A 72,089-nucleotide genomic window follows, 5' to 3' on the forward strand; every position below is an offset into this window, starting at 1 on the left:
GTGTAGAAAGAAGAATAAGCACCGAATGTATACACATCTCCATCGGGTTTTGCATCAAGACCACACCCCACTTCATTAGGTTATGCATCAAGATCAGCATGGGCTCCACATTGAGGTCCAACCCGTGATACATCAGGTGACGGCGTGACAGAAAATCCAAAGATCTCTGAGAGATCACTGAGAGATCACTAATAGGAAACTCAATCAGAATTCCTAGTTTGCAGTAATAGAGGGTTTCAAGCATCAAAATATAGAAAATATTATAAAAATTACAGTAATCAGGAAGAAACTATAGAATGTCTTAAAAGGGGACATTACAATAGCCATTAGCATATGCAATTAGTGAAGGATAACAAATATGGAGTCAACTATCAATTAGTCAAAGTCTATCAAAAGAGGAATTGATATATGAAGACAACTCAAAAGAATTCAAAGCCAGTGTTATTAATCGATTGACAAATTAGATAGTCATTATTAATCTGCATTAAGATCATTGGCCATCCATTATCAAACCAAAAGCTAATTGGCATGATAATTTTTTGATCAAAATTATCTTCCTCATCAATTTATATTTGTGAAAGGTGCTAACACAAGGGAAAATCATTAGTGCAAAAGCATTTTGGAAATCTATGATACAAAATTGGTAATATACTTCGTACATTTATATAGACTTGCAGTGACCAAAAAAGGTATGTGCCTATAATCAATACATATAGATGTCTAAATTAATATAGATTTAAGGAATTCAGTGATCATAAATCTGAAACTATTTAATAATTGATTTGCAGGAATTATAGCATTTGTATAATAATGAAATAGATATGGAACTCTATATATATAAGAATACATGGGATGTTAATATCATCTATCTACATGTGTGTGTGTGTGTGTGTGTGTGTGTGTGTGTGTGTGAATCTATAAACATAAAAATTAGATAACTATCAAATTAAGTGGATACATGTATAATATATAAATCTATGTTAAGATACATTCCTAAAGAATCATGATGACATTAGGAACATATTATAGTACATAGGGATCTATTTCTCATCCACGTTAAACAATATTAAGATAGATAGTTGGTGGAGGGAGAGGTGGAGTAATTTTGAGCACATGATGGATATCCTCTAGGGAATTGCTTGTAGCCTATTTCACACACCCTCTACACCATAAATCTACCATCTCAAGATGATCGTAATAAGGAAAGAGAAAGTTGTTTGTGTACTATATAAAGAAATCTTCCAAATAATTACATTCATTGGATTAATCTTCTCATCCACATTATGATATCCTAAGGTAGGGAGTTGGTGGAGGGAGAGGCAGAGTAATTTTAAGCACATGATAGGATATCCTCCAGGGAACCACTTGTAGCCTATTTCACATGCTCTCTACACCGTAAATCTACCATCTTCTGATGATCTTAATGAGAAGAGAGAAAGATTCCTTCCAAATAATTATGTAAATGAGAAAAGGGATCATCACAAGACTCATATTTCTTGGGAGCTATTATATGCTAATAATTATTTGTGTTGCAGGATCCATGATCAAAAGGCGTATTGGGGAAGTATATTTTATAAATCATTCCTTTTACTCTACTTCATTGTGAAAATTAAATTATAGAATGTATGATGTGTCTGCATCATGTCTGCTTTGTGCCTTCATGTATCATCTATCTACATCACGTATGCTTTGTGTTTTCATGCATTCATGTGTCTACTTCGTGCTTGCTTCGTGTCTTCTTGTAGCAAAGTATACTTTGTGTCTTCATTCATCAATGTTTATACATTGTATATATTTATATTTCATAATTTTGTTAGCATAATCATTATTTAATAATCTAAAGTAAAATTTTCAAGGAATAGGCCATTGATTGAGTGGAAATTAGGAATTGCTTGAGAGCAAGCAATTTGAGGAAGGGCAGACTTGTCATGAGCCCAAATTAAAAGGATATATGAATATTCAAATAATAATACTATAATCTATTATATAATAGTGATATATTTGACAATATAAAAATAAAACAATGTATACGATTATAGCATAATTGTAATGTAAAATATTATATTATAATTATAATATTAATGAGTTAAATAAATTAAATAACAAATAAATCTTTTGATTATAAATGATATCAAATACCAATAACAATTTTATAATGTACCTACATCAGTTATATTATGAAATGGAGATATTCAAGGATACTATTATAATATAATTGAGAATTAAATATTAAATTTAATATAGATAAATAATTATATAATATTATTATATTATAATTATTATATTGAAAAAACCATAAATAAATGAATGACCTAAAGAAGGTCATCACATATGCATATACAATTTCCAAATGAAATATATATATTTGAAATATAATATAATCTAACCTTTATAGTATTTCATATAAATGAAATATAAACATCACATTTAAAGATTATACATAATGGAACCATAAAAAATGTATATTAGCATTATAATAAACAAGTAATTAAATTCCTTCAACAATTAAAAAAGTATTTCAATTGTCAAAAGTAAATATTACAAAAGTATATTCTCGATTCCAATCCACAAGCAAAAGGCACGACTAGTCAATCAAAGTTGTGATATCAATATATAATATATATCGAATGATTAAATAAGAAAGGAAGGAAGGTTAATGGATAGTGTTCAGACATGTGAAAAAGAATGACAAACTCATTAATGCAAATCCAATCAATGTCATCCAATCACCAAAAAAAAGGATCAAACCATAATAGAAAACACACACTTATTATAAATGAAGGTAAGTATTGAGTTAGAAGAATGTAGGAAGCCGCTAGAGCCCAACAGTCAAAGAAACAAATCAAGATACAATTGCTAATCGAAGGAACTCCTCCAATACATATGGTGTGACCTTAGGCTAATATTATTGAACTAAAATGGGAACACAAGGCCCAATTAAGAAATCAATAAGTAGAAATATTGTTGCATACACAACAAAAATAACATATAAAATAGAGCCTTCGATAAAGTAAGTAAGGAAGGGCCACATTAACCAAGTGGATTCCAGTTAACAATTGATAGGGAGTTGCACAAAAGATAGTTATAGATTCATAGAAGAAAATATTACAACATCATTTGATGGGGTTTCAAGCCATGGTATAGAAACTTATGTGTTGATGGTTTATCAAGGAAGATGTTATTCAAAAATGGAATTCTAAACTACATGCTCAGATTAAGCCACAAACTTGGAAATTAGGATCTCATATTTAAAAGAAACTATAATTGGGAGCTACCCCAACAAAGCTAACATATTAGACAAGTAATTAGATTTTATCTACAATGTTCTATCAGACCAATCAACATCAATATATTTTGTATATACCTAAAGACATATCAAAAAGAGTGGTCAATATATAATTTGGAACAATATAGTTCATGTCACACTCACATTCGGAAGGATATCAAAAACACCCACATGCATATGAGGGAAAATGTGGCAAAAAAGGATACAAATAAAAGTAAAAAGTCATAAATAAACATGACCCCCAATAAGGGTTCATTACACCCAAATCTATTAACAAATTCAAAGGGAGTACTTAACAGGGAAAGGTAGATTGAAGAGAGTGAGAGGTAATTATAAGATATTATTGTAGTTAATTAATTCTTATCTATCATCAATACAAATTATTTCTAACTATTCTAGTTTTTTCCTTTATAGTTGGTCATGAGTGGGATGCACTACATTTGTATATTGCAAACAATCTTAATTGGATGATGGTATGGATTCAACAGTCTCAAGAAAATGGTTGCTCATTAACATGGGATGGTGTTGCATCATTGGTTAAAGAAGCTCATTCTAATGGAGATCCCAATATTATGCCAATGAAACTTCATCTAGCATATGGCTTAAGAGTTAGAAAGGTACACAAAAGATTACTAATTATGACCCATAAGTTTAATATCAACTCATAGATCAATGCAAATAATATTGACATGTTTGAATAATTGCAGATCAAATACCATAGAGCTATGTACTACCATGGCCATAAATTTCACATAAAAAAGTTAGATGAAAGAAGAAAACTTGTGATTCTAGGATAAGTGTAGTCTTCAAGGTCGCCAATATTGCATCTAAAAATGACATGCATTCTCAATAATCTTAAAATTGATACTATGGAATTTTGTATGATATACTTGAGTACAACTTTAATTCATTCAAATTAGTTCTATTTTTGGTCAAATGTTACAGGCTACAGTTAAATTAAAATGATCTTCATAGGACTTTTATTGAACATAATTATGGATTTACAATGATTAATACAAGGCCATTTGAGCTAGTTGGAGATGAGCCCTATGTTCTTCCAAGCCAATGTGAGCAAGTATTTTACTTTAGCATTCCACATAAACCGAGTTGGTCATTTGTTAGACATAATCTGAGAGGAAGTTCGATGAAGTATAATGTGACTAAAGAAGAAGATACTGAAGAATTAGAGGATGAAGTAAATCATGATCATGAATGACTGTGAAGAAGAAGAAGAAGAAGATTCTAGTGATACTGATGATGGTGGTGATGATGATGATGGCGATGAAAATCATAATCATGCTAATAAAGAAGGTGATGATCAAGGTAGAAGGTGATGATGTTCATGATGATGTTGGTCATGATAATGATGATGAAGATTATGATGATGGTAATGGTGACAATGATGATCAAAGTGACAAGTACGATGATGTTGATGATGATTATGGCATGGATGAAGATGATGATCAATGAATCCCCTAAGAAATCCAATAAGGATAAATAGATGATAAGAAATACTCGATGATGTATTTGTGAATAGGATTGATTCTTATAATAGATCTCATTATTATTGGATAATTGCACCCATAGGTTGGGATAGCATCTTTCTTTTTTAGAAATGGGAATTTAATGGTTAAGTCTTTGCATAGTTATGAATAATGTCTACTAAATTTCATTATTTGATTAATATTCCATAGGTGGTGATAAAGACAATATCATGATGATTATTGATAATGTAACTATCTATTTTCTAATAGGAAACTACATACATATGTACACACACACACAACTATGGTTGCATTTATGTTGTTTGATGTGAATATAGGAACACTTGAATGATGTGACTGAATTTTTCCTTTGATGTTAAATATTCCTACTCAATATCTCTTGTAATGGTTATAATTGATGCGTGATTATGATGATTGTTGACACAAAAGTTTGCACCCTTTCTTGAGGAACTACTTCTCAGACAACTTTTTGTAATGTGAAAACAACCTCCAAGTTGTGGGACTTGAACAATGAGGCTGAGTCTCTAGAGAAGGCTGACTTCTTTACTATCAAGGTCACCTAACTACTTTTTTGAGAGGAAAAGAGAGAAGGAATGAATGAAAGAAAAACTATCTAATCTAATCTAGAAGAGGTGATACACAAAATAGTATATAGGTCCACTTCCTTTCTAATGAATGTACTAGAAATCAACATATTTTCCAAAATATACCATCATCCAAACCTTTTAATCCCAATATCATAGATAAGAAAAAAAGATAACAAAATTAAAGAAGGAATACAATGGATTCACTTAATCAAATTAGGTATTAGGTATGAACATAATCATATGATATTGTAATTGTCAAAATATATTCAACAAGTGAGGCCAAAGGAATGCACACACACCTAGATAGTAGAGAATGGAAACAATAGAGAAGACTTCTATAAGAGGCAAAAATTACAGAGTAACTTTGTAAATAAATAAATAAATATATATATATATATATATATATATATATATATATATATATATATATATATATATATATATATATATATATATAAAAGCAATGAAAGGACAGCAAAATTTGCTTTTATATTTCAAGCATAAATCATAGATTGCTTCACAACTTCATTCATACATTTAAGATTGTTAGAGGGTGATTGGGTGAGATATGAATGATAGATTTGATCCAGTACACCTTTAGAGGCATGAAAATCATCAAAAACCTGACTAGAAGAAACCTTGAAGGTGACATAAATGATACCATTAATCACTCTGATGAGTAGATGGATAACCAAGTAGCGATTGAGTGTCTCTTTACATTGTTACTAGCCCCACATTAATTTAGGAGTGGTTGGGATCAATCATGGAGATCAGATCATGTAGAGAATACTAACTTCCTTTGTTTTTGGCTCTACAAAATGGATAAGTCAGCATGTCAACTAGGTCAAGCAACTAGAATACACCATATGGAAAAATGGTGTTACTTCTTTCTACTAGATTGTAGAGTCTTCATGAGTTGACCACCCTATCCTTGTCACAACTTTGCCACATTTTAACTTAATTAATTGTTTACCCACGTGAAACCACAACATATAATACTTAACTACCAATCACTACTTCATAGCTTAGCATTGCATTTTCTCCCTTACTATTGTGATCTTGCGACTGCATGATATACCATTTCAAAACTATGAAGATCACAATTTGACAGTTGATTGCCGAGTCATAGCTTGAAATATTTTAAGCATAAAATTTCTGTAACCCTACAATTAGTGAGAACTTAATTGGTTGTGTTTCCATTCGTGTCATCATGGTCTAGACCATAATTTAACATGAAATGCTCATGAATTTGCAAATAAAACCCTAGCTACCACCCCCAACTACTCACTCTCCACCCTAGCCCACTAAGACACATATTTTTTTGTCACTTTGTCACGTGAATTAACTACTTTGCATCTTTTCAAAGTGATAAAGTGACAACCCTTGATGTTGCAAGATCTAATGGTGGACAAAAAGACCTATTGATGACTATGCTAACTGAAGGAAAAGGGGCCCATGGTGTTACGTGGTGATTTGTCACTTTGTCATTATGTCAAAAGGGTCTATAGTTTCTGACAGTGACAAAGTGACAACTATGGATTCTTTTGCATCAAATGGTGAACATAATCTAGGCCCACAAAAATATTTAGCATGCATTCACTTAGGAAATAAGATATACCTAAGGTTTTAAAATGAGTATTTTTGCATGCCATAATATTTGAATATTCAAATATATGAACATTAGGGTATGCTTAGGCATTTTAATTCAATTTTTTGGTGGGAGGGCATTTTTGGCTAACAATACTAGTAACTTAAGGGGGATGCAAGCTTGCCATGCATACGACCAATGAATTTCAATATCCATTGGGCTATAGAGCCCTACAAGAAACTAAAACACTAAAGAACTATGACCTCTATGATTGCAATTTTTTTTAGGAAATTCCATATCTATACTATCTACAAAACTCAAAATCTATCATTCCAAAGGAACAACACCTTGTGTACCCTGCACTTCTTGGAAAATTGGAAACATCTAGAAGCAAACTACTCTAACTATATACAAGTATTCACAATGCACAAATTAAATAAAGCCATTTACTCGCTTATTGAAGTAGCTTCCCTTCCTTATAAGTCAATTTCTTGTTCCATTCATAAGGGCAATCAAGTGAATCAACAAGTGCGACAAGCATACTACTGCATGGACTTACTTCCTCCCAATGCTAAAAGTAATGAAGGTTTCCAACATTGGGGCATTACCTTGTGGATAAAAACATACTTGCTCCTCTTTATGATCTTCACCCTCATGCTCAAGTGTAAGCATGATTGGGGGAAACCTACTAATTTTTTTAGAGCTAGATGTCTTATGGGGCATCCTCTTGATGGTATAGGGCTAAAGGAATCATCCTTGACCACTTGATTATGATCTACAATGGTAGTATCTAATTGGTTTGGAAATGTCTCCTCTTCCTATGAAGCACTAATCTCTGGATCTTTCTCATAATGCTCATGAGCCACCTCCTTAGGAGCTACTGATATGGTGTGAATCTCCATTTGTTGCTATTGCAACTCACATTCTTCATATATATGAGATGATGATTCAACTTCTATTGAAGAGAAGATAGCATCAAACTCATCCAAGAGATCATCTTCAACATCAATCTCCTCCATTATAGTTTCAATAACATGCATATATTGAGGGGCAACCTGTGAGGCCTCACCTCGACCCGTCATAGCATGGATATTTTATTTACATTTTGAATATTCAGGATCTAGATATTTTGACAGTTATTTGAGACTTGATGGACTATGGATTATTTTATTTACGCACTTTGATACTTAGTAGTAGTGGTTTACATTATCATATGCAATTAGAACCTAATATTGTGTAGGAAATGGTTGAAAATATATGGATGCAATCTTATGAATTAATATTATTAGAATTTTGATGTGATGTTAAATGTTAAGTTGATTATGGATAGATGCCAATTTGGTTATAATGCTTTATGAGATGAATGATTATGATATTCAGAGAAGCAGTTATGATGATTTATGATACACTAGTAAATGATAAATTGATTTTGATATGCACATAGATGTTAATCTGGTAGCTTATGTTATGCAGATTTGTTATTCTAACATCTTGGATGATTTAAATAGGAAGATGTACCTGAATTATGATTATCACTATACGCTTATACGTTGTACATGCTATATGACTCCTTGGACTATTGATGTTCGAGTTTATTGTGCAGGAAGTGGAACCATGGAAATTCTTGGGGGAAACAAGTTCCAAACCTTGTGACATAGTTTAACCAAGGCGAATCTTTGGAAGATTCAAAAGCCTCATTGTGAAAGTAATTTTCTTCATAACTGCATGATTTCTTGCTTGCTTGTGAATATGTTTAATCATAACCTAGGTGCATTAAGGGCATGTCAAGGAAAATGTAATGTATTTCTTTTTATGTGTGTCACTTGACACTTGTACAGTCTATGTGTTGATGACATGTCACCTATAGTGTTGGTCTCAAGGTTGTTCAATCTTGGTCCTCTTCTTTCTTTTCAAATTAATGCTTAAGTACTCCCATTTGGGAGAGAGTGTATGGATGGGTCACATCATGTAGGAATTCGAATTAAAACTTGACAAGGAGTTTAGGGGGTCTAAATGGGATCCTAAAGTGTTATTTTATTGTTAAAAAGCCACCCTAATGGTAGTATAGTAGGTTAGGGGCCTAAATTTAATTATTTTGATGTTTTCCTAGTTTTGGGAACCCCCTTAAACAAAGCTTACTTATACCAATTCAAAATTTGGAGTTTTTCCATGATAGAACCCTCACAACCCCACTTGGTCAACCTTCTTATTTTGGAGGAGCAACAATGTAAGAAAGGGGGGCTTGATGTTCTTACTAAGAATGGTTAGTGGAGAGTCTTTTAGGGGAGGAGTGACAAGTTAGTGGGTTGTTCATCCACTCTCTAATTTTAGAGACAACTAAGTTTTGGAGGGAGATTAAGGGAGCTCTTCTACAACTATCCTTACTCTAGCTTGGACCAAGGTTGGTGGCTTAAACATGTTCTTTTATTCCTTTTCTTTAGTATGGATAAGAAAATTTGCAAGTGTGAAAGGTTATCAATGGAGTATGCATTGCATTTCCAATCTTGTGTTATGAGCTTGTCATTGTCTTGGGAAGAAGTGAATGTGTTTTGTGCTTTTGGAGATATTTTCTTGGTTTTGTTCTGTTGTTCTTCATTTTTTTTTTGTTGCTTCTTTTTTGAATGTGAGGGTTGATTGTGATTATGGGTGTGAAGGCTTCACTCACCCTTGGGAGGGCAGAGAAGCCTTGGGTGAAGGGTACAAGTTGGGCTTGACATTGCAGGTGAGAAAGGAAATCTTTTTCTTTTACCTCATGATGAGGTTTGTTATTATCATGGAGCATGGGCTCCATCATGGCCATGAATCTTGTTGTTTTGGGAGGTATAAGGAGGTTTGGTGGATGAGGAGAAGATGGTTGTGTTGAAGGCCTTGAGAGGCAATGTAGTGGCAATATGTTGTTTATGTTGTGGTGGCCTTGAGAGGCAAAATGCATTGGCAATATGTTATTTATGTTGTTAGAATTTCTCCTCCTTGAAGAGCCCACCTTCACCCAATATTTTATGATTCCAATGGTGTATCATTATGCAAGCCATGGAAGGGTGTTGATTGTGTTTTCATACAAAATTTTGTGAAGTATGTGTGTAACCTGTTTGGTCCTTGTTTCCCCTGCTCGGTGGGTAGCTTCTTAGAAGCCTAGGTTGGGAGGTGAGCCTCCATGGTTCCTATTTGTGTGTTTGGTGCAAATTCATGCTATAAACTATTAGGGGTTTCACCCTTGTCAAATTGGAGAAGATCCAAATGAGTAAAGAAGGCTCAATGTTCATGTTTCTCAATGTTCATGATTTTTAAGGTCTCTTGTGTTGTCTCATTGTGATGAAAAGAGATTGTGCCATTGTTACCCTGAGACTATGTAGAGAAAAATAAATAAATTTGAAAATGTTGTACCTGTATGTATCCTTGTTAAGAAATGATCATTTGAAGTTTTATGAGTTATGGAAGAGTTAGAATGTGATGTGTAATATATTTCTATCATTATTACCATTTGAAAATCATGGAAGGAAGGTTGAAAGGTTGTATGTTCTTATTTTAATTGTAATGAAGTCTTCTATGTAAATTTTCATTTTTTATGAAGTAAGATTGTAGATAATTCTTCTCTTTGATGCATTATAGATATGTACTTTATAAGTGACATGTAGATTTATGATTATGAATATAGTTGGCAAGATACAAAAATGTATAAGAGACATGGAAAAATGGTGTAGGTTGTGCATATTAGAACTTGGAAAAAAAAAATCATCTTGTTTGATAGTTCAATGTATATGTTTAATCTTTATTCATTATTGAATTTTCTTGAAGATCAAACAAACTTGCTAAGTAGACAATACTACTTTACTATACATATATCCACTTAGAACTTTTTATGCTACAACAAACATACTCAAAAGTAAAAAGGTTAGTTGAGAAAAGTAACATTTAAATCAATCCAAATTAGACTTGCTGTAGACTCACATTTTCCCCTCTGGAAAATGTATGGGGAGTAAAAGAAAATCCACTCCCCAATTATAGAGCAATAAATTATTGAAAGGAATATTCTAGATACCTAACACATAAGATATTAAAAGAAAAAAAGCATTTATACAAAATAAAATAAAGTAAAGGCAATTAATATCTTTCCTTGGACAAATACACAACAGACCCACTGAAAACATGTGACCCCTTGTCACCATCAATAATCTCCTTTAAAATAAATATGAATTCTTAAATCAAAAAAAGTTGAACAAAAATTTAATTATTTAAAATATATATACATATAAAATAAATTTTAAAAAAAAACATACACTAAACTACCTAAACTTACCTTTTTGTACTCTCACAAACCTAGCAAACTTGGAAATCATAATTTAAAACTTGGGGAACATCCCAAGGCTGACCACCTTGGGAGCTCCCCATACCTTTTCCCTCCTATACGTAGCAGATTTTTGGTGCAGCAAGGACTGTATTTTGAATGGAGGAAAACAGCTTTTTCAAAAGTAAGAAAAGATGTATGAAAAGACCAAGTCAAGTTTGGAATAACCACCAATTAAACAAGAGGTACACTTACATGAAGTATGCCTAGCAAGCCTTTGAAAGTAGATTTTGTACATTACAATTACCCAATGAAATTGGCCTTGGTAGAAGTGCATACGTTGGGAGAAAGAAGGAATTGGAGCATAAAAGTTTCTTTTAAAAAGAAAAAAAAAGGGCTTTTAAATCTTGGACAGCCAAAGTCAAATCAGCCCCAAACAAAATGATATTGCATCCTCACGTGATCAGCTCCAAACAAAATGATATTGCATCCTCACGTGATCAGCTTGGAAGCTCATATGGGGTAATAGTAGGATTAGATAAATAAATAAAAATAAAGAGGTAGGGAGTAAGGCTCATGTAGGTTAAGTTGTGATTAAGTAGTAAGGTGGGATCAAGTAGAGTTAGTATGTAAATTGTTGTTATTAAATTATTTTGTTAATTACACCATTGTGGGATGTAAGGATTAAGTGGTAAAGTGGTGTGTGGGGGAGGGAAAGTAATATTTAGAGATAATATAGTTGTTAGGATTAAGATAAATTCTTAGGGAGTTATTGCTATAGAAGAGCAAGTAGATTAAGAGTTAAGGATGGAGAAAAAAATAAAGATGTGAAATTAGGATCATTCCAATAATACGTTTTTAGTAGGTTTAAATAATTTGGAACAATAATAATAATAAATAAAGAGTAAAATAAATATATATATTAATAATTTCAATAAAATTTAAATAAAAATTTAAAAAAGGAAAAATAAAGTAATTTTGGTTGTATTTTGTCAAGTTAAATGTAGGGCATGACACAACCTCATGTTGGTCAGCATGTTCTTCCTCAAGGATAGAGATATCCTTGAGGCTCTCTTTTTCATCCACCAAATCATGGAGGACATTTTTCTATAGAAAATGGTTCTCTTCTTGCTCAACTTGTAGCAGATCCTCATTCACTTGTAAAGGCTCAAAAGCCATGATTTGTTCCTCAAAAGAAGGAACAACCTTTTCTTATTCTTCTTCAATAAAGGAGGGAAGCTCATAAATTAAGAGGATTGTATCCTCTTCCTTCTTCTGAACCACTACCTACTTTCTCTCCTTAGTGGAATGCAAATCCTCCCATGGTAGCTTTGTGGGCTTGTTTTCACTCTCCAAGAACTCCTTATTTGGACCATCAAGAGTCCATACAATGGGTCCATCTTGAAATAGGGAAATAGTGATAAGTCTAGGAGGCTCATGACTAACCCAACTTTCTCTAATAGGGGGTAGAGAGGAAACAATAGAAGGTTCATCCAATGGAGAGGTTCCCCTAAAACTTGGGATGATATATTTTAGAGAAGGGGGGCATCTGCCTCCTTGGCATGTAGAGATGTCTGAATTATAGATTGAGGTTTAGGGTAGCTTGAAATGGGGGGTTAGGGAGGGCTACTTTTTCTAAAACTAGAAAACTTCCTCCTTGGAGGCTCTTGCACTTCAGCCTTTTGTACTTGGGCAAGCTTAAGCTTTACCTCCTCTAACTCCCTCATTTGTCTTTCTCTTTTGTTGTTAGTCCTTATCTACCTTTGCTCGTCCTCTCACTGAAACTAGGAGAGAGCTTCCCAAGCCCTTCTAAAAACCACTGTAGTCTCATTTACCACCTCACAAATATAAGAGTCATAAAACCATGTTTCCCTATCTCTAATAATTGCATCAATCCAAGACTTCATGAGAGCATGATGAAGGCAAGGTTCCCACCATATGAAAGCTCATAATGGTTATGGACCTTTTTAAAAGTCCTTCCCAGGTTGGAATAGTAAGAAGATAAAACATTTATGCAGTTATAGAGCTCTTCCATCTTGGCTTTAGGAATATTATAAGGCTTAGTGGGAAATTGAGCAAGCGAGTCATTTGGTATTGTAGGGGAGAAAACTAAGGAAAGTACAAATGAGGCTGATTTTTTCTCCCTCTAGTGATCTAGATAATCATGCTAGTTATAATTAGGCTATGACTAACATAGGGAATGGGAGGGTTGAGGAATAGCCTCCTCATGATATAGGGGAAAATAGTGGCTATTTCTATGGAATGATTCCATGGTTAGAGCTTCATAAAAACTACAATTTCATAGAAAATATTGAAAATCACAAAAGAACAAGAATGATCTTTACATACCAGCACTGTGCCTATTTGGAACCAGTAGATTGTGCACTAGAGTCACTATGGTGTTTGATAGAATGCCTCCAAAGATTGATTTCACTAAGAATAATACCCAAATTCTCAATGAATGAATCTTCAACTAGCTAACTAGTGGACTTATGAATTTGAATTTGTCCCACCAAGCATACCAAAAACTATTGACACAAAAGTTTGCACCCTTTTCTGAGGAACTACTTCTCAAGTGACCTTGTGTAACATGGAAACAACCTCCAAGTTGTGGTGCTTGAACAATGATTTTGAGTCCTTAGAGAAGGCTGACTTCCTTACTATCAGGGTGTACCTAACTACTCTTTTGAGAGGAAAAGGGAGAAGGAATGCATGAAATAAAAACTATCTTATCTAATCTAGAAGAGGTGATACACTGCATAGTATAGAGGTCTACTTCCTTTCTAATGAATGCCCTATAACTCAAACAATTTCCCAAAATATACCATAATCTACACATTTTAATCCCAATATTATAGATAATCCAAAAATATAACACAATTAGAGGAGTATAATGGATCACCTAATAAAATAAGTTATCAGGCATGAACATAATTGTATGATATTGTAATTGTCAAAATATATTTAGCAAGTGAAGCCACAAGAATGTACACACACCTAGTTGACAGAGAATGGATACAAAAGAGAAGATTTATATATGAGCAAAGGCAAAAATTATAGAGTAAATTTGAAAATATCAAAAAAAAAGAGAGTGCTGAGAGGATAACAAAACTTGCTTTTATAGTTCAAGGATAATGTCATGCCCAAAATAAAGGGGCAAAAACACATAGATTTTTTTTTAAAATTTTATTAAATCCACTATGATCATGTTTGACTAAGACACTTAAGATGCATAATGTTCTCTAAGGTTTCATATTTTTTCATGTGTGAGTTAAATCTCCTAGTTGAACCAGGTTTCATCTTTTCAGAATGTTTGTTTAATTACATTCATGCTTGTTCCCAATGTTTAAAGAAACTTCTTAAACTAATTACAATTATTAAACATTGAATGTTAATCTATTCATGACCTTTATTTCATAGGTTAATTCTACTTATTAATATCAATCTTGCTTAGTCTCATCCAAATAGACTATTATTCCTAGTTACAAATTCAACTTTATCAACTCTATTAAGTCATAAAAATTAAATTTGTATTTAATTAAATTTACTATGGCCATCTTGAAGATGAAATTCTATTTTCTAAAATTCTACTAAGGTATTCAAATAATAAAGCTAATAACCAAACAAAATCTTGTAGCTATCTCTTATTTCCTTCTTTATTAAAACATCATTAACTATAAAGGAACAACATTACTACCTTTAAAAATAAAGAAATAACATTGTCAAAATCAAATAAAATTAAATAATACTAAAATTATCTATCACTTAATTTGCTGAAATCCTAACACCATTTAATTACCAATTATTATTTTTAAATTGATGATAATTATCATCTACTAACATTTAGTGCTATCTAATTTATAATCCTAATTACCAAACCAAAAAAACTTAAAAAACTACTAACTAATATCTAAAATAACCTTACTACCATTAACTTACTAAATTACCATCAACTAATTTCAAAAAAAAAAAAAAAACTTTATATATAAATAAAAAACTATAACTATCACTAATAAAATCTTACTATATTTAACTAACTATCTATGGAAATACTTACTAGCGAATAGCCTAAAACTACTAATAACTCTAACACTCTACTAACCAATAAAAAAATCACACTACCCTAGCCTAATCACTACACCTTAACCCAGCCCCCTTTACATTACCCTTACCCCTTACCCCTATACTCGACCCATCTCCCTAAGCCACTTGGCAAGTGGCTACCCTCTTCCCAAGGCTCATGACTTCCTTCCAAGTGCAGTGCCTGAGGATGATGCATGTCATAGGACTGGGCATGCTTGGAATGATGGGGCATCCTTCAATACTACCCCTCCAACTACCTCTGTCCATGTGGATCCTCACCACCTCAAGGCATGGTAGCTTCCAAGGGAGTCTTCACGTGGGCATGTGCTCCATCCTTCTTGCCTCATGATGTTAGATTTTTCACATGGGTATGGGAGAAGACTTAGGAGGCCATTTCAGTGCCTTTTTTCTTGAGGGGAGGGTTTTAAAAGCTAAGTGTTAAATATTGTGAGGTGAGGGGTAGGATAACGTAGGAATAGGATTATTAGGAATGAATTATTTTTTATTTTATTGTATGTTAAATTTACAAACCTATAATTCTATAAGTGTCCATGCTTAAAGGGAAAATATTTTTAGGAATATTCTCTATTCCCTAGAGAATTAAAACTTCCCATACAAAAGGTAGAGAGCATTTTTTTCTAGATAGGATAAAATTTCTAAATGTTCATTTTCCTCACGAGTATTAAATTTTCTCATACAATTTATTTTCATTGCAAAAGAGAATTTTTTTTCATCTTCTAAGATAATTTATAGCATAGTGTTTGATGTTATATTTATGCATTAAAGTAGGGATATTTCTCTTTTCAATAATTATGAAGAATATAGAATGAAATACCAACCATATAAATTGAATTTCTTTAACACATGTTCATAATCAAATTCATAACTTTATATAACATCATTGCATCTAATCACCATTAAGCATATGCATACAAATTTGAATCATGAAGAATGTCATATGAAAGGAAATTGCTAAAAAAAATTCAACACACGTGGGCTAGCCACTTCTTATTCATTTTTTTTATAACAATTGATTCAAGGACTTCATCAGGAAAGAACTAGGGAAGAAATCCTGATATCATAGTCATTTTCAAAAGTAAGGTTAACAATAATTTTACATTAGGATCATTATCCTGAGGAGAAGTCTCCAAGACATTTTGAATCAAAAAACTAAAACCCTGAATCTAGGTTGGCTCCATATCAAGGTAGCAACTACAAAATCTACAAGTTACATCAAGCTAACTATGGAGAACCAAAACTAACTGGGATTCAATAAGATTCAACACAAATACACATTCAACCAATTATTCCCATCCAAGGTTTATACAATAGGTTCATTATCAAACCAAGAGTAGGGAGAAAGTTAATTTTTCTAGGGTAGGAGAAGTCAATCACAACACCAAAATAGATTTCTCTTCAAGACTAATAATCACAAGAACTTATTTTCTTTCACTCCTTAATTTTCATAGCACAAAATGGTTTGTATTGATGAGTACGGGCCCATATCACCCTACTCTCTCCCTCTCCTTATCATGAGGAGAGACTCTACACTAACCTAGAGTCAAACTAAGGCCCTCCTCCCATAAATGGACACTTCTGCCCTATCTGAGGGTGAGTATGCTAACACAACCCTTATAGTTTCCCTCATAAAATAAAGTATAAAACACAAAAAGGAAAAAATTAAGAAACCCATAACAATCCCATCCCTTACACACTAGTAAATTTATCCCTAAATTTTGATGAGAAAAGGTCAAAATTCTGACCAAAATTGGTCGAATAGATGACTAAATCTTTCGTCGATATTTTTAAGTCAATTTTTCATCACAGTAACTATGCATCAAAATTTTGACTCAAAAAAGGTTGACTTACTAATGTGAGTTTCATCAATTTCCTTAGTCTAGCCTGAACTCTTATTTCCTCATTTGCATCCATTGCTGGTCAAAATTTTGATGTACACCCCTTTACTTTTTTGATAATAAAGCCAAATGTTCAATGGAAAAAAGACCAACCATCATCAAAATTGTGACCAAGATATCTTTCAACTTGTGTTGAAATTGCAACCAAGAACCCTTAATTTTCTACCGCAGTACCATACATGCAACAAGAAAGGGAAGACATGTTGGTCAAAATTGAGACCAACACTTGGTAGAAATTTAGATATTATTGGAAAAGCTTTGCTCTCATAGGAGCCTTCTAAATTGCACAAAATTGGATTCTAAAGCATAATTGCTCGGTGTCAGACTCAGGGTATCATACACATTTCTACCTCCACACCATTGTTTCATTCATATCACATGATTTTTTTCATACAAAACAATGGGAAGGAGGAAGAAATGTGCATGATATCCTGAGTCTCTACCAAGAAATTGTGCTTTAGAATCAAATTTTAAGCAGTTTAAAAGGCTCCTGTGAGAGCAAAGCCTTTGTAATAATTGGTATAAACCATCTAAATTTTGGTTCTTGAGACATTGTTGCTTGTGAAGACTACAAGGAAAAATAAAATTAGGAAAGAATTATTTATCAGGAATGAAAACCAATGACACTAACTAATCTCTATGTTCCAAATAGATAAACATGACAAAAAAACTTACAGTCCCAATCACATCATCATAAGAGTGCATATATAACTATAACCCCTTATTTGGATACTTGTTGATCAATTTCTTGGCAAGAGCATGCAGGACATAATATTAAAATGCAATCAATCACTGAGCCTATTTCTAGCAATTGAACTGTACTATAGAAACAAAAATTGCCTTAAAATTGACACCTCACCAGTTGTAGTTCATTTGCATCCATAATGGCTTCACAAAAGTTGAAAGCTTACCATTTTTCAAGAAGACAAACAACACTCATAGTTTAGCTGCATCAATAAAAGTAAAGTTATTTCAATGTTCAAAAAATGTGAAACTTCCACTTAATAGATAGAAAAGCCATAATTCCTCAGTATAGATCATCTTTGATGGAATGTTCTGTTACCAATTTAACATAACTTTTAAATTGTTATGTTTTACACTAAACTGATTATGTTTTAAATGCTGATTAAATGTGTTTAGCTACTGAGAGTATATAGTGCAGAATGAAAAGAATGCAGCAAACAAAGTACAGGAAGCATAAGAAAGAGAATTGATCACTTTTTCAGGATACAAGTACCAAAAATATAATACTTTTTACTCAAGTATTCTAAAAATATTTTTACAAAGTGTTCATATTTACACAGTACTCAAATACAATGCATTCAGATATTACTAGTGCTCTCAGCCCCTAACATAAATATCTGAATTAAACACATTGTACAAATAGAAAACTACTGAAAAAGATAGAAAAGAAAGGCATCCATTGCCTAAATGGAAGGTTGTTGCATTGAACGCTAGAGCGCTGATCCCGCATCTCCATCCGGGAGTAAAACCTGTAAAAAAATAAGTAAAGAAATGGATTCGTTCATACGAACTAAGCAATGAAAGACTTTCCTATCATCTATACTCTGTTGTTTATAAAAAATAGTCATCCAGATAACTATGCTAAAAGGAAGGAAAACAAGAAAATCTGAGGAAAATAAATCATGTTTTTATTAATGAGTTTGTTCCATGTGCAGAAATAGGTATGAAGATTAGAGGCTATAGAAGGATCATGCGTAAGTTACATGCATGAAGCCTTTTGGCTGAGATTGTTCGTGCAAAGACAGAAGAATTGGGGAGGCTGTCGAGGGGGCATACATAAATTACAAGTATGGGACCTTCCAGTTGAACCAATGATGTTGATTAAAGACTTTGAGGAGATCATTGAAGCAACACACATACATTACAGGCGTGGAACCTTTTGGTTGAATCATGTAGGGGCAAAGGACGAGAGGAGGTCGTCGAGGGGGCATACATAAATTTAGGTATGGGACCTTTTAGTCAAATCATGGAGGATGTGTATAGTTTCAAAGTCTGAAGTTAAAGGGGTTTGATTATTTTTGCAAGTACATTTCAGCATGTATCAATAAAGTATAGGTACAATCAGTCATAAGATCAATTAGAATTACCTATCAGTGCTAAATCAATAGGAAAGGAAAGGAAATCTACTACAAAAAAATGTAATGCGCATAAACAAGGGCATTAATAGCACATGTCATCATTTGATTCTAGTATTTCAATATAGGATTCAGGTTATGTTCAGGACAATTACCCAGATTTCTCATATTATGAACAAACAAGACCAGAATAAGCATCATCCTGCTGGTATAGGAACAAAGGTTTTCTAGAATACATAACTGGTTCAAGATCTCTTGGGAATGAGATGTGAATAGAAAATGTTTATTTTAAGAAGTTTTGAACAATATTTTTTAAATGAAAGCATCAATATTGATAAGAAATCACGATATTTGCAATAAAGATTCTAATGGAAAAGATCAGATGTTATTGCCCTATCTTTAAATGATGATAGTAAGTAAAAAGGAAATATGTGCTTTTAAACCATGACAAGAAAAATGAATTTCAAATAATTGTTCCTTCACGTACAATGGCAAAGGCAAGCTAAAATTTTAAAGGAGTTTACAGCAACAAAGCCATGAATAAATGGAAATATCAAAATCAAACATCATAATGAAAGATACATGTATGAAGGAGAAGTCAAAGACTAGATAATAGCAAGGAAGATTCGTGCTAAAACAATATTTTAAGTGAAAGCATCAATATTGAGGTTCAAAAGTACAATGCAATAGAGAAGCTCATATCATGTCTAAAGCTTTTTCTGGTGGAGGAAAGATGGAACAGGCCTTTTATAGACAAGTATCAGTGGGGTTCAAGTTCTGGACCATGGTAATATCTATCATTATTAGCTCTGTTTAGGCACTATAACAGTACATAAATCTTCCATAAATGTACAAAAATGAGGAGGTGGGGGCTAAGTATTCAACAAATGAAGGTAAAGCATCACAGCCTGTATCATAATCCAACAGCTAGAATGGAATTAAAATTCCAACATCAGATTTAAAAGAAGGTAAAAATAATTCATGAGAGCAATAGAGTTTGAAGTGGATTCTAATATCCAAAAGTTTACATTACCCTTTGCTGACAACAATGATTATTTAAAAAATACTGTTGGTTATTCATGTTTTACAAAAGGAAATCTGGCTGCTAAATGAACAATGTTCAGAATAGTAAGTACATAGTATCCATTATAGAAGTCAAGAGGGAAAAAATGAAGATGAACTTATAGCAGTATAATGTTTAAGGCACCATTAAAAGTAGCAGCAATCTCATAACATACAGCTCATTACAGGAGAAATGATGGCAAGATTTTGACATAAAGGGAACCCTTGGTTACAAAGATTCAGCCATTGGTAAAAGTTGGCTCAAGCAAGGTCAAGGACCCAAGAAAATCATTGGTAAAAGCCAACTCACGCATGAATAAAGCCCATGAAGTGAATGCTCAACAAAAAGAATATTTGTGACATAATAGAATGCCCAGAATTTGCGGCAAATATGGTGCCTAGAACCAAGCGAATCTGTTGTCAAAGCAACAAGTATGGAGTCGAATTTACTCTCAATGGAAAAAATCTACCCAATCCACAGTCGAAGACCAGAGATTTGAATATAGAAGCAAGACAAGGAAAAAATGCAAGCTACTAGCAAAAATGGTGCCCACAAATCTGCAAAATATCCATGCCTACAGCTAGGATTTTAAAACCCCTTTCCTCCTCCATACATGAGATCAAAATGAAGACAAAACAAAGTAATTACCCTCTTTTGGTCTTTGGATGTATTTTATATTTCCCCTTTGCTATTTTTAATAAGATTTCGGGTCCATTACTTCATAATGGAGTTGAGTTTTATAAACTCTATTTTTATTAATTGAATATGTATATAATGAAAGATATTTTATATAAATCATTGTATACATATTCAACTAATAAAAAAATTATTATCCATTATTTCTTTAATATTAATATTAATACGTTTTAAAATTAATAAAGAACACGTTGATAATTAAAACATATTAGTATTAATATTAAAGAAAATAATAAAAGAATAGTTTCCATTATTATATTAATTTAATATTAAACGTGTTCATTTTAAAAAATGATAAAATATAAGAATAAACATGATAATATTAAATTAATATAAATGAGCTTCAATTGTAAAATTAATATGTCAAGTGATCGTAATTATAAGGCCATTGATTTTATTAATTAATCAAATGGAAATCAAGAGAGATTTAGCATTTAAATGCGTAAATGCAAGGAGAGAAAACGGGAACGCTATTTTTGGAATAGGGGGACATTCAGTTAACAGGGGGTACTCATTGAGGCTAAGTTCAGTTCCAGTTCCACATGCACGTTTGTGAGTCATTTGATGATATTTTTTAGCATCCTATGAGGCAGTTATGATCAGTTATGCATACAGTTCAGACTAAGGGCTTATTTTATGCATATATTGCATAATTTGGAGCATTTTCACATGCTATTTTTGAGGGTTATGCAGTATATCCGAGTTTGAACCTTTTTGTGCATGATTTTCCAGAGCTAGAGGTAGCTTTGAGTTATCCAGCAGTTAGGCAGATGGTTAAGTGCAGTTTTCAGTGGCTCTTTCATTGTTTTCATCATTTTTGGGTGATTTTTCCTAGACATGACTTGGGAATCTAAGTTATGGTTATTCTTCTATATATTGTACTCCATCCTCATTACAATGGACCTTCCTTTCAGATTCAGATTTTTTGCAAATTGTAAATTTTGAGTTGATTGTAAGGGCACTTGTGACAGAGATTTTTTCAGCATTGATTATAGAGATACAGCTGTTCCTTATCATAGATTCTTGTGCAATTTTGTGAATTTCTTTCTTTAATGTTGTGTTCGCCTTCATTATAGTTACATTCCTAGTTGCAAATTTGAATCGTTATACATGTGATTGTAGGTCTATGTTTGTGATTATTGTTTCCTTGCAAACAATTGGTGAAACTTAGGTATCCCTTTCAAAGAAGGAGATCTCAATCCTTATATAGAAACACTTTTGTGATTACATGATTGTCTGATATTGTGAATCAATTATCTTTTTCGTAGTTTGTGCTGAAGTAATCAAAATTAAATTCATAACCATTGGTGTATCACCTCACTTAGATTAGTTTTAATCATTCATTCTTTCATTTCTTACCCTTATCTCAAGTACAATTTAGGATTAGGTGATCACAACTTAGGAATTGGCCTAGCTTCTGGAGATTCTTCTCTCATTTTAGGACAACGCACCACCCGAGAGAGTTTCCACTATTTCGTAGGATAGCTTGATTCTACATCTCGCTAAAGGCGCAAATCCTAATTGACAACAATTTTTTGGCATGCCTAGTGGGACCACAAACTGCTTCACAGTTCTCTGATTTTCAAGATTTTACTATTGTTTTGGTGTGAACAACAATATTTCAACCTTTTTGAAGGTATTTTATTAACACCTGGTGACTCTGTGTTTAAGGTTTATCGTAGATTCAGTTGTAGTTTGGTGATTTTTTAATGAGAAGAGCTCCCAGAAGGACAACAAGAGGAAGAAGAACACCAACAATTTCAAGGGGAAGATTAGTTTCACCATCCAGATCAGATTTTTTAGCATTTGAATATCCTATAATTGAAGAACAGCTAACAAATTTTGAAGAATCCATGATAGTTATTGAAGATATTGGTTTTCCTGAAGACTTAAGTGTTTGAGATCATTCTGAATCTGAAGGGCCCATTTTTGAGCCATTATCAAGGGACCAATTTGTATTTTTAGCATCTACAAGTGGTGCTATAGCTGCTGTTACAAAACTAAAAACATATCAGTGAAAGATAAGTCAACCTATCCGACCTTCATTACTAGTTTCGGCACAAAAACAAATACCATCAGTTCATCAAATGGCTCAAAATTTTCCATTTGTAGCTTTCAATGCTGGCAACCCCTTGCAGATTGCTATCCATCATGATATTCCACTAGCAGCATTAAAAAGTGTACCATATTTTACTGGTGAAAATCATGTTTCAGCTGTGGAACATATTAAGGATATTGCTACCCTTTGCGGATTACACCAAGTTTAGCATGAAGATGTGGCCTTGAAGTTATTAGCTACATCTTTCAGAGGTAAATCATTAATTTGGTTTAGAAGTCTTGCAATAAATTCAATTGATACATGGGATGCATTGGGAAGCTTGTTAATCAGCAAATTTGAAGATAAGTCTAATAATCTTTCTTTGGTTGAACAGTTGACTACCATTAAGAGGCATCCTAATGAGCATATTTTTGATTTTAATTTTCATTTTCAGTGAACTTGGGATAGAATACCGGCAATTGTTAAGCCTTCTAATGATTACACACATTTATTTTATTTAACGGCTTTTAATAGTGATATTTTAGTTATGATACAATCTATGGGAGGGCGTACTTTGCCTGATGCATTTGATGTCGCTGTAAGGGTTGAAAACAGCTTAATACAAGCTGGTAAACTACCTCCGAGGCCTCCAATGCCTTATTCTGCAGAAATATAGAAGATTATACTAGCTATTATACCACCATTGGCTGTAATTCTGTCAATGCCAGCACTACCAGCATTCAATGTGCAGGTTGCAGCAGAAGAACATGCTGCTACAACTCCTATTAGACAGCTATAGGAGCAAAATCAGGGCTTAATTGAGAAAAGTGACAGTATGATGAAAACATTGCAGACTTATGAAAATGAGATAACAAATTTAAAGAGACAACAAGGTCAATATAATAAGCCTAATCAACCATCTTATCAAGAAAGTAGGCAATATAACCAAGCTTCAGGATCAAATCAGCAAAGACAACCTCAAGGACAACAAAGGAATTATGGCCAAAGGACCAATCAGCCATACAATTATGTGACTCCTAGCAATTCAAAGGAATTGGTAGTTGTTCCTCAAAACAACTATGCACATGACGAAGAATGGTGCAATACTTGCAACGCTGGTCATTATTGGTTGGATTGTGCATATGCACTTGAGGCAAGAAAGCGAGATCTTCTGAAAGAGCAACAGATTGCAAACCAAGGAGAGATCCATCCTGAACAAGTGCAATAGCAAGTACAACAACAAGGTAATTCTAATGCTACTTTGATGAATTTTACTAAAGATGAGGCTGTTATAGCAGCAAATTTTGATCAAAATCAAACTTGGAAGCCTATATCAACAGGAACAAGGTCAAAAGACCAAGCTGATAAAACAAGACAGCAGTAGGCCAATTCTGGTAACATTCAGCCAGGACCATAAAGTGCACAAAAAATGTAGTATGTACCAAAAGGACAACAAACTCAAGCACAAAAGGCAAGCTTACAGCCATCACAACAGTAGAAAGAACCTGCTGTACCAAAGAATCAGTCAAAGGTTAGTACCCAAAATTTCAATATTGTGGAGCACTTGAAAAAAACTCATGTTCTTGTCTCTATGTGGGATGTTTTAGCACTCCTGGGTCAAAAGGACATGTTACAGGAAGCATTACATTCACTCACCCTGTCTGATAGTGCTTTGGCATAGCAAACCCCAACAGTCCTGATAGTTGCAAATGATAATAATTCACAACAACCAGCCAAAATAGTCAAGCCACCACCCTTTTACGTGACAGTCATAATAGGCAAATACCTTGTCCATAATTGCATGATAGATTCAGGCGCCACTAGCTCAGTTATGCCAAAAAAGATCGTAGACTAGCTAGGCCTTGAATATGAACCAATTGAAAAGGGGGTAGTGCAGTTGGACAGAATAGCCATTGAGACAATTGGAGTTATAAGGAATATGGATCTGACCTTGCATGCTTGTCCTAGTTTTTTGGTTCCCATGGACATATACATCATTGACTTACCTCCCTATTTTTCCATATGTTTATCGCATGATTTTACAGCCAAAATAGGAGGTTATGTATCTGTTGATTGGTCTCATATGCTTTTTCGCACTAGGTACGGTACTAAGGTAACAATTCCATCTGAACCTATTGCTAAAGATTGCCTTGAACATAATGTTGTCGCTGTTGAAAGTAATACTGCAGTTGTTTTATTCGATCAAGAGGAAATTAATGTTGTTTATGAGTCTAAAATGCCCATAGATAATATTCTTGATGTATTGTTAGATGAATGGGTTGCTGAAGATGCTGAAATTTCAAAATCACAAGTTGAAGAACCAAGTTTGGGAAATTACATCATTCATGAATCTACTGATTTTTTGCCAAATATCATAAAAAATGCAGATGTAAATGCAGGACAGCAGGGTAATGAGGTATGGAAACTATTTTTTGATGGTTCACACTGCAAAATAGGTGCTGGAGGAGGGTGCATGTTGATTTCACCAGCCAATGAAAGGTGTTATACATCTTTCAAGTTTACTTTCAACTGTACCAACAATGTTGTTGAATATGAAGCGTTGGTAAATGGATTAAAATGGGCTATAAAAAGAGGTATCAGCTGTTTACGAGTTTATGGTGATTCTGAATTGATTGTTAATCAAGTTAGGGGCTTTCATGCCACTAAAAATGAATTGTTGAAAAGTTATAAACATGTTGTTTGGGATTTAATTGAAGGTTTTGAAGCTTTTAATTTGCAATCTGTTCCTAGAAATCAGAATAAACATGTTGATAGACTGGCTGCAATTGGTGTGCAATATGATATTCCTAGTGAAATCAGCAAGAATAAAGGAAACAATCATATAAAAGTGGTTGTTAGACCTATTGTACCTAACAATGCTAAAAGCTGGTAGGTATTTGATTCAGATCAGCATCTAGTAAATTTTAAAAGAGAAGAGGCAAAATTTGCTCAGTCAAACCAGCAGAAGCTGCAGGACCAATATGAGGACCAGGTTATTCAACTAAGAACCAATAAGCTGCCAAAAGGATTGGTTACCTTAGAGTCCATTTTCAATATTGATGATCAACTGAGAAAAGACAAATCCAGTTTGCAAATTAAAGAGGAACACTATGAAGAAATTGAAGTTGCTAAATGTAAAAAATTGAAGCTAGGAAAGGTATGCACCCCTGAAGAAAAACAATTTTTTGTCAATCTAACCAATGAATTTCAGGATGTCATTGCTTGGAGTTATGCATATTTAAAAGGGTTCAATCCTGACATATGCAGCATACCATTGATTTAGCCCTAGGGGCAAAACCAATCAGGCAAAAACAAAGGCTAATTAATCCCAAGTTGGAACCCCTTATGATTAAAGAGCTGAATAAGTTAATAGAAAGCAAGATTATTTTTCCAATCAAGCATACTTCTTGGGTTTCAAATTTGGTTCCAGTAAGAAAGAAAAATGGTGAAATCAGGTTATGTGTTGATTTTTGTGACTTGAACCGAGCTTCATTGAAGGATAGGCATCCTTTACCCTCAATGGAATAAATCTTGCAGGTTGTTTTAGGTTTCGAGAGATTCTCATTGCTGGATGGTTTTTCAGGATATAATCAAATCCTTGTCAAGGAAGAGGATAGGTATAAGATAGCATTTACCACCAAATGGGGAACGATGGAATATCATAAGATGCCATTTGGTTTGTCAAACGCTGGTGCAACATTTCAAAAAGCCATGGATAAAGCCTTTTTAAATCTGATGTACATTACTGTTTTCTCTAAAAATGCAGCAGATCACTTTCAGCATCTAAGGATAATATTTGAAAGATGTAGGGAATATGGTATTTCATTAAATCCCAAAAAGAGTATTTTTTCAGTTCATGAAGGTAAACTATTAGGATTTATTGTTTCCAAGGAAGGTGTCACCATTGAACCAAAAAGGGTAAGTGCTATCTTAGACTTACCGCTGCTAGCTCATAAGAAAGGACTGCAAAGTTTCTTAGGTAAGATCAATTTTGTGAGAAGATTCATTCCAAATATTGCTGATTTATTGATTCCATTAATAGCTATGCTTAGAAAAGGCATGGTTTTCAGCTGCACTAAAGAAGGTAAGTGAAGTTTCAAACAGATTAAGGAAGCATTGGCTTCAGCTCCCACATTGTTAAATCCCAATTTTTGAAAGGATTTTATTCTATATGCTTACAGGAATAATGATAGCATCGCTGCCATGTTAGTACAACAAAATGATGAAGGCTTTGAACAACCATTAACCTTTTTCAGCCAAGGATTGAAAGATTATGAATTGCATTACTCATTTGTAGAAAAGCACGTCCTTGCTGTCATAAGAAGTCTAAAAAAATTTAGACATATGCTTTCAAATAATAAAATACAGCTAATGGTTGCACACCCTTCAGTTAAAGATTTCTTGCTAAATAAAGGCCTGAATACCAAGAGGGCTGGCTAGATTACCAAAGCAATGGAATATGATATTGAAATCAAGGTCACCAAGCTAGTAAGAGGTAAAGGGCTATGTGAATAGCTTGCTAAAACAAGAAAGGATGAGTTAAACGAAGGTTCAAATGCTATCCTAGTTTAGAAGGATGAAGAACAACTTGCTGTTCTAAGTGATCAGAATGATTGGATAGATGATATGATCAATTTCTTAAAAATTGGATGCTATCCTAAAGGTTTAGATAGAGCTAAACAAAGGTATTATAGGCTGCAAGCCATTCCTTATTGCTTGATGAATGGTATTTTATTTAAGAGAGATCTGCAGGGTGTATTGCTGAGATGTATAAAACCAGATTAGATTGAGCACATTTTGCATCAATTTCATGAAGGACCAGCTAGAGGTCACTTCTCACCAAGAGCCACAACTCTTAAGGTGATGAAGGCAGGCTACTATTGGCCAAGCATATTCAAAGATGCACATCTTTGGGTAAGAAGATGCAAACAATGTGCAATTTTTGCAAGTAAAGAGAAGTTATCAGCAATGCCTTTAAAACCTATTCAGGTGGACCAACCATTAATGAAATGGGGTCTAGACTTCATTGGCGTCATTAACCCACCTTCAAGTGCAGGTCATAAATGGGTATTGACAGCCACAGATTATTTTACAAAATGGAATGAAGCAATGGCCTTTAAAGATGCAAATGAGATTGCTGTTTTAAATTTTTACGAGGATTTAATTTGCAGATTTGGTGTACCAAATTCAATTATTTTAGATAACGCACTTGCTTTTACAGGAAATAAGATTGCTGAATGGGCTATTAAGAATGGCATGTATCTGAATACTTCATCAAATTATTACCCACAAGGTAATGGGCAAGCTGAATCCACCAACAAGAATCTGATTCATATCATAAAGAGAGCATTAGAAGGGAATTAGCGTTCTTGGCATGAGAAGTTGAAATCAGCACTGTGGGCTGATTGGATAACTTCCAAAAGATCAACTGGTATGTCTCCTTACACGTTGGTTTATGGTAAAGAAGCTAGACTACCAGTTTTAGTTGAGTTTCTAGCATTAGATTTTATGCACCAGTTAGATATGATTGATGAAGAACCAATGATGGTAAGGCTGGCACAACTCAATGAACTAGAAGAGAAAAGAAAAGATGCTTTACAAACCATTGAGAATCATCAAGTTCAAATGAAGAGGACATTTGACAAAAAGGCATCTCCAAAAGATTTCCAGCTAGGAGACTTAGTACTAAAATGGGATGAATTGAAAAGCAAGCCTGGAAAACATTCAAAATTTGATGCCATGTGGGTTGGCCCGTACATCATAACTGAAACCATGCAAAATAATGCTTTACATTTGTCTACACTTGAAGGAGAAGAGTTGAAAATCCTGATTAATGGGATTCACCTCAATCAATGCTTTTGAGGTATTTTTTAGATTATAATAAGTGCTTTGGCACAGTAGAGTAGATGTGTGGTTTCATTTCAGATTTCAATAAGTGTTGTTCCAGCACGTTTAAATTCAAATTTTAGCATGTTAGTTGTTAGTAATAAAGCTGGAAACTACACCACATTATTATCAATCTACCATCATCACATGAGATACATATCATACAAAGCATGGAATGAATTCCAATGCTCTGAATCATACATACCTCATAAGTTCATGACAAGCTCATGATAACATGATGTAATTCCCAGCCGTTCAGCCATAAAGAAATCAGAAAAGCACTCAAGCACATTGCTGCAATATGATGTGTTATCCACCATCATACTAGATTGATATACCGCTGTGTATAACATAGAAATACTAAAAAAAGAGGAATGGTCACTCCAAGACAGCCGGCATACCGCCCTAGTACAATCATGAACGACACACCACATTGCTGTTATGACACAAGGTACACATTCAAGCTAATAGTTCAAGTTTTATGGTAGTTTTTTCAATAAATTTTTAGTCAAATCTGAGAGGTGTCATAACAGCCAGTAGCTATCAATCTTCACAATCACAATACAATTATTATCGCAGAAAAGGGATCATAAAAGAAACACATTTCCCCTTTTACTGTGATACAATTCTATCCTGGTTATCAAAATGAATAGCTACAAGATCCTATGGTAGCTAACAGATCCATTTGAAAAAGTTCATTTTTTAGTTTTCAGGTTCAGTTTTCAGTTTTCAATTTAGTAAGGCGTGTTTATTTCAGCAAGTGTGTTTCAGTTTTCAGCAAGTGAGTTTCAGTTTTTTAAGTTTTGAGAAGCTTCAATTTTCTAAGTGCTGAAGATGACTCTATACCCAATGGATTGACAAGACAACTGGTCTATTACTATTTAGCAGGCAAACAACCCTGAGAGGTCACCAAAATGTTACCAATTTAACATACCTTTTAAATTGTTATGTTTTACGCTAAACTGATTATGTTTTAACTGTTGATTAAATGTGTTTAGCTACTGAGAGTATATAGTGCAGAATGAAAAGAATGCAGCAAACAAAGTACAAGAAGCATAAGAAAGAGAATTGATCACTTTTTCAGGATACAAGTACCAAAAAAATAATACTTTTTACTCAAGTATTCTAAAAATATTTTTACAAAGTGTTCATATTTACACAGTACTCAAATATAATGCATTCAAATATTACTAGTGCTCTCAGCCCCTAACATAAATATCTGAATTAAACACATTGTACAAATAGAAAAGTACTGAAAAAGATAGAAAGGAAAGGCATCCATTGCCTGAATGGAAGGTTGTTGCATTGAACGCTGGAGGGTTGATCTTGCATCTCCATCCGAGAGTAAAACTTGCAAAAAAATAAGTAAAGAAATGGATCAGTTCATATGAATTGAGCAATGAAAGACTTTCCTATCATCTATACTCTGCTATTTATACAAAATAGTCATCCAGATAACTATGCTAAAAGGCAAGGCAACAAGAAAATTTGAAGAAAATAAATCATGTTTTTATTAATGAGTTTGTTCCATGTGCAGAAATAGGTATGAAGATTAGAGGCTATAGAAGGATCATGTGTAAGTTACATGCATGAAGCCTTTTGGCTGAGATTGTTCGGGCAAAGACAGAAGATATTGGGGAGGCTATCGAGGGGGCATACATAAATTACAAGTATGGGACCTTCTGGTTGAACCAATGAAGCTGATTAAAGACTTTGAGGAGATCATTGAAGGAACATGCATACATTACAGGCGTGGAACCTTTTGGTTGAATCATGTAGCAGCAAAAGACGAGAGGAGGCCGTCGAGGGGGCATACATAAATTTAGGTATGGGACCTTCCGATCAAATCATGGAGGATGTGTATAGTTTCAAAGTCTAAAGTTAAAGGGGTTTGATTATTTTTGCAAGTACATTTCAGCATGTATCAATAAAGTACAGGTACAATCAGTCATAAGGTCGATCAAAATTACCTATCAGTGCCAAATCAATAGGAAAGGAAAGGAAATCTACTACAAAGAAATGTAATGCGCATAAAAAAGGGCATTAATAGCACATGTCATCATTTGATTCCAGTATTTCAATATAGGATTCAGGTTATGTTCAGGACAATTACCTAGATTTATCATATTATGAACAAACAAGACCAGAATAAGCATCATCCTACTGGTACAGGAACAAAGGTTTTATAGAATACATAACTGGTTCAGGATCTCTTGGGAATGAGATGTGAATAGAAAATGTTTATTTTAAGAAGTTTTGAACAATATTTTTTAAATGAAAGCATCGATATTGATAAGAAATCACGATATTTGCAATAAAGATTCTAATGGAAAAGATCAGATGCTACTGCCCTATCTTTAAATGATGACAGTAAGTAAAAAGGAAATATGTGCTTTTAAACCATGACAAGAAAAAATGAATTTTAGATAACTGTTCCTTCACGTACAATGGAAAAGGCAAGCTAAAATTTTAAAGGAGTTTACAGCAACAAAGCCATGAATAAATGGAAATATCAAAATCAAACATCATAATGAAAGATACATGTATGAAGGAGAAGTCAAAGACTAGATAATAGCAGCGAAGATTCATGCTGAAACAATATCTTAAGTGAAAGTATCAATATTGAGGTTCAAAAGGACAATGCAATAGAGAAGCTCATATCATGTCTAAAGCTTTTTCTGGTGGAGGAAAGATGGAATAGGCCTTCTATAGACAAGTATCAGTGGGGTTCAAGTTCTGGACTATGGTAATATCTATCATTATCAGCTCTGTTTAGGCACTATAATAGTACATAAATCTTCCATAAATGTACAAAAATGAGGAGCTGGGGGCTAAGTATTCAACAAATGAAGGTAAAGAATCACAGCCTGTATCATAATCCAACAGCTAGAATGGAATTAAAATTCCAACATCAGATTTAAAAGAAGGTAAAAATAATTCATGAGAGCAACAAAGTTTGAAGTGGATTCTAATATCCAAAATTTTACATTACCCTTTGCTGACAGCAATGATTATTTAAAAAATATTGTTGGTTATTCATGTTTTACAAAAGGAAATTCCGCTACTAAATGAACAATGTTCAGAATAGTAAGTACATAGTATCCATTATAAAAGTCAGGAGGGAAAAAATGAAGATGAACTTACAGTGGTATAATTTTTAAGGTGCCATTAAAAGTAGTAGCAATCTCATAACATACAGCTCGTTATAGGAGAAATGATGGCAACATTTTGACTTAAATGGAACCCTTGGTTACAAAGATTCAGCCATTGGTAAAAGTTGGCTCAAGCAAGGTCAAGGACCCAAGAAAATCATTGGTAAAAGCCAACTCATGCATGAATAAAGCCCATGAAGTGAATGCTCAGCAAAAAGAAAATTGGTGTCATAATAGAACGCCCAGAATTTCCAACAAATATGGCGCCCAGAACCAAGCGAATCTGCTATCAAAGCAAAAAGTATGGAGTCAAATTTACCCTCAATGGAACAAACCTGCCCAATCCGCAGTCAAAGACCAGAGATCTGAATATAGAAGCAAGACAAGGAAAAAATGCAAGCTACCAGCAAAAATGGCACCCAGAAATCTGCAAAATATCCATGCCTGCGGCTAGGGTTTAAAAACCCCTTTCCTCCTCCATACGTGAGATCAAAATGAAGACAAAAAAAAGTAATTACCCTCTTTTGGTCTTTGGACGTATTTTATATTTCCCCTTTGCTATTTTTAATAAGATTTCAGGTCCATTACTTCATAATGGAGTTGAGTTTTATAAACTCTATTTTTATTAATTGAATATGTATATAATGAAAGATATTTTATATAAATCATTGTATACATATTCAACTAATAAAAAAATTATTATCCATTATTTCTTTAATATTAATAGTAATACGTTTTAAAATTAATAAAGAACACGTTGATAATTAAAACATATTAGTATTAATATTAAAGAAAATAATAAAAGAATAGTTTCCATTATTATATTAATTTAATATTAAACGTGTTCATTTTAAAAAATGATAAAATATAAGAATAAACACGATAATATTAAATTAATATAAATGAGTTTCAATTGTAAAATTAATATGTCAAGTGGTCATAATTATAAGGCCATTGATTTTATTAATTAATCAAATGGAAATCAAGAGAGATTTAGCTTTTAAATGCGTAAATGCAAGGAGAGAAAATGGGAACGCTATTTTTGGAACAGGGGGACATTCAGTTAACAAGGGGTACTCATTGAGGCTAAGTTCAGTTCCAGTTCCACATGCATGTTTGTGAGTCATTTGATGATATTTTTTAGCATCCTATGAGGCAGTTATGATTAGTTATGCATACAGTTCAGACTAAGGGCTTATTTTATGCATATATTGCATAATTTGGAGCATTTTCACATGCTATTTTTGAGGGTTATGCAGTATATCCGAGTTTGAACCTTTTTGTGCATGATTTTCCAGAGCTAGAGGCAGCTTTGAGTTATCCAACAGTTGGGCAGATGGTTAAGTGCAGTTTTCAGTGGCTCTTTCATTATTTTCATCATTTTTGGGTGATTTTTCCTAGACATGACTTGGGAATCCGAGTCATGGTTATTCTTCTATATATTGTATTTCATCCTCATTACAATGGACCTTCCTTTCGGATTCAAATTTTTTGCAGATTGCAGATTTTGAGTTGATTGTAAGGGCACTTGTGACAGAGATTTTTTCAGCATTGATTATAGAGATACAATTGTTCCTTATCATAGATTCTTATGCAATTTTGTGAATTTCTTGCTTTAATGTTGTGTTCGCCTTCATTATAGTTACATTCCTAGTTGCAGATTTGAATCGTGACACATGTGATTGTAGGTCTATGTTTGTGATTATTGTTTCCTTGCAAAAAATTGGTGAAACTTAGGTATCCCTTTCAAAGCAGGAGATCTCAATCCTTATATAGAAACACTTTTTTGATTACATGATTTTCTGATATTGTGAATCAATTGTCTTTTTTGTAGTTTGTGCTGAAGTAATCAAAATTAGATTCATAACCATTGGTGTATCACCTCACTTAGATTAGTTTTAATCGTTCATTCTTTCATTTCTTACCCTTATCTCAAGTACAATTTAGGATTAGGTGATCACAACTTAGGAATCGGCCTAGCTTTTGGAGATTCTTCTCTCATTTTAGGACAACCCACCACTTGAGAGAGTTTTTGTTGTTTTACAGGATAGCTTGATTCTACATCTCGCTAAAGGTGCAAATCCTGATTGACAACATGTTCATAAGTGAATTATTTTCTCTAAAAGCTCAAACTTATGCACAAAGAAGCACCATGGTCTTGAAGATATATATACAGGTTACAAGACTGATATATCGAAAGGAGAATAGTTAGGGCAAGAGATTATCATCAATATTGATTGTGGAGTTGCAAATAGGTAAGTGATAAATATAAAAAAATAATACAAGGCACCATTTTCCATGTTCTAATATGATGAACTACCTTGGAGATGGTTCTAAACCCTGATTTCTTAATGTTAGATTTGTTCCAATGGTACCATTATCTGGAGGAGGTCCCACACCCCACTTTCCTACTAATTTTGAAGGCTCAATGACATAAACTCCTCTGTTAATCATTCCAAGAGTGAACTAATTTGAATCAGATGGATGTGATGCAATTACTAGACGATAGACACTACATGAATAATCAAAGGATACATTTTGAGTTAAATCATAAAATATGAGAAGGTTGTCGCATGAATATACCACACTTGAAATGGGAGCAGATAGAGAATCATGAGGTGTCCACTATAGTACAAACAAATGTGATATCAATTTACACTCATATAGAGAAGGTAGCTTATATCATTATCACTTACTAAATTTGAATTCTAAATTTCTAACAAAGACTTACATAATGCAAATGGTCAAACTTAGAAGCATCATAAATAGCAAGCTAGCTCTTGTGAACAACCAACAAGTAAACTTGATCATTATGGAACTGTACTCTTGTATCCCCAACTGGTGGTGATGATCTTCCTGTCTGTACTTGTAAAATTTTTGACTTTTTCTTCTCCCATCTATCAATGCTCCAAAAATAAAGCTGCCAGAACATTGGCCAAACATTTAGTAATTTGAGTCTATAAACATTTGAATATACAAAATGAGATGGCAATGGATATACAAAATCAAGACAAACCTAGGCATTGGCCCCAAAAGATACCAATACATTCAAAGTGTATGAAAATGCCAAGCCTATAATTTTATTTTGGTGGCCTTTAAGCTTCATTTTTACCTGGTTAGTTTAAACAAGTTTTGAAAAGACACAAGTTAGAATGTCATCATATTGAACAATGTCATCATATTGAACAACCCAAAATACTCTTCCTATAAAATAAACAACAAAACAAAATGAATAGAATGAGGACAGTTCACTTTGACCATGTATAACATTTTTGCATTGACTTTGCAACTCATATTTTAGAATCTATGATGTAGATAGTGAATTAGTGAAAAAGAGAACCGCCATGATGTATCATTTAGTATAGTGAGCTTGAAAAGAAACAAAAAGTCATGCTAGATCATCTCTATGATTTCAGAGATACCTAAAATCAAGTCTACAAGCTTTCCAATTTAAGATACAAATTAAGACTTTTTCATATGAGTGTGGTCAGGTTGATAATGGGTCAGACAAGATAATGAGCTAGAAAAGAGAAAAGTTATGATGATAGATAAAGCTATGATTTCTAATTCTAAGTTTACAAAAATACACAATCAACTCAAAAAATGAAAATTTAGAGCGAATAAAGATTTTTTTTATAAGTAGTTTACTTAGTGTACACTATTTTTCTTAGAATTTAATTAATTTCAAAGATTTTGATATGACTTCATAAATCTCTTTTGCATTAATATTTATGAGTTATTAACAAGACATTATGGCAATAACACATATCCATTACCTATCATGATCAAGATAGGAAGTTAGAGAACACAAAAGTTGTGATGGTAGATCATAGAACATGATCTAAAATATTGATATGAAAAAATGATAAAAATAACTGAATCTGAAAACAAATTAGGTAGTCTTACTTTCTTGGTCTATAATAAAGATTTTCAAAGAGTTCAAACACCCATCAATATAATGAATTAAAAATAAAATAAAAATCCTAACGATGGATTGTAAGAACATGGATCATACTCTATAATGCATTATTGAAACAATGATCTAGAAAAGACAAGGTGATAATGGATCATATAAAACATTGACATGCAAGGGAGGAGTGTGATATCGTGTATATCTCTTGAAGAAGTGACTACGACTGTCTCCCCTCATCCAAAAGTCATGCCAAATAAAATAAGCATACATATATGTACATAAGCATAATCTTTTAGTTGGGTTGGTTTAACACCAAATAATATTTATTCATAAGCAATGTGTTCAAGTGTGATATTGAATTAGAACTCTAAACAACATATAAAACATGATCCAAGGTATTGAAAACATGATATTGAATAAATATGAATCAAGGTACACTTGTAATGATGCATTTAAACAACATACTATGATCAACGTACGATGCAAAATAAGTTCTAAGCATCATAAGAAATCCCAACTAGTACATTAAGGAAAGAGATACCTCTAACTATTAATAATTTAGTTGATGCATTAATTAAATCAAGACCTTATAGAACCTTTTAGGAACTTTTCAAGCAGATAGATTTCATATAGATTGAAATTCTTAAAGCTAAACATATAATTAAATACACCCTTACAATTCCTTCATTGATTCAATCTCATGTGTTATTTGTTAAGATAAATCTTATATTCCAAAATATCCCAAATTACTTATACTAATATAGGGGTATTATAGGTCATGCTACATTTCCTCACATTCTAGTTGACATTGGCATCTCCAATCCTCTCCTTTGGGAGCAAGTTCTCATGGTAGGAGATAGGTCATGGGCTCATGATGAAGGGCCAAAACCACCCTTACCAACTCACAATCAAGATCACAACAAGATGTAGATAGAGAGATGACAAAAATGCTTCATAAAGCATCCATTAATACTTGAAATTCATTACAATATTCTCCAAATGGAAAAACTCCAAACTCTTATAATATAGGAGAGATTCCTCACTAAGGGCTTCCAACTAGAAGAGCTTACAACAAAAAAGCTTGTTCGCTACACCTTGAGAGCTTCCTTAAGAGAGATTAAATTTGAAGAGCTTCTATTTCTCCAACTTGATTACAAATGATAATAAGCCTTGCTTAAATAGGCACTTCTAACCCAAGACATTACAAACATGACCAATGTGGGATAAAAGGTAAAGACAACTACCTTTAAATAAATATTAAATTCCCACCCAAATACAACTAAGCACCCAACAAATATTAAATACATGATTTAAGGATCTTTCCTCAAACTTCTAAGATGCCACCTACACACCTCGATTAATGGAATGACAACTATTTTTTATTATTTTCTATTTATGCCACCCATGCACCTTGAAAATAGAAATTCCTCTTTTCTCCTTTTTTCCTATTTTTCTATTTTTTATTATTTTCCTTCCATTTTCGTCACTTTCTCTCTCCTCCACAATTTTTTTTTTTTTCCTTTTTTTTTTCTCTTTCTTTTTTTTTCTAATAATTTAATTTTCCCATGCAAGATGCTCCTGCATCAGACTCCCTTGGTAGATAGAAAAGTGTGTCCCACACTTTGATGTCAAAAGAGAGATATAGAACCATCTTCATCTTCACCACAAGCTTCCACCTCAACAAGGACAAGAAAACCAACATACAAATCTTCCACATTTTTTTTTGCTGATGCATGATGCTCCTGCATCCGACTCCCATGGTAGGAAAAATTTTGTGAGTATGGATTCAAAAAATGAAGTCGCCACTGTTGACATTTTTTTCTCTTCCTCCAACACATAGCTGGAACAAGTATCGGATGCCAATATATTTCCTTCTTTCTTCTTTTCCAACACCTAGTCAGAACAAGTGTATGTTGCTGAAATCGCTCTTCTGCAATGAACTCTATCCATGTATAACTCTCATCCTCATCCAATCTTGTTCAATTAATCACACCTATAATAAACCCAGCAACTCCATACCAATCTTCCTTTGTATACCACACATGACTAACAAGATCCTCATGCAAACCATCATCAATATATTTTAAACTCATATCAAACACATCCCATGATTCATAAGAATTTACTTGTTTGACATCTTCATCTTTGCTTGCCTCTCTCATGTTGTCAACAATGCATGTAACTTCTTCACTTGCTTGATCTCCAACGAAGGCACTATATGTTTCCTCCATTTCTGCAATCTTCACATCATCTTGATCTACTTCAGGTTCATAAATCTTGTCATCTTCATGCTCTTCCTCTTCTCTTTCATCTTCTTCAACTTTAGGTTCACAAATAATTTCCTCTACATCCTCTTGCTCTTCCACTGGATCATCTTTCTTTTCCACATCCAAGGAATTATCAACATCTCTTTTCTGGTGACATGCTCTTCGTTTCCACAACTCAGCTTCTAATTCATTCACTTGCTTTTGCAAATCAACTAGCAATTATTGTTGATTTCTTGCTCTAAATTTCTCAAGTCGAGGAATCCTCAGAATCCATCCAATCACAAAAGTCATCTTCTTCTTTATCTTCTCCATAATCAAGTCTTCAGAAGAAAAATCTTTTCCAAATCAAGAACCTCGTGCAAACTGCCTCACAGTCAGCGCTATGTCTACACAATCAAGAACTTCTTCACAAACTTCACCCAACTTAAGGTCCTGGTGCAAACTACCTCACGTTCGGTGATTTGTCTGCATGCTCAAGAACTCCTACTCTAATAAACTTCACCCAACCAAGGTCCTGGTACAAACTGCCTCACACTTCGGCGATCTGCTTGTACACTCAGGAACAACCTACTCTGATACCATTGATGAAGGGCCACCACCACCCTTACCAACTCACAATCAAGATCACAACAAGATGGAGATAGAGAGATGACAAAAATGCTTCATAAAGCATCCATTAATACTTGAAATTCATTACAATATTCTCCAAATGGAAAAACTCCAAACTCTTATAATATAAGAGAGATTCCTCACTAAGTGCTTCCAACTAGAAGAGCTTACAAAAAAAAAGCTTGTTCACTACACCTTGAGAGCTTCCTTAAGAGGGATTACATTCAAAGAGCTTCTATTTCTCCAACTTGATTACAAATGATAATAAGCCTTGCTTAAATAGGCACTTCTAACCCAAGACATTACAAACACAACCAATGTAGGATAAAAGGTAAATACAACTACCTTTAAATAAATATTAAATTCCCACCCAAATATAACTAAGCACCCAACAAATATTAAATACATGATTTAAGGATCTTTCCTCAAACTTCTAAGATGCCACCTACACACCTCGATTAATGGAATGACAACTATTTTTATTATTTTCTATTTATGCCACCCATGCACCTTGAAAATAGAAATTCCTCTTTTCTCCTTTTTTCCTATTTTTCTATTTTTTATTATTTTCCTTCCATTTTCGTCACTTTCTCTCTCCTCCACAATTTTTTTTTTTCTTCATCAGCTCAACTGCTAGATTATGAGGACCTCCCCTTTTGGAGTCATCAATGCTTCTCCATAGGATATTTGGTTATAGATTATCTTTTTGCATGTCAAAGAGGCATTTTCACTTTTTGGAGGGACACAAATGATAATTATTTGATTATTTGTGCATCTAACTCTTCCTCTAATGACTCTCCATAGGGTAATGATGACTCCTCCCAATGTTATGGTTCTATTGAACTAGCCTTTTGTGGCCTAATAGATTTGACCCCACCTCTTCTTTTTGATGTGGTCCACTCTAACCATGTGCAACCTTCTTTAAATGTTGTTGTTCTTGATTTACATCAAGGCTTGACTATCAAGATAAAACATTGTCAATATCTAGAAATTATTGTTGTTGATTCTCTCTCGAAATGGGCTCTTCCACATTCCTCTTGTAGTTGGGACCCTACTGAACTTAAGGCTTGAAATTTTCCAAATGTGGAAAAACTCAGTATGTAGACTCTCACTCACCTCCCCAAATGGTGGGTGAGTTGTCTACCTATTATTGATGTGGACTAGAAGTTGTGTACTAGTTTGTTTCTAATGATCTTTCTCAACTTTGTTGTACATGTTGGAATATTTAAGAAATGAAAGATGTTGAGGTAGGGGGTAAATTTGTATCCAATCAAAATGTGGAGAGACAATCATATAGGTGGGGTTGTTCATGCATTCCCCAGTAGTAGCCCACTTAGCACAATCATCATTTTCATCAAAGCATTCATCAGAAGTGCCCATTTTAATGAAGTCATATGCCTTCACATGTATGCATTTGTAGCAGACCACTTCTCTCCTTCTATAATAGGATAACTTCCATGCAGACTATTTTCATTAGCTATCCCATTTGGCAAAAGACTGAAGAACATAATAGCATCACCTTTTCTTGGCTTCACTGTATTAAAAAAGCAACATGAATTTCATTTTTCACTTGTACTACAATCATCTCATAGATCACTTTAGTTTTGACTATGAATTAGAAAATAAATTATATTGATAAAAATAAAGAATATAAGATTCACTTCATCTTTCACACTTAAGATTATTAAATGTAAACATGAATGCTTAGTCAATGTTAATTTGGAGAAAAAAATAATCCAAAGTATATCTGACCAAGAACTATCTTTCAATTGGTCATCACTTTCTTGACTACCCAACAAAGATAATTGAATAATATTTGTGAGAGCTCACTTTCATTTTATGATATGGATTAACCACATAAAGTGGGTGTTTGATGCAAATAAACTAACCTCTAAATAGGGAAAAATAGTCTCACCCCCTTTGATCACATCTGATAAATACATGAGCATTGTGGCAGTTCTATGACCACACACCTCTGTGTTAAACTTATCATGGAAAAAATCAACATGAGGTTCATATTTCTGGCCATTTTCATAACGTAAAATCTGTATTGCCTCACCATTCTCTAAAAACACCCATAAAAGAAATATTAATGAAAGAAACTTACAAACAAGATCTTTTATAATATTTGAAAAATTAGGGCTTACATTTTAATGAGGTCATTTCATGATTGAAATCTTGGTTAAATAAAGTGGGAAGGGCCTGGCTTGAACTAGTAAAATTACATTCAATGAAACTAGTTAATGCATTTCTTTTTTCATAAGAAGTTGTACAAGAATTTACAATGTTATAAAAATGGAACAACATTTTGTAATCATCATCAGAATGATACAAGTTTTTTAAAAGAATCTTTACCAATACATCATGAATTAGACCTAGGTTACTACCATTTTTCAACATGTTATTACCTTTTGGAAGAAAGGTCTAGGCTGCTATTCTATCTTCAATCCTTGCAACAATATCATCCTAATAAAAATGTACAAGCAATGCCAATAAACCACATTTGTAGAGGAGTAAACATAAGCCAGGAAAGATCTACTTATTACATGATCTTAATCAATATAATCTATAATATGGATGTTTGGTAAAGCCCAAGTGCCTGCTTAAAATTTCATCCAACTAATTTATAATGAATAGTCTCATATTTTTCTACATTTTAAAATTAGGCTTTGATTGATGGATGAGCCCAACATACCTGAGATTTATTTAAGAACATTCCTAAGCTTTTTCAAATTTCACTCATAATACTCTTCCCTAATTCATTAGCTGTCACCATTGATTTCTCTAACTTGTCTCTTGCCTAAAGTTAACATTCCTAACTATAAGGAAATATTTAATAGTGCAAAGATTAGCCCTTAGCCCCCTTACTAGACTACTTAACTAATGAAAATTATGAAATTAACCAAAAACAAACCAATGTCACAATAAACAAAAACAAACACAAAAATAATTAACCAACTCACATATTCTGATTCATAATAAACAAGAGGTTGCTTCTAAGTCTTTGGAATTTGGCGGGGTCTCTTGTAAGCTAGGGATTGATTCTTTGTTAATGGAGCAGTGCTTAATACTAGATTTTGTTAGTATATTTATTTTATTTAATCACACTTACAATTTTAATTCTAATTGGTCCTCCATACATGTATGACACTTGTTCATTCAAGTCATCACCATTTAGGAGTTTTTTAAAGTAGATTTTTTTCATTTCATTTTGATAACTCATCTCAGGTTCATGGGAGTGGACTCATGACCACTCATTGAGTATTGGGTTTGAATTTTGATTAGATCCAATTACTCTTGTCATATGCACTCTCCTCCTTTAATTCTTTAATCTATGGATGTCTTTTGGGCTCATTTCATTATTGTGCTTCTTATTATCTCTTTACATCTTGTAGGTTTTTATAGATTTTGTGTTCTTTATGATCATGGTTCGGGTATTATTTTGTTTCCATACTTTCTAAAAGATGGGATCTTTACTTTATTTTCTTATGTTTCTTTTGTTTAAATAATAGATATGAAATATAATAAGAATAAATGAACTTCATACAATTAAATTCACTAAAAAATTAATCAGAGTGGGTCTAACCATGGACAAAATTCTATAGTTAAGTGAGTTCTAAGTTGAAGTAGTACTGGGATGAGTGCCCTTGGCCAAAGTCTCAATGCTTTACTAGATAGATTAGTGTCAATCGCTACTCGTGAAACATAGATCAATGAATTTGACTCATAAACTACACAATTAAATCATAATAGCAATATCACAAAAAAATTAGCCTCTAAATAAAGACCCCGTCTCAATTTCAAAACCCTATAGAAATAAGATGATCTTATAGATTTATACTATCCTGCTCTACAAGGGTTTTAACAAAATGGCTAGAAATTAATTTATAAAAACAATTGAGCTGAAATAAACCCTTATTTAAAACTCTAAAATTTTCTTTTAAACACATTGACACAACAATTACATTCCCTTTATAGTCTTAGATGATTTAACAAGAGAAATGGCTACTTTCTTTTGCATGAGCATTAGGTAAATGAAATTAAATCCCATTAAATTGAGTTAGTGGACATAAAGTGTTATAATGATAGGAAAGTGTAATTACCAGTATGTAGAATGAAAATCCAACAATAAGGCAACTAATACTCATTCCTCCTGCAGCAATCTGAAGAAAGTTTTCTTTATTATTGTTCAAATTAATACACAGTAAATGTCCTTATAATAGTCTATATTCAGGACCTAACTTATACCATTAGAAGTGGTCTCCTACTAGATTTGTCCATCAATAATGCACCTACCAAGTACCACTTTCTAATTAATAAGTAAGACAAACGTGTTTGATCATTGAGAAGAACTACATAAGATATTCTTATATGGAATTGATGATTGTTGGCACCTGAACTATAGCAATTGAAACTAATTTTGTCTAACTCAAAGAATAGCCTACAATGAAGTCCAAAAGTCTTTTGACCTCTTATGAATTCCTTCTACCTATAGTTTCAACTTGATATTAATTTTTATGATCTTGTTGTTTCTTTATTGTATGGGTTTGAACCCTATCCCACTTTATCTAATCAAAACAATTATATTACATCTAAAATAGAAAAGAATAGATTTATATTAGCAAAAATGAAAGAGAAACATCTAGTATCCTAATGTAGCTTCTCACCAGTAGCCTCAAAGATTACACTGGCATAAAATATAACACCATTGATTCCACCATTTTGTTGGCATACTGCTAGGACAACACCAACCAGATACAAAAAATACAATTGTTAAGTTGTAAAGGATGACTGGATAAATAATTAAGATTCAACAAACAAAATTTCATCAAGTACAGTACATATTATGAAGTTGTAAATGATGAATGGATTATTGTAAGGAACTATGGATGAGTAGATAAATTATGGAGAACCAACAAATTGTTGAGTATATTGCTTACAAGGATAGCAGGAGCATAGTTTCTATGAAACAAATCAAGTATTTTGGTCTTGGGCAGACTTTCCAACTCCTCTATATATTCCTATATAATATATTCAATAGATTGATAACCTAATAATAGTAGCAATCAACTATTTTTTTTAATGTCTTCGTTGGACCTAATTAGCTCCAAAGTTTTACTCAAATTTCATCTTAAATTGAAAGTGGAAGCTGACCTAGTTGATACTAGTGAATGAAAAATATATATATTTCTAGAATAGAAAAAGATACACACCAAGATTTTAGTTGCTTCATATGACACATCACATTGGCTTCCCCTAAGAGCTTGTAATTCTTCTTTAAAATCTTTATCATGACCAACCTTTGCCTAGAATGCATTGACAACAAATGTATTAGAAAGAGCACCACATTTCGAACATGTAGGGTTTTTAAAATTAGATATTGTATAGTTCTTAGATGGTCATTTTAAAATATTTCACATTAATATGAAAATTGAGCATGGAAAATAAAACAATTTTGACTATTTAATACTTTTAGTTTAGAAAACAAGTCATAAATTATGTTCTTATAGTAAAAGAATACTTTGACTTAAGAAAAAAACTACACAATATTAAAACATGACATCATGCTTTAAAAACTAAGAAGGTACCTATAACAAAGAACTTCATTTGGACTTGCTAATTGGTTGTCACTATTAACTATAAGCTTATCTTTAGAGTTTGAGCTTCACTTGGTTTTGAGAATAGTTTAATATTCTCTACTAAACAAGGCCAACCACATGAAGGTGGAAGCTCATTTGGCCCTCCGCCCCCTGCCCCACCCCCTCCCCCCCCCAACATCACTCTAAATTCCCCATTAACATTTAATAACATTCATTCATTCATCCATTTTTGAAATATAACATTGAATCATTGTAATCACATGATAACATTCATTAACACACAACATTCATGAATAATTCATTAACATGCAACATTCAAGAGTAAGTCATTCATAAATAATTCATTAACACAATATTCATTAACACCCAACATTCATGAATAAGTCATTAACACATAAAATTCATTAAGACAAAACAATCATTTCTTTTTGGCTTTCTTGCTTCTTCTTTTTCATGAAATTTCTAAGTGGAATATCAATGTCCTTGTCATCCCCCTCCTTTATTGGTTCTAACACATGTCTCCTCCTTATTCATTCAGGAACATCATGAGGTCGCTACACCAAAGGGGGGTCCATTGCAATAACAAGTACTTCATGAGTTAAATTCACACCATTTTATATTAGTGAATTATGAGTATTTATTTAAGTAAAAGAACTATAAATCAAAAAATTAATTTAAAAGAATAAATCATAGATTTTCTTTACCTGAATGTGCAACATGAGCTACCTGTTGATCAGTCTAAACATCCTTTGGCACTCGTTCATCATGACATGATTCTATATCCTCTAAAATATACACAAAAAGGTTACACCAAGTTCAATTAAAGATGTTAAATTGCATTAATAATTATATAATTAGTTTTAAATAGAAAATGAGCACCTCGGTGGATAGTACAATGCACATTAGGGGCTTCGTGATGTGGTGTGTGATCTGTATCATGATTAACAGGCTACATTAAAATGTCATGCGCATTATTATCAAATAGATTGTTGCTCAAGTATTCAATTTCTAATATATTTTTTGGCATATTTACCTATGCACATGATGTAGGAGATTGTTCGATTAGGGCAATGGAAGCTTGCCATAGGCTTTCAGCCACAGCTGCATAGCCTTGCTTGAAGGAAATTCTTTTGTGTTCTTTCATGGCCTCTAAATTAAAATTAGTGCCCTACATTTTATTTACATTTTTTATTAATTAACAAAATTATTTACATTTTATAAATATTTTTTCTCTACAATTCATTTATTGCTACTTACAACTCATGCTTTGATTTTAGAATATCCCCCAGAGCCAAGTTTGTGCTACCCAACCTTTACTAGCCTGGCCTTTGTTGCCTTTGATGTGCTTTGAAACCTATGAAAAGTTTGAAATATGTTAGAAGATATAGATATAAAGATCAATACTAATTAGTGCATTATTACATTAATGTACTAGTAGTTAATACTATTTTATACCTTCTCACACTTGTTGGTGTAGTTTCTCTTCGATCATCCACCCTTTTCTCCCTTGCATCCAAAATGAACTCATTCCATTCCCTCACTGTAATAAAGGGAGGATGCTCGTACTTTGGGTTTAGGATGAGACTCTTTCTATATGAGTCCCTCACAACCTTAAGATGTTTGCAAGCTTTTTGTAACATTTTCTTATGATCAAAAAAATAATTACCAAACTCATGCTCTAAATCTTTGATGAGCTGATCTTTTAATTTTTGATCTTGAAAGTTCCACCTTTTAAGAAAAAACACAAAATTGTTAGATATAGCTAGTAAAAGAAAAGAACTGAATGAAAGGAAAAATTTTGCACCAATTAATGATATGAAAAAAAAATATTGGGATAAAATTAGTTCACTTATGATGTTCCACCTTGTATGTATGGTGGGCCCAAATATTTGCAGTGTGAGGTCATAAAGCTTCTTATAAAATGTATCATTTCCTACAAAAAAATGTCATGGGATAATCAATCCAAAGCATCTTATGAATAGGTAAATGCATATTACAATATAAAAAATAATTATTTAAAGTACCTAGAATCTTAGGACATTTTAAAGGCATTGATTCATCATTGTCAATCAACAATGATGTCTACATAGCTCCTGTGCTAGAAACATGGGTAGCTCCAAGAAATGATGGTGAATTATCACCAATACTTGCACTATGATCTATCTCTGGCATAGTAGACAGTGCATCTCCTACCACAAAAAAAAATCCACTATGTGATGCACCCAAGATAAAAGTACAAATTATCAACTTATAATTAACACAAAACCAAATATAGCAAACAAGGATTTACTAGTTGGACATCCCCTTGTTCCTGACATTGCAGTTGACAATCTCATATGGACATCTATCAACCTCCTAGGAGTCTCCTGCACTTGATGACTTGAACAATACATTGTTAGCAAAGACATTCTAAAATAGTAAAAGTAAGTAAGAAGTTTTTGAATGTTCAAAATAAAAAATTCCTTGTAACTTGTCAACTAAAAGATTATTTTACCTGTGGCAGTTGGAGCTTTGCTACTACCACCCTCACCATGTTGTCCTTGACCAGGTTCTGGATCAAAAATTATTAACTTATATTTAACACAAAACCAAATATAGAAAACAAGGATTTACTAGTTGGACATCCCCTTGTTCTTGACATTGCAGTCAGCAATCTCGTATGGACATCTATCAACCTCCTAGGAGTCTCCTGCACTTGATGACTTGAACAATACATTGTTAGAAAAGACATTCTAAAATAATAAAAGTAAGTAAGAAGTTTTTGAATGTTCAAAATAAAAAATTCCTTGTAACTTTTCAACTAAAAGATTATTTTACCAGTGGGAGTTGGAGCTTTTCTACTACCACCCTCACCGTGTTGTCCTTGACCAGGTTCTGGATCAGTTTCCAAAAAGTCTTGTAAAAAGAACACATATTACATATTTTACTTCACAACATAAAATATTATAAAATATAAATCTTTATTGAATTTTTGTTATAACTAAAGATTCATTACTGCTTACTTCATAATGATCAACTTGCACTCTCAAATCAGATAGCCTCTTCATCATCTGCTCAGATGGACTATTTGCTTCATCAAAACTAATCATTATTTCTAAATTAATATTTTTTATTTTTTTCTTCAACATTATTGTTACATTGGGATTTTTTGTAATATCATCATTAGAAGGGGTAGCTAGTGGCTCTGTAGTTATCGTAGGTGCTTTTCCCTTATCCTGAACATCAGATTATGAGAGGAATATCAATAAAACTATCATAAAAACTCAAAAAATGTAAATAAAATAACGTAATAATATAATTTTTTTCAACTATCTAATTTGTACAATTTCAATAAGGTTTACCCTTGCTGAAGAATGGGTGGGAGTAGCATCCTTATGGCCTCTATCATCTATCAGATCCATATCATACTATCACAAAGATTAGACATAAAAACTTCAGCTAACTAAAAGCAATATATAGCAAAAAAAAATTATTAAAAAAATGGTATATAGTAATTACAACCCTCATGATAGCAACTTTGTTTGTATCAATACAATTTAAATGATAATCTATTAGTAGTTCTTCCCCCGCACTTATTGATTTTATTGCACAAACAAAAACTTCATTCCTCTCATGCACCTCAAATATGCAATTGGGTTGCTTACTAGTTGAGGAAGGTCATGTACTATTTATAAAACCTACAATATTACCTATTTCTTTTGGTCTACCATCATTTTACATAGAAAATCTTTTACTTTGATCATTTTTTTTCCATTGTATATAATTAGCTGATAGTGTATACCTACACATACTTTTTTTATATCAAACAATCCACATCCAATCACTATAATTCTAACATGGACCAACATACTTGAATAATTCAACAACTTTTTTATAACATACCTTTATCCCATCCATGGAAAATAGGGCCAAACCATGTAATGAGGATGGAGCAATGTGATATATCCTCTCATTAACACAAAAAATTGTGTTAATTGGAGGTAGCTCATTGGATACCCATTCTTTATCAATGTGTGTGTACCAAAAGGGTACCTTGATGTTGCCTTTGGTCTCATCATCATAAGAAAATCACCCCCCATTAGCAAGGAAAAATTGCATGCGTTTATCAAATTTTTTTCTAATCTTTTGACCTCTAGTTGATCTCCCTATTTTAGCTATACTACATGTAGAGCTTTCATCTACCATTTCCTCATTTCCCTCATTCGATGTAGATAGATCTGACAAGTACCTATTTGGTGGCACTTGCAATCCATCAAATGGAAATTTGATAATATTTAAATAATATATATAGAATAATCAAGTTGTGACTCATACATGCAGTTCTTCCTTGTTTATACGTGAGAGATATAAAATGTAGTAAGTTGAAAGTGATTATACAATTATATTTCTATACAAACCTTCTTTGTCTATATATACATTATATGATTACATAATATGTCTATTTATAACATATGTGGTCAATGATAAACAAGAAGAATATAAGAAAATAATGTCTATTTATTGACTTATACCTATTGATCCATGTCACTATGCATGATCTAGGCCAAAGGGGTGACGATATCTGTAGTCAATTCACTATTTGCAAAAAGGGTGATAATTAGACACAATATAAACAATGGTAATTATAAATAACATATGTTGTAATAATTAGAATTGAACACAATAAATATGTAATCATATTTCTTGCATATGTTAATCATTTATCTTAAGTTAGCTAAAAATTACATGATGCATGTATGCTACAAATAACTTAGAAGACAACATGAACAATATGCAACATTGTAAACATGAACAAATTTACCATATATATGGAATACAAGATTTTCAATAGAAGGGGTGATGATGTCTGTAGTCAATTGACTATTTGCAAAAAGGGTGATAATCAGAAACAATATAAACAATGTTAATTATAAATAACATATGTTGTAATCATTAGAATTGAACACAATAAATGTGTAATCATATTCCTTGCATACGTTAATCATTTATCTTAAGTTAGCTAAAAATTACATGATATGCGTATGCTACAAATAACTTAGAAGACAACATGAACAATATGCAACATCGTAAACATGAACAAATTTATCTTATATATGGAATGCAAGATTGTCAATAGAAGGGGTGATGATGTCTGTAATCAATTGACTTTTTACAAAAAGGGTGATAATTAGATAGAATATAAACAATGGTAATTATAAATAACATATGTTGTAATCATTAGAATTGAACACAATAAATATGTAATCATATTTCCTGCATATGTTAATCATTTATCTTAAGTTAGCTAAAAATTACATGATACACATGTGGTACAAATAACTTAGAAGACAACATGAACAATATGCAACATTGTAAACATGAACAAATTTACCTTATATATGGAATGCAAGATCATCAATAGAAGGTGTGACGATGTCTATAGTCATTGATTATCTTCTTCTTCTTCATCATCCTCCTCCTCCTCCTTCTCCTCCTCCTCCTCCTCATCATCACCATCATCATCACCATCATCACCATCATCATCTCCATCATCATTTCCATCATCACCATCGCCATCATCATCATCATCACCATCATCATCATCATCATCACCATCATCATCATCACCATCATCTTGATCTTCATCATCTACTTCTTCATCATCTTCAATATCTTCTTCTTTCATAACATTATACTTTATCGACCTTCCTCTTGGATCATGTCTAAAAAAAAATGACCAACCCTATTTATGTGGAACCTTTGAGTAAAAAACTTGCTCACATTGTCTTGGAAGAACATAGGGCTCATCTCCAACTGGGTCAAATGACCTTGTATTAATCATTGTAAATCCATTATCATGTTGAATAATTGTTCTATCTAGATCATTTTGATTTAGTCGTAACTTGCACCATTTAACAACGAATAGAACTACTTTGAAGGAGTTAAATTAACACTAAATTATATCATCCAAGATGCCATAGTATTTATTTTGAGATTTTTGAGGATGTATGTCATTTCTAGATGATATATTGGTGACCTCAAAAACTACAGTTATCCCAGAATCACAAGTTTTCTTTGTGTCATCCAACTTTTTTATGCAAAATTTGTGGCCATGATAGTACATAGCTTTGTGGTGCTTGATCTACAATTTTTTAAGTGTGTGTAAATTATTTGCATCATAAGTTGATACAAAATATACGTCAAGTTATGATCATTAATAAGTTTCTACATACCTCTCCACCTCTTAAACCCTTTACTAGATCAACTACCATTGGCGTAACATTGGAATCTCCATTATGATGAGCTTCTATAACCAATGAAGTAATATTTTTCCATGTTAATGAGCAACCATTTTGTTTACATCATTCAATACATACCGTCATCCAATCAAGATTGTTCGTAATATACCAATGTATTGCATCCCACTCTCAACCACCCATATAAAAAAAAACACCAATTATAAATAACTTATATTGAAGATTTATAAGAATTAATTAACTACTATAACATCTTAGATTTACCTCTCACTTTTCTCGATCTACCTTTGCCCATCAAGTACTCCTCTTCGAATTTTTTAATTGAGTTGGGATCCCAAATATGATCTACATGGATCTTTGTTGCAAACTTAGGAAGATATTCAGGTTTGGTATACCATATATCCCTCCACCATAGAATCCTTAGGATGTGCTCTTTGTCCAACGAATCATTTCAAAAATTTCAAGTGCTTCTTAACCATCCACATTGACCTGGTTGGTATAGGTCCACACAATTCAATCTCCTCAACTTGATGTATGAGGTAGTGTTTTTGTGTATTGAAAAAACTTGGAGGTAGACACTTTTGCATTTTGCACATAAGAAGAGGAATTTTTTTCTTCCAATATTTTATATCTTCTTTATTAATTTCTTTAGATGACAACCACCTCATATATTTTCCAGGATCATATATAACCTATTTGACATTGTTGGTGAAGTGGTGTGGGAGAGATAGAGGTAGAACATACTACAATATTTGTAAAATGATCTTGTCAACATTTTATAAAAGAATGCAATTAAAACTACATGTAGTATACAAATATACAGTGAATACAAAATAACATGAATCACCTTAACAAATGTATGCCAATTGTGTGTTTTCAACCTTCGCCCAAATTCACTTTTCTTTGATATGAGATTGTTTATGTTCATAAAAAATCTTGTGGAGAATCATATTTTTTTATGACTTCTTTTATAGCATTGCTCTGACAATAACCAACTAAGGGCACTTGTATCAATCTGGTCTCCATTATTATTTGGTCAAATGCCATTTTTTATTGCATGGTTAGATTCTTCAATGTCACTACAAGTTTTGACAATTCAGTCTTTGTCATGCCTTTCATCCAAGATTTTCTATAATGTCTTTGTTACATTCTTTCCAATATGGATAGGATCAAAAAAATGCACAATTAGAAGTTTCTTGTAGTAGAAAAATCTAGTAAATTTTGTAGGATAAATTTTTAGTCCTTTTGGAAGTTGGTCATTGATGCCTTGATGACCTTCACAAGCATCAATTACATCATTAGTAAACAAAACACAATGTCAAAATATAAATTTGAAACAAAAACCATCAGATGGAATGACATTACCTTGATGATTTATTTTATTGTATGCCAACTTCCATAGGTGAGGTGTCATTCTCTATGGCTTTGACATAGTCTCTTCTTTCGTATTGAAAAGATGTTTTTTGATAATTCTGTACTTATGATTTGTATGCAAAAAATGTCTATTCTTATCGAACACCTACTTTCTTAAACTCTTTGAATGATGAGATTTTGTCTTTGGACCACAAATTGGACATGCAAATTTTCACTTTGTTTGAAGACCTACAAGATTGTGTATAATTGGATTAAATGTGTTAACTTTGTGTTGTCACTATAACATGCCAAAAAAGAGGTGTTAAGAAGAGAACATACCATAAAAATGTGTTAGCCCAGGGGCATCACGTATTGTCCATACAAGCATTTTCCTATTGGTCTACAGATGTCATATATAGTAACCCCATTCCATAACACTATCAACTTGTTGATAAGGGGTTCAATATATACATTGATATCTTTAACTTGGTACTTACTTAGTTGAATGAACAAAAATAGTACATAATTATTATGACCATTTTGATGGATTAGTAATAATAAATTAATTTAGATGACCATTAAATCAAAAAATACATGGAACAATTAGTGTCAACATTATGTGCTCTCTCTTTATGGACAACCAAGGAGGTATGTTATTATTGATAATAAAAATGGGCCACACCGAGTAAGTAGATCTCATCTCTCCAAAAGGATTGACACCATCTGCTGCTAATGAAAGCTTGAGATTATGAGGTTCTTCTTTAAAGTGTGGCCATTTTTCCTCTATTTCCTTAAATGCGAAAACATCCATAGGCATTCACACAATATCATCTTGACTTCTATTGCATGCATGGTAATCCATATATTGTGCCAAGCTATTGCACTTGAATAATCGTTGCAGACATGAAATAATGGAAATATGTCAAAGAACTTTGTGAGGCACCTTTTTTGTTATTTGATTTGATTGATATCTACTAGTATGACAAATAGGGCATTGTGTTGCAAATTCATGTTGTTTATGATATATAATATGATCGTTTGGACATGCATGTATTGTTTGATACTCCATTCCAATATCTTTCATGATGGTAGATAATTCTCGGTACAAGTGAGGTAGAATATTTGATGGTGGTAAAAAACTCTCACCTATCAACCTATGACCAAAAATATAATTTGTTAATTTCAAGAATATTAATTGCTACATGAACCCAATGTTAATTGTAGGGGAAGTACAAGTAAAATAACGAAAGAAGATGACATACCTTAACATATGTGTCATTTCTAAGTTGGATAAACCATTCATAACCTTCAAGTTCACCAAAAACAATATAACAACAAGAAGAGTTGTTTCAGAGCCTTCATATAGGGACTCGTGTGCCTTCTCAAATATAGGTGCAACAAGCTCTACGTCAACATCATCATCATCATCTTGATCATCATGATCTTCATCATCGTGGTCTTCTTCCATGGTATCATTACCCTCTATCTCAATATTCACACCTCCATGTTCCCTCATTTGGAAATCCACACTCTCTGAATTGTCATGGTCCATAACATGAAACTCAGGGATGTTGACCTATATGAAAATGATGACCTTATATTAGCCATGATCATGGTGTCATCATCAAATCATGTCTTATGTAATTTATAAATTATTAAAATACATACCAATGGACGATATTTGTTTCCTCCTTCAATGTCACCATGTTGCCTACAATGTTCCTCAACTATTTTGATTAGATATCTTCGAGTCTTTAAGCTCTTACAATTTTTGCAAGGACAATAACATTTCCCATCACCTTTTCTTTTTAAGTTAGACCACAGTCTAGCAATTGTTTCCCTATTTTTTTGTGCATTGATATCATCAGACATGGTCTTTCTTGAATGGAATGACTTGTTAGTGGTAGAACGATGATTTGTTTGCAACCTGCAAATGTATTAATAAGAGGAAGACACATATAGAAATGAAAACTAAAGTGAGGCAGATAGAAAGAGGTATAGATAGAGAGATGGATTGATAAAGAGATAAAGAAATATAAAAAATGAAAAGAAACAAATACTTAGTTGACCTTCCATAACTCTACCTCTACATATTGCACTTGCTACATACAAGCACTTCCTAAGAAAATGGACAGCAATAGCCAAGAAGGGAATAAGAGAGTCCATTTGGCTCAAGAGGAGGATGCAAAAAGTGACCAAGGGGCAAGAGGAAATTCTGATCCAGAGAGAGGAGAGTCTCTAATGTTCAATAGAACCCTACTGAAGACTGTCACAGAGCAAGAACCTCCCCAAAGAAAGACATTATTCAGAACTCTTTGCAAGGTAAGAGGTAAGGTCTACAAAGTTATTGTAGATTCTAGTTCAACTAATAATATAGGCTTAGTAGAAATGGTAGAGAAGCTTGGATTGAAGAAGTTGCCTCATCCTAACCCTTATAAGGTTTCATGGCTAAATAAGGAGCAAATGGCTAAATAAGGAGCAACAGTTCATAGTAAATGAACAAGTTCATGTTCAATTTCAAATAGGGGAGTACAAAGACAAGATTGTTTGTGATGTTGTAAAAATGGATGCTTGTTACCTATTGTTAGGTAGGCCCTAGCAATTTGATGTCAATTCTAAGCATGATGGAAGGAGCAATGTTTACATCATCTCCAAAAATGGGAAGGAATACACCATGAGACCATTTTCAAAAGATAGGAAGGAGATCCAACATGCATCTAGTGTGATGATGGTTGGAGAGGAGTTTTTGAAGACCCTCAAGGTGAAAAACACCCCTTGCTTTGCCATAGTAGTAAAGCCAAAACTTGGAGAAAAAGGAAAGGAGTTAGGTCTATGAACCAAGTAGGAGTTAGGACATATTTCATTGTCTTTCCAAACTAATAAACCTCCAAGGTGAACTGGAAGGGAGTTCAAGCCCTACAATTCTATGCCCTCGACAATCTAGATAGTTTAGCTCAGGGGTGCCCATTTCTTTATAGGCAGATGCAAAGGATGGTTCGAGAACAAAGGATGGTCTGGCTGAGAAACTTGCCTACATGCTAGAGTGGGGTTAGCCCAAGATATTTTGGAATCGTCAAGAACTTGGTAAAGGGTATCTAGAATGGTGAAAATAAACAACTATTTTTACAGCTGCAAAGGAGGAATTGAGAGCATTATAAATAATGAAGAAACTTAAATCCATACAGCTTCACCTCTATTTACAATTTTACCTTTCTGCATGTGAAATATGACAATATACAAAATTTCTAGTCACATTTTCACTTTAAAAAGAACACAAAATATACCTTTCATACATTATCTTCTTCGGCTTCTTCACCATCAAATTCTTCAGAACTGCAAGCTCCTATGCATAAAAAAGATGAGATGTACTAAGTCATTTTTCATGGGCAATATTTAAACAAATAAACTATCATTAAAATAATTTATGAAATTAAGTTTCTTTATTATGTACTAAAGACTTGGCTTAACCATGGAGTACCTCATCAAAATACTTGTCCTCACTTGATTCTTCTTTACCATTTTTTAAAGCTGCAACTGACCCATTCTTCACTACAACTGAGTTATTCTTTCCCAAAGCACTTGGTTTTTTATGCATTTCTTGTAATGCACTTTGAATAATATCAAACACAAATTTCTTATCTCTCTTTCAAAAAGTACAAAAAAAATTTATAAAATGAAAAATGTCACAATAGTATCGCAATATTTAAAGATAAAAAACAAATGTCTATTAATGTTATGCTAGAAAAGTACAATGGATGTCTTCATCATTTAGAGAGCACCAATTTTTTGTCTGATTTTCAATTTGAAATAAGGCATTTCAATTAGCCATTTGTTCACTATTGAACAAAAGTCCATAAGCTTGTGATTCCAATAAAACATGATTCTGTTCTACAGATAATTATCTACAACAAAATGACTAACCTCCTCAAAAGAAGAATCCTCATGCTAGAATCTTATGCTGCTGGCAATCTTTGCAATGGCAAGATTTTTGCTTATAGGATGCTTCACCTTTATCTATAGAGCATTAACACAAAAATGAGTACCATAAAGTCAAAACATATGTTATATTATCAATATGATTCCAAAAAGCAACAAAATGACTGACATTCTTCAGATCTGGTATTTTTTTCAACATAAATGTTCTAGTTCCCAGTGTGTGGAGGTAAGAGTTTGAGGGAACTCTAGTCAAATCAAGTTTGAGTCAAGATTCAGGGACTGTGGTGTTGTAGAGCCTGAGAGGTCAATAATTTATGAAATTTTATCATTTTTAGTCATCTCACAACTATGGTGTGAGTTTGGAGAGATAAGGATAGAAAGTGTGATGTCCCTTATTAAATTGATGAATTGTAGTGCAAAGATGTGGGGTACAATTATGTATAATCCTATTGGTCTATGGTAACCATATACAATCCTTTTCTATGTTATAAAACTCTTTAAAAAGTGTCTTAGGAATTGTCTTTAGATTGTCAAACATTTTGAGGAAAACCAAATTTGTCCCCATTCCAAGCATGCAACAGGATTGACAGGTAGGGTATTGTGCATTTGAGCCAAATTTATAGAAGTATAGTATTGTCTTAGAGTCTTAAAGATCCATGTGCCAGTTAATTGGGTGTTTAAGAAACCAAGTCAACATCTAGGAATATTGTGATAGACTTAAACAAGTTAATTCCTTGAAGAATTTAAAGTTGTCGATAGGCACAAGTATCTAAGTCTCTTAAGTTTGCAACTATTATTGTGTATTTAATACCAACCACTCTTCCTTTGCATTAGTAGTTATCATAGAAATTTCTCTATTTTGATTTCTAATTGTTGGAACAAAAAAAACTTTAGGAATCTATTAGGGAACTATAAATAACTTGGGGTTAATATGAAATGATCTTCTATTTTTGGAATTAATCCCTAGGTGGATTCAGGCATACCCGATAAGGTGACTTGATGGTTATAGGGTTTGGATAGAGGAGTAGTTTGTGGTTTGTGCCAATAAAGGATTGGAGTATGTATAGAAATATCTAAAGGTATAGTTTCCAAGAACTAAGAAGGATTTGAATCTTTTCATGTTCCTTTTGAATCTTTGTAAGGCCCATGAACAAGTAAAGTCTTAAAACCCTTGTAAGTAGGGTATTTTATGGGAATGAGTTGTATAGAGGGGTTGAAGAACTAAAACCTCAAAAATATTCAAGCTCTTTAAAACCATAACTTAATTGGTATCTTCTTGAGTTTTTTTTGAAATATTTTCAAAATGAAAAATTTGGAGGCCTAATTAGGGCAAAAGGCTACTAGCCCTAAAATAAGGGTTTGAGGAGATCAGTAAGAAACCACAGAAATTTGTGAGAAAGAACACTTTGAACCTAATCAAATAGACTTGTATGGGATCCTTCCATCCTACTACAATACTAGTGAAGTCCTTTCTGAGTTGAATGAATCTTGATGCTTTGAGTCTTGCATCTTGTTAAAGTGGAATATTGAAGTAGGCAATTGATAGAGATATCCTTGGAAAGAATAGGAGGATTAAGTAAAGAATTATCCTAGTGTGCCATCTTAGAGTAAACCCTAAGAAGGCTTATTAGTGAGCCTTGTGAGGTTCTAGTAAACGTTAATTAGTATCTACTTACAATTATGACAAGTTGACAACTATAAACTTCTGACAACATTCCATACATTTTTTTGGCACTAATTCGTAGTTGTCAAATTATTTTTGTAAAAAGAGAAGAATTCAGTCTATTTAGCAAGAGAAAAGAGTTAATTGATTTACTTCATTTCTTTACATTATTTATAAAGATTTTAACTTCTAGATATATATGAGATTGTTAATTTCTTAAGCTTTAATTTTTTTGATTTATGTGAATTCTACTTTGTAGATTCTCAAATATGATAATAAAAGCATTCAAATTTGATATGTGCTTCAATATTTTAGTGAAGCTTTCAATAATTACCTCATAGCTGTTGGAGGCTTTGGAGGTCTTTGAGCTCCCATTTCTATCTTTTGTTATTTTAAACCTTATGAAGATAGTGCAAATGTATACACTTCAGAGAAGTTGATCAAGGTCATCTAAATTATCAAATTCATATTAAAATGGAGTTCAATTTATTATGATATAAGGTAGTTGATTTCATGTGAAAAATGCATCTATGATGACAATAAAATACTTAAGAAGAATTCACTATAGGCAGTAATATAAGAAAGACAATAAACTTATAAAGTATAAATCTCATATCAACTACAAATTATACTTACTAAATAGTGCAAAGATAATTCTTCTATAAATTGGGCAAAGAAAGCTTTTGAATAAATTATACTTTGAAACAAGAAATCACCATTTGGCCTACAATATACACCAAGCATCATGCACTCCTTGAATTTGACATAGATTTTAGTAGAGGAGAAGCACTACAAAGGAAAAAAATAATTCCATATTAATTGCATAATAATTATTACCTAGCACAGAAGAAGCTCTTTTGGAAAAGTTCCACAAACCTCAATTAAAACTTTGTGAATGTCCCATTTCCTACTTCATAGACTCCTTCAAGTTAAAAGGTAATCAGCCAAGTTGATTTGATAAAATGCACCATCAATTATGTGCAAATAAATATAAGCTTGAGATTTAATATAGAATACATACAAAAGCCAATATAACTCCTATTAATTTAATAAATATACTTACCCATTAGTGATCTACTTGTAAAAGGAAATTGCATATAAATCCTGGATCAACCTTCTTTGTAGGGCATTCATCAAGCTTTGTGCTAGTACATTACTATGCACCAATCTATCAACTAGTTTCTCCTCTCTTGAATTCTTCATGTAATTGCACAAGGATCCATAGTTCATGCTTGTTTTACCATATCTATGCAAATTTCCATGATAGAACTTGGATCTTCTCTATGGAGATTGAAACACTCAATACAAGCTTAGGGGAGAGTATCAAAATCCCCAATGTGGCATTCAGCTATGGGATTAAAATCTAAGGACCTAGTTTTATAGGTTAAGCATTTGTTGGAATATATTATGTAATGGGGTTGGGGAAGGGGCCTATTTTATTCACCTCACAACTTGGTAAACTTTTTGGAATAAAAATTCTTACTACTTGGTGGACTAGACTATTTCTCCCACCACACAAGTTAATTTATATTGAGGTAGACACCATTGAGGTAGTCATTGAAGAAATAGATGAGCTACTCTCCTTTTCTAAGGAACATGTTTATAGAGACCTTTTACTACATTGAGATAAAGAAAGTTTTTGTTGATGGGGTTCTTCTTCCCATCCATCCCAAGGTTTGGAGTATTGATGTTCAACAAAATGGGAGAATTATCATCGATTTTGGCACCACCTTGACTTATATTGTAGAGCCTACATACTAGATAACCCTTGTAGCATTCATAATGACTATTGTATTTGAGAATAAGACTTGTACAGAGCTAATTTGATCTATGATTCAATGTCTCTGGTATTTCAGACTCTAATTACCCAAGCTTACAATTATTTTCAAGGGTGGCACAATATTTAATTCTCCTCCTTTAAACTATTTCATCAATGTTGTTAATGACAAGTGCTTGACATTATAGGGTGTCTCTTCTCTTACTATTTTCTCTATTCTTGGTAAGATTTTGTAGCAAAACTTTTTTATCATGTATGATAGGGAATTTTCTAGACTTGATTTTTCTCATATTGATGTATGATAGGTGATTTTTGAATGAAATATATGTGCAACAATCATGTTTCCCTGTAATCTATTATGGTAATCATGAACTGATGTCAGTTCACTATTGACATTAGGAGAAAAAATTGTGAAATCATTGTTTCCTAAGACAATTCCTCTGTCAGATTTGATGCCAGATCAGAGGCATGACAATAAACTTCATAAAAATATAGTAGATTACTTAGACTCCCAAACACACAACTCAAAGCACATAGCAAAACTAATAATGTATACTTCAAACATAATATCAAAACTAGCCCATCATGTAAACTAACTAAATAGAGCAAAAAATGAAAGTAATGTCTTTTTAGGTGACAAAAGATTGTTCAGCCACTATGATGGTCCTACATCACTAAGTCAAAAGTGAGCTTTATGAAGCCACTATAGGACCTTAACCACATCCTAAAATTGCAAGTAAAATTGGGAATTGAATCTAAATATACAAGTCACAAGGACATCTTGCATATTGATGTTGATGTTTATTGACATGGATGAAGCTCTTTAGGAGTAGACGCTTGTGAGATACAATGCTTGGTTCTAGATTATTGAGCCAAGTAGCAAGTTCACAGGCTTGTGAAAGGAACTGAAGCTAGTTTGAGCGTATTCAATTTGATAAGGGACTAGAATTGTCTAGAAGATTGAGAAATCTTGTTTATGATTGCACTAATTTGAAGTGTATGAACAAAGTGCCAAAAGATTCATCAATATCTTCTTCACAACTTGAAACCATTTTAGAAGACAAAGTAGCTTTGAATATTCTAGAATATATTTGAGATTAATACAATAACAAACCTTGTGATGATGATATTGAGCCAAGGAAAAATGCCACCAAGTACTCTCAACATTTTAAAATTTTATATGAAAAGCGAAAGGTACTCCATAGGAAGTTTAAGAAGGATTTAATGAAATAGATTTTGGACACCCACTTTTTGAAAATAAGACATGTTAAAATTGGTATTGAACATACTTCTAATGGTCTAATTTTGATCACTTTCTGATGGCTTCTCTATTTGGAAATCTTGTATATTTGTAGCAGCTATAGTCTAATATTCATCTAGTTTGTCATTCTTGTACACTTCTTTTTTGAAATGAGAAAATTCCTATCATAGAAAGTGGAAAGGACAATATGCATAACCTAATTGTGAGATGGTCTCAATGTTGATGAAGTTTGACTAATCTAAATTAGTAACATACTCCTCCCCCTCTTCTTAAAGAAAATGAGATTGAAAATAAATTTATATTATTGCATGGATTTTCTAGTTACAAAAAGAATTTTCTTTGTATCCTTGTTCTTATATTTTTGTAATTGTTTTCTCCTCTCAAGTATTATGAGATAAATTTTAACATCTTCCATTAATGTCAATGAAAAGTTATGCTTATAGCATGTGTGGTTTGTTTTAGTCTTAGATTTCAAATTCTTGCTTTTTATGCTTACTACAACTTGGGGTTTGTGCTATATTTTGTTTCTACCATGTAGTTTGATTCACAATTCATTCTCTCATATTCTATCTTATAAATTTGTTCATCAAGTGATTGTTCAATCATATTCATATAATATACCTGTTATCAAAGTTCATTTCTTACAAAAAAAAATGGAGGATGTTGATTGTAAGGAATGGTGCTTTTGGCAACACTGAAATAAATAGACCCTAAAATATATGCCACCTAGAAACTCATTATTTAATCTTTGGCATCATGATACTGCCATACTATTTTTAACATTATAATACTATGATGTAGTGCACAGTTGACATTATAACTCTATGATGCAATGCACAACTGATGGAAAGAACTACTACACATTTGAGTTTGTTGTCAAGGCTCCCAACTACACATGGAATGCCCTTGTAACTATGGCTATTGGGAATGGTATGGACTCATAATTTCCTCTACAATGGTTTTTTTCCAAAACATCATGCAAATAGTCGTTTAATTAATTTTATCCCTTGCATTTAAGACTATTTTTTTCCCCTTAGAATTCATAATATAAAGAATAATTAGGGTTCATAAATTATTTTCCACCAAATTTGAGGGACAGAGACAATGAGGAATGCAGGACTTTTTTGAGTTTTCAGGATGTAGTAGATTGTAATTAAGAAAAGAGGGAAAATTATAAGAAATTTCAAATGTTCATAGGATAAGGTAATCATCATATACGTTATAGAACACTTTTGCATAAGGTTAGAACTGAATTGAAAATTTCACATGAAAGCAACTAAACAAGAGTAATAAAAATTTCAATAAACTCTTTGTTAATGTATATGTATTATGTATATATATGTATAGCAACCAAATGTTCAATGATTACAAGTATTAGCTACAGAGTTTCAAACAACTAAAACTAACTTCCAAATTGAAATTAAAACTAAAAAATAGTGTTTGAATATATTTGTTCACAAATTGTCTATACCTACCTTTCTAAAGAATATTTTATGCTATTTAAACTAGTGGATGGTTTGCCATTCCTCTGAGAACTTCATAGATACCCTCCTTTGTCTATCAAGCCCACATTTAGTTTTTAATGCAACCATGTTTGATCCTATGAGAACTGGTAACACATTAATTATAATCCCTTTATACCATTTCTTTTTTGCTATAATATGGTGTACACAACAAGGGGATCAAGTTTTCATATGCTCTACTAATTCACTTATATTTTCATCTGCTTTACTAATTGAAATGGCTCTTGTCAATGCTTAATCATCTCGTGGACTAAATTATTGGCAGGAAAGTTTTATACACTCACAACTGGGGCAAATGAATGATGTTGGAGAAAAATGGAAAACAAACTATGGACAGTGGCAGAGTCACTTATATTATTCAATGTGTAAAAAAAATGTTATTTCATCCCTCCAGTAGGTTATAGTTGATTAAGTCCACTACATAGATGCCAAGGGTTTGAAATGTTGGCATTCATGTTAATTTAGAGTTTTAAAACTTTTACTGGTGCATAAGAGTTAAGACATGAATGTTGTTTGGCAGACTAGATTTGGACCAAAAATTCTCGACACAACAAATTGAAATGGACACCAATCCAAAATTTATATTAAGGGTCAAGGAAATAAATTTGAGAAAGTTAATGCACCAAAATTTGATACTATATATAGAATCATCCACAAATGGGAGGGCTTACTTAAGGCATAAGGTAACCATCATAACTAGGGCTTCTTCAAACTACACCTTCCCCCAATCAATTCCCAATCATTCTTTGTTTAAACAAGAAGGTATCAATGTAACTCACCTATTCACCTATTCACCAATTGCAATGTGAAGCCAAGGAAGTTCATTTATGCATGCTCAAATGATGGCCAACAATTCCAATTTAGGGCTATAGTAGATGGGTTTCCAAATGCTCCAAGGATGAAGAATGTGCTCAAAATCCTCAATTATCCATGGAATAATGCTCGACTCGTATTACGTGAAGAAAAATGCACTCATCTAACTTGCTACACTCAATTGAAATTCTCTAATGAAATGTTGCTTTCTTTTCTTTTTGTCTTGATGTTGCCCACATTGGTCACAATTGTGACCAAGAAAAAAGAAAAAGAATTGGTCGCAATTGCAACCAACATAGGCATGTATTAAAAAAAAAACAAAATTTTCTTTTATAATGACAACCAACCAAGCCATTTAAATTTGTTGGTCAAAATTTTAGGTTAAAATTTAGGGTTAAATCTACTAGTGACATGTCTCATCATACATACAAATACACACACATGCAAAAGGCCTACTTAAGCAACTGAAAAATACAACATGAAAAAAAAGACCATGAAGAATGCCTACCTTCACAAATGGTTGTGTCAATCTAAAATTTTGAGAATAGTTATTCTTTCTTCCTCCTTTAATTATGTCTTTACTCTCTCTAAATGTAGAGATTGAGTGAACACTCTTGAACCTTCAAATTTGTAACTAAATAGGCTCCTAACTCACCTACCTAAAATTTCTAATAAGTCTAGATTTGACTAAGACCTTCTAGGGTCTTCCAACACGATCTTACCATTATGATAGCCTTTTTAGTGGAGTGTAAACTTGGCAAACTCATGAATAAGTTCCATTTTAGTGCTAAAGTAAAAATGAGATATTTAGGTGATCATAAAAGTCAAGGGTGTAGAGGGGGTGGAAAATGCCCCCAACCCACCCCCTAGGCACTTGGTTTTCATTAATTTTGGCCTCTAGGATCATTTTAGGACCTATTAATTGGCTTGAAATATTTGAAGTTTCTAAAAACCCTAGGAATGAAAACTTACCACTAAACTCTAATTAGAGTAATTGATCTAGGTTACCAACCAAATAGTTCTAGGTTACTAACTTTATCCATCTCATATTATTAGGTTACTTGGCTAACCCTAATTATCATGCTAATACACATATATGAATTATGAGTGTCAAGTGACACCATAAGATCACTAGTACATAACATTAAACACTTTTCAATTATAGAATGATACACACATTCCAATTATGATACAAATATAATATGAAACAATGGGGTATGCATCTTTAATTAGACTCAACCCTAGATTAGATAGATAGTACATAGGGTTAGTAATTGGTTCTTCATTCGATTTCTTGGATAAAAATCCTACACACTCATTTCACACATCAATAGTTCGAGAAAAATAACATTTATATATTTAAAACTCATCTAGATAATCACATTAATCAAATTATCAATCTTTCATATAAATAACTTTTATCTCATTTTTGCTCATATATTTAACTATTAAAAATTACATAATTAAGGTATTAATCATATTCCTAATCCTACATTCATTTAATGTACTACATCATCATTATGCATGCTTATAAAATGTCAAATAACATTATTAAGTATTTTAAAATAAAGTATCACATGAAAAATAATAATATAATAATGTCTAGTCCATCCAATAATGTCATGACATATCGAGTCATAATGTATCAAAATAAAAATATATCAGATGTGTTGTGATGGATTGGGGTGAGGCCTCACATCCTCCCCCACTAGGCATGAACTTCCTCTTTGAGGTCATACAAAAGGTATGGGTACTAAGATCTCATCTATGATGCATCCTCCCAAGAAGCCATGACCTCATGCTAACAATCCCACTGGGCTCTAACCTAGTCCAATTCATAGCCTCAAAGAGCTAGGGTCAATCAAACAATAATACATATAGGCTCTAGTGCTAACTGCCCATCTGACTTCACTTGCAAGGCATCACAATCTATAATGTGAGACTCATCATACATATATATATATACAAACACATATATATATGTATATACATATATGTGTATATATATATATATATGTATACATATATATATATATATGTATACATATATATATATGTATGTATACATATCTATATATGTATAGATATATATATACATATATGTATATATATATGTATATATACATATATACATATATATATATATATATACATATATACATATATACATATATATATATACATATATATACATATATATACATATATATATATATACATACATACATGTATATATATATATATACATACATACATACATACATATATATATATATATATATATATATATATATATATATATATATATATATATATATATATATATATATATATATATATATATATATATATCTTCTAAGTACAAAGACATGAAACACATCATGGATGAATGATAGGCTAGGTGGCAAGGCTAGATGATATGCAACTAGTCCTATCCTCTCTATAATCTCAAATGGTCCAACAAACCAAGGTGCCAACTTAGAGCCCTTTCTAAATTGACTCAGACTCTTGTGCGATCACACTCTCAAGAAGACTCTATCTCCAACCTTATACTCTTGATCTATCCTCTTTGCATTAGCATACTTATACCCATCTTGTGCCTCTCTAATGCACTATCTAATTAGGGTCACCTACTACTTGAACTCCTTGACTAATTGAGGACCAATTAATACCGTATCCTTGATCCTGTCCCAACTCAAGGGTGTTCTACAAGATCTTCCATATAAGGCCTTAGAAGGTGGCATACCTATTGAGGAATGGTGCCCATTGTTATAGGTAAAATTGATAAGATGCAAGTATTCCTCCTATTTGACCTAATGGTACATCATATACATATGCAACATGTCCTCCAATACCTAATTCACTCTCTTAGTTTGACTTTCAGTTTGAGGATGGTACATTGTACTGAAATTGAGCCTAGTTCCCAATGCTACCTACAACTCTCTCTAAAAGAATTAAGTGAATAGTGAGTCTTTATTTGATATTATCTTATGGGGAACACCATGAATTTTGACAATATACCACAAAAATACCTAAGCTACGTATCATGTTATCTATGTAGTACACATGGGTGAGAAGTGGAAAACCTTGGTCAACATGCCAACTATCACCAAAATAACATCATGGTGGTGAGAAGACATGGGAAGACCAATAATAAAATCCATAGATATAGCATCCCACTTCCAATATAGGATCTCATGAGGTTGAAGAAGCCTATTGGGATGACAATGCTCTTCCTTCACCCTCTGATACTCGAGGAATCTCACAATAATGCTAGCAATTTTCTCTCTCATGCTTGGCCAATGATATAACTACATTAGATCTGCATGTAGCTTCTTAACACTGGAGTGCACTAAATAAGATGCTTTGTGAGCCTCAAGTATAATGAGCTTGTGTAAACCCCCAATGTAAGGTACATGAGTACATAATCTATGATGAAAAAGTCCATTGGACTCTAATGAATACTTTGAGTACTTCCCTTCTAAGGGTCTCTAAGAATGCACCAACTAACTAGATTTTGCATAGAGCTCATCTATTGGTAAATGATGTAGGATCTGCTCTATTAAATTGGTGCAAGTAGTCACAGATGAAAGCTAATGGCACCTTCTACTTAAGGCATTTGCAACCATATTCTTCAATCCCTTGATGTAATGAACATCAAAATCATACTCACAAAGGAACTCCATCCACCTTCTTTACCTAGCGTTAAGGTTTAGCTGTGTGAATATGTCCTACAAGATCTAGTGGTTGGAATGAAGTTCAAATATATGACCTAGAAGGAAGTCTTGCCACCTCACTAAAGCATGAAAAATAACTACTAGCTCTAGGTCATGAGTAGGGTAATTAAGTTTATATGTCTTTAACTTCCTAGACTTATAGGAAATAGGTCATCCATCCATCATAAGGACTACCTCTATATCATCCAAAGATGTATTTATGCACACCACACAAATCTACAGAAGGATCTAGTACTACAAGAGAACTATCTTACACTTCTTTGTCAACTCATACTTTTCCCCCTTTCTTTGAAGAGATGTGATTGGATTTGTTAATCTAGAGAATTTCATAATAAAGTGTCAGTGATATCCTGCTAGTCCCATTAAACTCCTTACTTTAGTGATACTAGTGGGTGCTGGCCAATCCATGATGGCCCAATCTTTGATCCAATGAGACTCCATCACTTGATATAACATGACCTAAATAATATATCTTAGGTCTATAGAGTTCACACTTCGACAAACTACCATATAACTAGTTCTCTCTTGAATTTTGTAGCACTTGTCTTAGGTTCTCTTCATTCTCCTTCTCATTATTAGAATATATTAGAATATCATCAAGGAATAAAACCATAAACTTATCCAAAAAAGGTACAAAATACTCCATTCATGAGGCTCATGAATACAACTAGAGCATTTGTGAGGCCAAATGGTACCATAGTGAACTTGTAGTGACCATACCTCATACATACTGTTGTCTTATAGATATCACTATCTACTATCCTCAACTAATGATAACCCAACTTTAGATCTATCTTCAAAAATACTCAGACACCCTATAACTGATCGAAGAGATCATCAATTTTGGGAAGTAAGTATCAATTCTTAATGGTTACTTTATTCAACTATTGATAATCAATGGACAACCCAAATGATACATTCTTCTTCTCTATAAAGATCACTGGTGCACCCCAAGGTAACACACTAGGTGAAATATGTCCTTTCTCTAAGAGTTCCTCAAAGTAAGTCTTTAGCTCCCAAAGCTCATGATTAGTCATCCTATAAGGTGCTCTCTATACTGGCTTGACTCTTGGCACAAGATCTATGTGAAAATCTATTGCTCTAGGTGGAGGCATACTAGGGAGCTCTAAAAGGAAATACATCTACAAACTCCTATAGAATTGGAAGATAATCAAGGGATGGCTCTCCCTCAAAATCTTCCTCTTTGTCACTAATGGTGATAGGGAACAATTGGCATCCCTTTTGCATGCACCATCTAAGCTACATAGAAAAAATCATATGAATAGATACTAGTCTCTTCACTCCAAAGATCACTCTAGAGATTCCATATTCATCCACACATTCTACCCTCTTTTTTTGACAATCAGCTTTGTGCTATGGGCATAAAGACAATCCATACCAAGGACAACATCATAAGAAACTAGAGGGTTAATGCATAGATCAGAGATCATGGTCATGTCTCAAATTTGAAGTTGGCAATTATGCACCATGGAACTAACTGAGACTCTAGCTCCTGAGGTTAACTTTATTTCGCAACTGACATCCTATCTAATTACTACTAGCCCAAAATGCTCCACTACATATGGAGATATAAAAGAGTCAGTAACTTTGGAATCAAATAAAATAGCAACCATACTACTTTGTATTATACTTTTGGCCCTAATACCTATGGTTTGATGCTCAGCTTCGAAATTGTCAACTACTACAAATACTCTATGGGATCTATCCATGTAATCAACTATAGGCCTTGAGATATTCCCTCTCTAACCACTGGATGACTATCCCTATAGACACTCTCTAGCTAGATGACCCATGCCAGCACAATTGTAGCATGGTACTTGGGTATAAGTTTGTACACCCTCTAATCTAGACTATTGTGGCCCCCCTAACCTACTAGATCCACTATATCTACCCTTAGAAGACTACTAAGACTATAGGGCCTAGGTCTTCTGATCTTATTTAGGACCCTATGACTGCCATTGCTTGGGCTTAGAGCCTTGATAACCCTATGATGGTTTCTACTATTGCTACTATTATTTCTGCTACTATGACCATTGGACCTTAGAGAACCTTGATCCATAGTTCTGATTCCCTTCTGAAGGGGGTTTCTCATGTCCTGACTGCTAGGTAGAGTTTTGGTTCTGAGACTGATCCTAAGACTCCTGTCTACCCTGAGTATCCATAGAAACTAGTGCTATGTCAAGTACATATTGGTAGGAAAAGACAAATGAACTATACCTTGGAGTGATAAATTTAGGTCCATGATGAAGCAATGGACTTGCAGTTTCTCTCCTTCATGTATTAAACATAAGGAAGAATCTTGAAAAATTGACTCTCATATTGAGCTACTATGAGGCCTCTCTAATGTTGAGAATGGAACTCTTCTACCTACTTCTATTTGAAGTGTTTAGAAAGGTACCTCTCTTAGAATCTAACCAAAAATGTCTCCCATGTGAGGGTATTGATCCTAACTCCTCCTATAGATTCCTTTTATTGCCACCAGATAGAGGCATTCTCTCTTAGCTGATGGACTACTAGTCATGCCTTTAGATTACTCCCATAAGGACATAATCTAAAACACTACTATAGACTATATAACCAAGCCTTTGCTACTGCTCTATTAGTGGAACTAATGTAAAATGGTGGTTGGAGTCGTATGGTTTCCCTGATCTCATCTCCTACATGTCTAGGAGGTCTATCAGGTGGTGGTCCTATTTGATGTATCAACTCACCCTCATGATCGCCTTGTCCCTCAACTTGCCTCGATGGGAGACTCTTACTCCTCTCTCTTCCACCTACCCCGCCTCCTCTGGGTCCCTATGCTTTTTATTTGGGAATCTACTACTCTGGATGAACTATGGGTAGTAGCCTCTACTGAACTACTCCAATTAGGGTTTGGAGGGCATCCAAAATATCCTAATTAGGGTTCAGTGGTGGGGGTGGTGGAGCTAGTGGTCCATCTTCCTCTTGTTCCCTAGCACTTACCACTCTATGACCTCTACCTCATCAGTTGTTTCATGTGATGGGAGGAATCCTACAAAAAAATAAGTTTTAGATAAGTTGAAATGTAATGGTTTTAGGTTCCTGGTGTTGAAACATGACTTTGATACCAAAATGTCATGCCCAAAATAAAGGGCAAAAATCACACAAATTTTTTTTCTATTAAGTTAATTAAATCCACTATGTTCAAACATGTTTTCCTAAGACACTTAAGATGCATAAGGTTCTATAAGGTTTCATATTTCATTTCATGTGTCGGTTAAATCTCCTAGTTGAACTAGGTTTCATCTTTTCACGATGTTTGTTTAATTACCTTGATGGTTGTTCCCAATGTTTAAAGAAACTTCTTAAACTTGTTAAAATCATTAAAAATTTAATATTAGTTTATTCATGACCTCCATTTCATAGGTTAATTCTATGTATTAATATCAATCTTACTTAGTCTCATCCAAATAGACTATTGTTCCAAGTTACAAATTCAACTTTATCAACTCTATTATGTCATAGAAATTAAATTCATATTTAATTAAATTTACTATGGCCATGTTGAAGATTAAATTCTATTTTCTAAAAGTTTACTAAGGTATTTAAATAATAAAGCTAATACCCAAACAAAATCTTTAACCTATCTCTTATTTCCTTCTTTATTAAAACACAATTAACTATAAAGGAACGACATTACTACCTTTTAAAATAAAGAAATAACATTGTCAAAATCAAATAAAATTAAATAATACTAACATTATCTATCACCTAATTTGCTAAAATCCTAAAACCATTTAATTACTATTTATTGTTTTTAAATTAATAATAATTATCATCTACTAACATTTAATACTATCTAATTTATAATCCTAATTACCAAAACAAAAATACTTAAATAATTGCTAACTAATATCTAAAATAACCTTACTACCATTAACTTAATTACTAAATTACCATCATCTAATTTTTTATTAAAAAAATACTTTATATATAAAAAAGACTATAACTATCACTAATAAAATCTTACTATATGTAACTAACTATCTATTGAAATACTTACTAGCAACTAACCTAAAACTTTTAACTAAGTATAATACTTTACTAACCAATATAAAAAAATACTAACCTAATCTAACCACTACACCTAACCCCAACCTCCTTTACCTTACCTTACCCCTTATCCCTTTACTCCACCCGTCTCCCTAAGCCACTTGACAAGTGGATGCCCCCTTCTCAAGGCTCACGGCTTCCTTCCTAAGTGTGCTACCCAAGGAGGATGTGCACCATAGGACTGGGCACACATGGGATGATGAGGCATCCTTCAACATTGCCCCTCCAACTACCTCCATCCACATGGCTCCTCCCCACCTCAAGGCATGGTGGCTTCCAAGGGAGTCTTCATGTGGTCATGTGCTCTGTCTTACTTGCCTCATCATGTCAAATCTAACATGAATACAAGAGAAGACTTCAGATGTCATTTTAGTGACTTTTTTTTTGAGGGGAGGGTTTTAAAAGTTGTGTGTTAAAGATTATTGGATGAGGGATATGATAAAATAAGAATAGGATTATTAAGAATGATTTAGTTTATATTTATATTTTTATTTTGTTGTATATTAAATTTAAAAACCTAGTATTCTATAAGTGTTCATGCTTAAAAGGAGAATCCTTTTTAGGAATATTATTTGTTCCTAAGAGAATTAAAACCTCTCATACAAAAGGCAGAGAGAATTTTTGTTCTGCATAGGATAAAATTTCTAAATGTTCATTTTCTTCACAAGTATTAACTTTTCTCATACAATTTATTTTCATGGCAAAAGTGGATTTTTTTTTCATTTTCTAGGATAAGTTATAGCATAGTGTTTGATGTTATATTTATGCATTAAAGTAGGAATATTTCACTTTTAAATAATTACTAAAAATGCATAATGAAATACCAACCATATAAATTAAATTTCCTTAACACATGTTCATAATCATATTTCATAACTTTATATAACATCATTGCATCTAATCACCATTAAACATATGCATATAAATTTGAATCATAAAGAATACCATATGAATTAAAATTGCTCATTTTTTTAACACACATCGATTAGCCACGTCTTACTCATTCTTTTTTATAACAATTGATTCAAGGACTCGATCAGGAAAGAACTAGGGAAGAAAACCCAATATCATAATCATTTTTAAAAATAAGGTTAATAATAAATTTACATTAGGATAATTATC

At 32.8% G+C, this 72,089-nt stretch overlaps 1 protein-coding gene and 1 pseudogene across 1 annotated transcript; one reads left to right on the top strand and one right to left on the bottom strand.

The window, feature by feature from the left end:
* Window positions 1–25,127: 25,127 nt before the first annotated feature.
* Window positions 25,128–28,510, top strand: LOC149538943 (uncharacterized). Its single transcript, XM_089802502.1, has 5 exons — window positions 25,128–25,935; window positions 26,053–26,303; window positions 26,684–27,064; window positions 27,189–27,230; window positions 28,136–28,510. Exons 1-5 carry the CDS (start codon window positions 25,128–25,130, stop codon window positions 28,508–28,510), a joined length of 1,857 nt encoding a protein of 618 aa, XP_089658628.1.
* Window positions 28,511–32,412: 3,902 nt separating this feature from the next.
* Window positions 32,413–41,689, bottom strand: LOC149538944 (putative prolyl 4-hydroxylase 7; annotated as a pseudogene).
* Window positions 41,690–72,089: the final 30,400 nt, after the last annotated feature.

This window comes from Cupressus sempervirens, chromosome 9 (assembly GCF_028749045.1).
Source record: "Cupressus sempervirens isolate cs-2001-9-10 chromosome 9, ASM2874904v1, whole genome shotgun sequence".
In the NCBI taxonomy this organism is placed as follows: Eukaryota; Viridiplantae; Streptophyta; class Pinopsida; order Cupressales; family Cupressaceae; genus Cupressus; species Cupressus sempervirens.

Bases quoted from the DNA above. Each gene is read 5' to 3' on its own strand.
- LOC149538943 (XM_089802502.1), top strand. From the start codon at position 25,128: ATGGACATATACATCATTGACTTACCTCCCTATTTTTCCATATGTTTA. The intron at 25,936-26,052 runs GTGTGCAATATG...TATTTGATTCAG, and splicing joins TGATAGACTGGCTGCAATTG to ATCAGCATCTAGTAAATTTT. The intron at 27,065-27,188 runs GTAAGTGCTATC...TTCCATTAATAG, and splicing joins TCACCATTGAACCAAAAAGG to CTATGCTTAGAAAAGGCATG.